Consider the following 72,089-nt stretch of genomic DNA (forward strand, 5'->3'; position numbering starts at 1 on the left):
AGCGGAATGAACCGTCCGTTAGGCTGAATCTGCTGAAAAGGGAGTAGTCGTATACTAGACTACCATTCAGAAATGTACCTGTCCGAAGGTAGCATCTGAGTAAGGGAGTAGCCGTATACTAGACTACCATTCAGAAATGTACCTGTCCGAAGGTAGCATCTGAGGAGATGAAGGTTTAACTTGGTCGTACATTAAACCATATCTGAGCAGAATGAGCCGTCCGTTAGGCTGAATCTGCTGAAAAGGGAGTAGTCGTATACTAGACTACCATTCAGAAATGTACCTGTCCGAAGGTAGCATCTGAGGAGATGAAGGTTTAACTTGGTCGTACATTAAACCATATCTGAGCAGAATGAGCCGTCCGTTAGGCTGAATCTGCTGAAAAGGGAGTAGTTGTATACTAGACTACCATTCAGAAATGTACCTGTCCGAAGGTAGCATCTGAGGAGATGAAGGTTTAACTTGGTCGTACATTAAACCATATCTGAGTTGTTGAAGATCAGAGTGGATCGTACGTTAGATCGTATCTGAGCTGGAGGTCCAAATGGGTCATACGTTAGACCGTATTGGAGTTGCAGAATGAACCGTACGTTAGGTTGTATCTGAAAAAGAAAGTAGTCGTACGCTAGACTACACCCCGGAATGTACCGTACGCTAGGCAGCATCTGAGGATTTGAGGGTCCAAATGGGTCGTACGTTAGACCGTATTGGAGTTGTTGAAAGTCAGAATGGATCGTACGTTAGACCGTATCTGAGCTGAAAGAGTCATATGTTGAGCTGAATCAGAATGAACCGTACGCTAGGCTATATCTGATAGTATTTGTATATGCTGTATTTGTAATAAATGTCTGGGATGGGCTTATAGATGCCATCACTAGGAGGACGTCAGGATGAATGTTGACATGGAGTGTATCTGAAAAATGTATAACCGTCTGAATGGCTCTCTATTTTGACTGTGTCAGGAAGATAATTAACCTGAAAAATAAAGTTAGCTTCATGCAAGGTCATGATGCATGAGATGCAAATGTTGTACGCATGCGTGTGCCGTGATATGATGTGATGAATGAATTATGCGTCTGGAACAAATGCGAGCATTGTATGCATGTATATGTTATGAAATGATGTAAAGTATATGATGCGGAATGAAAACTGTATGTAGATGTGTAATATGAAATGATGTAATGAATGCACTATGCGTCTGAACATTCTTCCGGGGAACTCTACTGGGGAAATAAATCTCAGTCTGCTGGTCGGAGATAGTTGTAGGGAAGACCCTCCCTTAACTGGGGGATTTGACTTCTGTCTGATGGTAGAAACACTTGATAGAGCCTGGCTGGGGATAGAAAAGATGACCCATTTGTCTAGTAATGCCACTCTCTTCTGGGGAATAATTGGCGTTGCCGGGGAATCGAATTAGCAACGGATTCATTGGAAAGCATGGTTAGACCTTCTCCTTGGTCCTGAAGTCTCGTAGTAATTGCAATTTCCATTTTAGGCATGTATTTTTGATAAACATTGATCATGTTCAAATGCACATATCAATTCAAATTAAATCAATGGACGTTTACGCAAACAAAACAGAGAAATAAAACAACAACATTTTTCGAAATGAAATTGCATTGATTCTGAAAGAGGGCCTATAAATAGGCAAGTGAGTACAAGGAGACAGAAATCCTAGCAAGAGGAAATTGTCAAGACAACAAAGAGAAAGCTATGCGGAAAAAGTCCTATTGCTTTTAATTCCACTACTGTCATTATGTCTTCAAGCATCTCATCCCCTGCTGTCGGATGGAGGTGATTGGCTTGTTCAGTCCCTTGAACTTGGTTGAAGCTGACAGAGAACGGGACATAGTCATACGCTTAAATCCCTAATTTTTGCCTGGACCGCCTTTTCAGGTTTTCAGCCCACCGGGATACCCCTTCTTGCCCAAGCCGCCTTTTCAGGTTTTCGACTTGCCGGGTGTACGTCTTCATATATTTATCCCTAATTTTGCCCGAACTCTTTTGGTTCGCCGGGATGCCCTTACTTCTGCCTAGGTACGTCGACCTAGCGGGTCTCTGTTATGCGTAGTATTTTTTAACTATGTCCGCGTTCACAGGATGCGGGAAGTCTTCGCCATCCATTGTAGCAAGTATCATGGCTCCACCGGAGAATACCTTCTTAACCACAAATGGCCCTTCGTATGTGGGAGTCCACTTGCCTCTGGGATCCCCTTGTGGTAGAATGATACGCTTGATCACTAAGTCGCCAACTTGATACACCTGTCTCTTGACTCTTTTGTTAAATGCTTGGGTCATGCGCTTCTGATATATCTGCCCGTGACAAACAGCCGCAAGTCTCTTCTCATCAATCAAATTTATCTGATCGAGCCGAGTCTGAATCCATTCATCCTCGCCTAAATCCGCCTCCTTCATGATCCTTAGAGAGGGAATCTGAACTTCCACCGGTAAAACGGCTTCCGTTCCGTAGACTAAAGAGAAAGGAGTTGCCCCTGTCGAAGTGCGTACTGAAGTGCGATAACCATGGAGAGCAAATGGTAACATCTCATGCCAGTCTTTGTACGTTACCGTCATCTTTTGTATGATCTTCTTGATGTTCTTATTAGCAGCCTCCACGGCGCCATTCATCTTTGGTCGGTACGGAGAAGAGTTATGGTGTTTAATTTTGAACTGCGTGCAGAGTTCAGTAATCATCTTGTTGTTCAAATTAGTACCATTGTCGGTGATAATCCTTTCAGGGATGCCGTATCGACAAATAAGGCTATTCTTGATGAACCGTGCCACCACATTCTTGGTGACAGAAGCGAATGAGGCTGCCTCTACCCACTTCGTAAAGTAATCAATAGCGACAAGAACGAAGCAATGTCCATTAGAAGCCGTGGGTTTAATCTCTCCAATCATATCGATGCCCCACATTGCAAAGGGCCAAGGAGCTGTTAACACGTTCAATGGAGCAGGAGGCACATGTACTTTGTCCGCATAGATCTGGCACTTGTGACAGGTTCTGGAGTGATGGTGGCAATCAGCTTCCATGGTAGACCAATAATACCCTGATCTCAGAATCTTCTTGGCCATTGTATGTCCATTAGAGTGAGTCCCAAAAATACCGTCATGCATGTCTTCCATAATCCTTTCTGCTTCCCTTCTATCCACGCAGCGAAGCAGAGTCGAATCATGATTACGTTTGTATAACACCCCATTACTCAGAAAGAATTTAGCGGAGAACTTCCTCAGGAATTTTTTGTCATTGATGGATGCCTCTTCAGGGTATTCCTGAGTTTCCAAATATCTTTTTACGTCGTGGAACCAAGGTTTTTCCCGTACTCCCTCAGTGTTAAGTTCATAACAGTATGCCGGTTCATCTAGTCGCTCAATGGTAATCCTGGGAGCTTCACCGTCCCATCTGACTCTGAACATAGATGACATGGTAGCTAATGCGTTTGCCAACTGATTCTCTTCTCGTGGAATATGTTCAAATGTAATCTCTTCAAAGTATGGGATTAATGTCATCACCCGCTCTCGATAAGGGATGAGATTTGGATATTTAGTCTCCCATTCTCCGTTGATCTGACTGATTACCAAGGCCGAATCTCCGTATACGCTCAAAAACTTGATTCGCCAATCTATAGCAGCTTTGAGTCCAAAAATACATGCTTCATACTCAGCCATATTATTGGTACAATGAAAACATAGTCTAGCTGTGAAAGGCGTATGGTAACCTTCGGGAGAAATGAGTACAACCCCAACACCATGGCCCAATGCATTAGAAGATCCATCAAAGACCATAGTCCATCGGGATCCCCATTCGGATCCTTCATCTGGTTTAGGTTTTTCGTAATCCGTAACAAGCATGACATCCTCATCTGGGAACTCAAAATTCATAGATTGATAATCGTCCACCGCTTGATGAGCCAAATGATCAGCGAGCACGCTTCCTTTGATGGCTTTTTGGGTAGTATACTGGATGTCGTACTCTGTTAAGATCATCTGCCATCTCGCTATTCTTCCGGAGAGGGCAGGCTTCTCGAACATGTATTTGATGGGATCCATCCTAGAAATCAACAAAGTGGTATGATTCAACATATACTGTCTTAGTCGGCGAGCAGCCCAGGCCAAAGCACAGCAAGTTCTCTCGAGCAGTGAGTATCTTGTTTCACCGTCGGTGAACTTTTTGCTCAGGTAGTATATGGCATGCTCTTTTCGACCAGACTCGTCATGTTGCCCCAACACGCACCCCATTGAACCTTCTAACACGGTCAAATACATGATTAGAGGTCTTCCTTCAACTGGCGGTATCAGAATTGGAGGTTCCTGGAGATATTTCTTGATTTTGTCAAAGGCTTCTTGGCATTCGTCATTCCATATCATCTCTTGATTCTTCCTCAGTAATTTGAAGATGGGTTTACAGGTAGCGGTCAAGTGGGAGATAAATCGGGCAATGTAGTTCAAGCGTCCCAAGAAACCTCTGACCTCTTTCTCCGTACGGGGAACTGGCATTTCTTGAATAGCTCTCACTTTAGCTGGGTCAACCTCAATTCCTTTACCACTGACAATAAAGCCCAAGAGTTTACCGGATCTTACTCCAAAAGTGCATTTGTTCGGATTCAATCTCAACTTGTACTTCTTCAACCTCTCGAACAGTTTGTATAAATGATCGAGATGTTCCTCTTCAGTATGAGATCTAGCTATCATGTCATCCACATATACTTCTATCTCATGATGAATCATATCATGGAACAAAACCACCATAGCATGCTGGTACGTTGCCCCGGCGTTCTTTAGACCGAATGGCATTACTTTGTAACAGAAAGTGCCCCATTGCGTCACAAACGTAGTTTTTTCCATGTCCTCAGGTGCCATCTTAATCTGGTTATAACCCGAGAAACCATCCATGAAGGAGAATACTTTGTGTTGAGCGGTATTGTCTACCAGAACATCGATGTGTGGGAGTGGAAAGTCGTCTTTGGGACTTGCTTTATTCAGGTCTCGGTAATCTACGCACATTCGCACCTTACCATCCTTCTTTGGCACTGGCACCACATTAGCAACCCATTGAGGATAAGAAGTAACGGCTAGAAAACCGGCATTGAATTGTTTCATAACCTCGGCTTTGATTTTCTCAGACATTTCAGGACGCATGCGGCGAACCTTTTGCTTGACAGGACGGCAGTCTTCCTTCGTAGGCAACCGATGCACCACTATATCAGTATCCAACCCGGGCATGTCTTCATAAGACCAGGCGAAAACCTCTACATAGCCGTGTAACATCTGAATCAATCTTTCTTTGACACTGTTTTCCAATCCTGCTCCTATTCTGACTTCTTTTCTATCCACTTCAGTACCTAGATTTACGACTTCGAGTGACTCTTCATGCGGTTGTATAGTCCTTTCCTCTTGCAGTAATAGTCTGGCAAGCTCTCCAGGTACTTCACAATCTTCCTCACTTCCATCTTCGGCTTGGTAGATCGGATTTTCAAAGTCATAATGAACAGTAGCGGAATTATTATCAATAGGATCCAGAGTGGATACGGATCTGCAATTTGTTACGTGAGTGTGTGTAAGAAAGCATAGCTTGTTTGAAAGACGACAGGAAAAATAAAGAGCGCAATATTTGAACGCGAAAAAGTCCATTGATTTATTGAATATGAATATGCTTATGAATATGACAAAACCCTTAACAAATTAGCTATTGTGCCCCGGGCGTAGACACAATGCTTTAAGAAGTTTAATTGAAAAATTAAAGATTTGCAATACTAAATGGACAATAACAATTACTCCTGACTAAAGGAGATCGGGAGAGTGTCTTCAGCCTTCCAATTGTTGAGTCCGTCACCAATTGTTGGGTAGATCCAGCTATCCAGGTCGCAATCACTGTCAGCCTCTTCTACAGCATTGATTTGATCTTTGATCATCTTTCTAGAGTTAAATCCCAGACCAGATTTATCAGACTTGTAGGGTATGCTGATCAGTTGACCCCAGCCAGTACAGCCACCATCTTCAACCACAGCTTGAGCGTCCTTCAGGGAAACCATGGCAGGAGGAGCTCGAATAACCTCGGGCACAAGGGGAGTTGGCTTAAGGGCAGGACTGGGCGGAGGAACCACTTCAAATGACTGAGACGGAGTTTCGAAGAATTCACCATCTATCTCAACGTATCTGAAGGTGTGCACACTACTGACAATGTATTCTTCTTCCCCACACACCGTGACGATCTTACCCTCTATTGGATACCTCAGCTTTTGATGGAGAGACGAAGCTACGGCACCTGCCCCGTGAATCCAAGGGCGTCCTAGTAAGGAGTGATCTGAGGAGCACCTCCTTCAGCTTCAGGTTCGACAATCTGAGGTCCGATTGCAAGATATGGCATGACAAGTTCACGAGCTCTGGCGCGTACCCATCTGAGATAAGGTTCCATAGGAATAAAAATTTTCTGTCCTAACGTACCTCTCTTCACCATGCCCCAAGCTCGTACAAATCTTTGACGGAGGCCTTGGGAATCGTTTTCGTAGTCGAACACAATGCCTTCGATGATCATTTCATGTGGACCATCTCTTCGAGCACAACCAAACTGTCGCAGAGCTAAAGCAGGATTATAAGTAATACCTCCTCTTATTCCTAGGAGTGGTACATTAGGGAACTCGCCACAACGATCAATGATGGTAACATTTTCCTTGAACTGAGGGCACCAACAGATGTCTGGGTGGGAGAGCGACATTATCCTTTGAGACCATTTCAAATTCTGCACGTTCTTCAAGACTGATTGAGGAAGGTGCGAAATAAACCACCTAGACAACAAAGGTATGCAGCACATGAGAGTCCCTTGCTTCTTCATGGTACGAGTGTGGAGGGAATGCAAAATGTCTCCCAGCAAGGTAGGTACAGGGTTATGAGTGAGAAATATCTTAATAGCATTCATGTCTATGAATTGGTCTGGATTAGGGAATAACACCAAGCCATAGATTAGCAATGCCAGGATGTCTTCGAAAGCACGGACATTCATAACTTTTAAGAATTCTCGGGCCTTATTTGTCAGGAATTTGGCAGGTAAACCCTTAACTCCACTCCTTGTTACCCAATTAGCTTCAATGTCGGACTTCGTCATGTGTAAAGCTGCGGCAACTTCTTCAGCCTTCAGAACCTTTTCTAAACCACTGAAAGGTATTTGATCAAGGATAGGTATCCCAAGCAGTCTGGAGAATTCTTCCAGTGTAGGTACCAACTGATAATCTGGGAATGTGAAGCAATGATGTTTAGGGTCGAAGAACTGGAATAAAACTCTCATCATATCTTCTTTGAAACCAGTGGTAACCAAATTGAGGAGAGAACCGTGTTTCTTGATGAACTGGGCATGATCGGAAAGTTCTAACACTAAGTTCTTGAGTTGAGGAGAGATTGCTACAAGATTAATCCGGATGGTCTTCCTGGGAGCCATAGCCTTACAAAACAGAGCAAAGTTAAATCCCTAAGTCCTTGAAATGGTTAGTACGATGTCATGATGTCATGATGTTATGATGTTATGATGTTATGTAGATAACAAGCACAAGCAAGTCACACCACAATCATTCCTAAGTTTTGAGGCTTGCATGAGTTCCATAGGTAAGTACCCTCCCCACTGAAGTTTGGTTGGTTCAACCTGTCCTAGAATAGTAACCGGGTTCTAGAAGGATCTCAGATCATCGACCTTTCTTTAAGTCCACTTCAGTGCAACGCCAAGTGGTTGACCAAAGCTTCCCTAAAGTCCAATCTCAAAGAGTGTAGTATCGAGTATCAACCAACCTCAGTCGGAACCGAAGCCAGTTATCTCACTACTTTCTAATGGCTAGGATGAGTCAATTAGGGTTCTAAAGGTCTGGTTAATGCTTTGATGACACCACGCGGAAGCCAAATTTTTCCTCAACTAACATGAGGAACATCAGGACAACCAAAGTGTCACATTAACCGTAGCTATCATTTTAACCATTCCAGTATACGCCGGATAGTCGCGATGATCTATTGCTACTTACCTAAGGTACACTAGATCCGGGTGTAGGATCTTTCACTCAAAGCCCCCTTAAAAGAAGGAACAATAAAACATAAATGATTTTTTTTTTTTTTTAAGATGGACCTCTCTTTGTATCTCCCCAGCAGAGTCGCCAGTTCTGTCATACGGTGAACTGACTTGGGGTGTTTTGCTTTTTATCGCAATGTCGCGGATAGCAAGAGTCGCCACCGACTTTTCTTTTATCCAATAAGGAAAGGTGGAAAAGAACAGGAAAGACCTCAATAGATTTTGGGTTCGGGAGGTACATTATACAAAGGGAAGGTGTTAGCACCCTTTGTATCCATGGTTATCCATGGGCTCTTAATTACTGGATCACTTATATTTTTGTCTGAAAAGTGTCGGTGAATTGCTTAAAAAATGTTTGAAAGAGAGTTTAACTTTGTAATGATTCTCGTATGAATGTATACAAAGTATTTATCTCATTTGATTTTGAAAATGGTTTAGAAAAATATAACTCGGTAATGATTCTAGTATGAATGTATACCAAGTGGTGATTTTCTAGGATTTGTAAAGTGTAAAGTGTGAGGGGTGGAAAATGTTTTAGGTTATGATCCAGTAATTGAGAGTTATACCTTCCTGAGGTCGTTATGGGCATTTCCTATCCTTATGAGGGTAAAACTGTCCTTACTATTGAGAAGTAAGTAATCTTACCCTTTGGATGTTAAAAGGGTCATCGTAGGGTCATCGATAGGTCATTGAAGGCAACAGTTGTAAGGATACCTTAGCATTCGAAGGGACTATCATCATTTGGCCATAGGCTACACCGGAGGGTCATCGAGGGACAAAATCGTATTTTCGAAGGCAACATCCGAGGGACCATGATTTATTTTATGATGATTTAATCGAAGGGCCATTGCTAAGTGTATCCCCACATTCGCGGGACATGACCGTAATACCGTAATACCGTAAGGCAACAAAGAGAGGTCCAAGGTCACATATTCAAAGGCCATGTTTTACAATTAGGTATTTAAGATGAATTTCCACATTAAAATTAATTAGGCAATTAAGATGAATCTCCCCATTACTATTAATTAGTTCGGAATCCATCTCCATAAGGGTATCCCTCAAATAAAGTGGAATACCTAGCAAGCCACCTTCTTCGGGAGTATGTGAGCCCTTACAAAATTCCGCAAACAGGTCAGAATACCAAATGGGGTGCAATCAAGAGTTGCACCAAAGCAGCAATAGTATCAGGTAAACAAAGCATGGTTATAATAAAACAGGTCAGAAGGGCAAAGATCAAAACAGAACGGAAAACAGCGGCATCCGCTACAACAATTCAAGGTATCCAGGCATACTTAAGTCTACATCCAGAACCTCAAATATATTTATGAATTCAATTATGGTATCACATGGGAATTCAGAACATAAAGCGGCGATAGTAACGCAAACCTGTTTGCAATTGAATTGCAACCTTGAATTGGCACTCTTAGGGTTGATGCCGGATTGAGTTGGGCGGAGCCGCCGGCTTTTCCTTCAGGGTTTCCTTTAGGGTTACCCGGAGTAAGTTAAACAAGTAGTCCTGAACACTCCACCACAAGCCGGTAGGATTTGTTTTTGGATTTTTCAATTAAACAACAAATTAAAACGAAGGAAATAAGCTAGATCCTAACGTAAGGTTAAATTCGGTAAAAAGGTACACAATAGTTTCCGTTGTAGAAACTATTGTGCGAAAAGAATTAACCAAATGCTAAAAAGGAAATGGGAAATTGCAAGGGAAGTAGTGTAGAACTCGTAATAAACAATGCCTAAGCTGCTGGAAAAGAAACTATGCAAAAGCGAAAACGGCAAAAGGGAAAAAAATGTGGAAAAGCCCCCCCACTTTAGGTTTTCTTGTGGCTATTTATATTGGTACCATTAAGTAACTACTTGCTGCCAAGAGGTCTTCAACGTGGCTAATTTCATGGCGTGGATATAGGGCCCAACACTCCTCAACGTCTCTTCAAGTCTCTGAGGCGTTACTTGCGCCCAAAAAGTAGGGGAGTGGTGTGACGCTCGTCACACCATGTGTGACGTCCGTCACAAGGCTGTTTTGCGTGACGCTCGTCACGCCCTCTGTGACGTCCGTCACAAGCACAGCATTTGTGTCTTGCGCTTTGGGCTGAGCTTTGCTATTTGGTTCGCTTTCTCTCCTTTTTGCACCTCTTTTCCTTCATTTTTACTTGTGCTTCCAAATAAGCCACCTGAGACAAATAGGAAGAAAATACCGCGTAATATCTAACAACATAAAGTGAACTGAAATAAATAATGATAAAATTTAATTGAATTAAGTCCTAAAATATGATATAATTTCATGTTATCACTAGGCGAGCGTGTAGCGAACAGGCCAGTTTGGGTCATTCGTGAGCTGGGCCTTCGTTCCTTTAAGATCAGTGTCATAAAAATGAGTCGGAGTGCCCTGAAAAATGTCTTGAAATATTAATGGGCAAATTTTGGGGTATGACACAATCTCATCAATCTCTAACAAATAAGCAATTTCTTCTAATTGGGCAGCTTGTAACTCATCATGACGCTTTGTAGAAGAACAAACGACATTCACAACAAAGATCAGCTTCTCAAAAAATTTATGAACAGGTTTGACTTCTCTTGATGATGTAACTAATGCAAACAATGAACATAGTATTCATAAGGACAATCCTTCATAAAGAGGGCTTGTAAACCATTCCATTTTCCTCTCATATTGCTAGCACCATCATACCCTTGGCCACGAATGTTAGAAACATCAAGGTTATGTCGAGAAAGTATATCACATATTGCTTCCTTAAGAGTTAAAGATGTGGTGTCTTTAACATGTGCCACATCAAAAAATCTCTCTTGTATTAAACCAACTTTATCAACAAATCTTAATACAAGAGCCATTTGTTCCTTTTTTGACTCATCACGAGCTTCATCAACAACGATACAAAATTTGGAATCACCAATTTCCTCAGGAATACTCTTTTTCACCCTACTAGAAAGAATTTGCAAGAGCTCTTTTTGAATTTGATGTGAAGTATACTTGAAATTTTGTGGAGCATTTTCCAACACAACTTTTGCAACTTCATCATTGTAGGATGCTAAAAGTTTCAATAACTCAAGAAAGTTACCTTGATTTCTTGATTTGCTACTTTCGTCGTGACCCCTAAAAGCACAAGCTTGTAGTGTTAACCAACGAACAGTGTCAATTGAAGTCTTGAGTCGTAACCGATTATTCATTCTTTGACTTGAACTTTGCACTTGAATAACATTTCTAATATGACCATCTTGATTCAACAAGTCTTGACAAGCTTTCATTGCATTGTTGTGTGATGAGCAAGGATCCTTCCCTATGTGTTTAAGAAAGGAACAGTGTTTTCCATTCCTAACTTTCTTGCAATTTCTAAAACCCATAGAAATAAAGACAAGTGATCCGGGACGTCCACTTAATTTTTTGCTAAAAAGGTAACATGGTAAGCAATATGCGGCATCTTCAGATGGTGAATATTCTAACCATGATGGAAATATGCTAAACCAAGTATGTTGAAACCTTCTCGGATGATCCTCGTTACCAGACAAAGGATAGTTTTCTAAATGAATTTGATATGGACCCCATTTTAGATAAGCTCTTTGTATTGCATCCACTTGATTTGGTGGATATTGCCAAATCGAAGGATGCTTTCCAGGATCGCGTTCCAAAGAATTTTCAAAACCATGATGCTCTTCAATTGTTGGATTCTCAAGAACTGTTTCAGATTCGGATGTCGGGATTATAATTTCTTCATCTCTCTTTTCTCTTTCACTTTCACATGCTTTCCTTTTGAAAAAAGAATCAATTTTCCTATTATTCATCTTTACTCTTCCTATAATATCATATCAGATCCAAAAATCAATTTAGAGAACATAAAAATTAAAAGAGAAAAAAATTAATAAACTTAATTAATCAACTTTAATCCATTTTCAAATACCGGTAACTTCACTATTAGAAATTAGCAGCAACAATGATTAAATAAACCTTATTACAGTGTATAATTATATTTGTAAATTACAGTGTTATGAATTGGCTTAATAAACCTCATATAGATTATTTTAACACATCAAGAAAGAAGAACCCTAAAAATCTCAAAAACATAAATCAAGCAATCAATTTAATTTGTTACTTTTTATAAAAGAAGAATGGATAAAGTTTTTTACCTTTTAGATGTCGATCATTTTAATCTGTTCTGATTCCGGTGCCGGTAGCAAACCCATATAGAAAGAAAGGAAAGATATGAGCTTTTTACCTTATCTGTATTTTAACCTAACTTTGAATGAAAAATAAAAAATAAAAAATAATTTTAATTTAAAATAAGGATGTTTTAGTAATTTAATATATATGAATTAAAAAAAAATAAAAAGTTGAGGGGTGACCGTGGCCTTCCCACGTCCCCCCTCAGTTCCGCCACTATATATATATATATATATATATATATATATATATATATATATATATATATATATATATATATATATATATATATATATATAGGGAGATTTTATTATATATAGGGAGATTACAATTAATACATGATATAGTCGATGTGAGACTATTCGATATACAAATATTCTTAACACTATATTTACAAATATCAACACTTCCCCTCAAGCTTGAGCATATAAGTCAAATGCACCAAACTTGTTACATATATAATTAGTTCTATAGCTTCGTAGGGATTTTGTAAACACGTATGCCAATTGATCATTAGAGTTGACAAAGTTTGTGACGATGTCATCTGATTCGATTTTCTCTCTGACAAAGTGGCAGTCCATCTCAATGTGTTTAGTCCTCTCATGGAAGACTGGATTTGAAGCAATGTGAAATGCAACTTGATTATCACAAATAAGTGTCATTGGTCTTGCTTTTTCAATTCGAAGTTCCTTGAGCAACTGTTTTAACCAAATAAGTTCACATGTTGCCATTGTCATGGCCATATATTCTGCCTCGATGCTTGATCTTGCAACTACATTTTGTTTCTTACTTTTCCAGGATATAAAGTTTCCTCCAACAAGTACATAATACCCAGAGGTGGATCGTTTATCAATGGGTGACCCTGTCCAATCAGTATCGGAGTATCCAATTATCTGAGTATATCCTTTATTTTCATACACTAGACCTTTTCCTGGAGTATATTTGATGTATCTCAGAATCCGGATAACAACATCCATGTGTTCCTGACAAGGGGAGTTTAAGAACTGACTTACCATACTAACTATAAAAGAAATGTTTGGACGAGTGACTATGAGATAATTCAACTTTCCAACCAATCTTTTATACTTTCCTGAGTCAGATTGATGCCCCCCCCTGATTGGGTAATAGTTTGACACTTTGATCCATAGGAGTATAAGCTGGTTTAGCATTTAACAAACCTATTTCTTCCAAAATATCCATAGTATATTTCCGCTGAGAAATCACCAAACCATCTTTAGATTGGGCTACCTCAATACCCAAGAAATATCGAAGTTTACTAAGATCTTTTGTATGAAATTGATTCGAGAGATGTTGCTTTAACTGGAGTATACCCTGCTGATCACTACCAGTTATGATAATATCATATACATACACAATAATAAAAATACACCCTTGGGATGAGTGACAATAAAAAACAGAATGGCCAGCTTCACCGCGGACCATACCAAACTGTTGTACTACAGTGTTGAATCTGCCGAACCAAGCTCTCGGAGATTGCTTAAGGCCATAAAGAGACATGTGTAACCTACACACCATATTTGATGACTCCTCATGAGCAATAAATCCAGGTGGTTGCTCCATATATATTTCCTCTTCAAGATCACCATATAAAAAAGCATTTTTGATGTCAAGTTGATGAAGAGACCAATGTCGAATGGCTGCAATGGCTAGAAGAAGTCTAGCAGATGCCATATTGGCTATAAGAGAGAAGGTATCACTATAATCCAATTCAAAAATCTGAGTGTATCCTTTGGCTACCAAGCGGGCTTTAAATCGATCAATCTTACCATTTGGACCAACCTTCACTATATGAAGCCAACGACAACCTACTAAAGATTTCCCATGGGGTAGGGGAACTAGTTTCCAGGTACCACTGCTTTAAAGAGCACACATTTCATCAATCATTGCTTGCCACCACTCAGGGTGAGATAATGCTTCACCTGGAGTTTTAGGAATAGAAACAGAAGACAAAAAAGACAAACAAGTATACGACAAAGGGGAAAGACGATGATAACAAAAATCAATATAATATGGAGAAGGATTTCGTGTTTGACGTATACATTTTCGAAGGGCAATCGGAAGATCGGACTCAGGTTATAGGATCAGATCCGGTGATGGCGGAGGCGTCAGAGGAGAGTTTATAGTGACCTCAGGGACAAGTATGACCTCAGGGACAGGGACGACCTCAGGGACAGGGACGAAGGGCGTTGGGTGATGACGCTGATATGTTTGAAGTGGTAAAGAAGTGGAGGGTTCAGGAGCCCTAGACTGATGGGGGATAATGTTAGGCGAGACATTAATAACTGTCGAAAAAGGTGTGGGAGTACTTTCTTGAATGGGTTATGGAGTTACGTGACTGGACTCGAAATATGCAACTGCCTCGAAGAAGGTAACATCGGACGATACTAAGTATCATTGTAGAGTATGTGAATAACAACAATAACCTTTTTGGGATCGATGATAACCAAGAAAGACACACTTTAGTGATTGAGCTGATAGTTTATCAGGACCAAGAGAGAGATTGTGTACAATACATGTGGACCCGAACACTCGGGGAGGAATTGGGTGAAGTGGGGAATTGGGAAAAAGGATTGAATAAGGGATTTTATTGTTAAGGACAGATGAGGGCATGCGATTTATAAGGTAACATGCCGTTAGCACATCATCCCCCCTAAACTGAAGTTGAACATTACCATGGAGAAGTAGGGTCTGGGTGGTTTCTACAAGATGCCGATTTTTACGTTCGACTACCCCGTTTTGTTGAGGTGTGTGAGGGCAAGATGTTTGATGGAGAATACCATTGCGTGACATAAAATTCTGAAATTGTTGGGATAAATATTCACCGGCATTGTCACTTCTTAAGGTACGGATAGACACACCGAATTGAGTTCTTATTTCTTGATAGAATTGTTCAAAAATAGAAAATAATTCAGATCTATTCTTCATTTAAAATAACCACGTGCAACGTGAAAAATCATCAATAAATATGACAAAATACATAGACTCAAGAGTAGAGAAAGTACGCGAGGGACCCCAAACATCGGTACGCGCTAAAGCAAAAGGGGACGGAGCTCGTTTACTGACTCGATTGGGTAACTGACCACGAATGTATTTCCCTACCTGACACGACTCACAATATAAATTAGATACCTTCGATAAATTTGGCACAAAATTATGTAGTTTGGAAAGACTGGGATGACCTAACTGAGCATGGGTAGTGAGTGGATAATCTCTGGCTGAGCATGTCTGAGATGACACTGAGAGGTAATAAAGGCCTTAAGACTCATATCCGACACTAACCATCCGTCCCAAACTACGATCCTGTAAGGTAATATTATTGTTAGTGAAGGTGACACTACAATCAAGAGAGTGAGTTAAACAACTGACTGAAAGTAAACTAAATGGACAATTAGGTACATAGAGGACAAAAGTAACATAGAGAGAAGGTAGAATTTGAATAGTACCAATCCTTTCAGATCGAGTTTGATATCCATTGGCAGAAGTTATAATAGGTAATAAACCGGATGTAGAGAGGGAAGATAAAATATTTTTACTATCGGTAACATGATCAGACGCACCAGAATCAAGGACCCAAGGTCCAAGAGAAGATGATTGAGAGATACAAGCAGATGAATTACCAGTGTGTGCTACCGAAGCAGTAGAATCTAAGTTCTGATAATCATGATACCACCTGAGGAAATCATTGTAGTTTGGATTAAAGTTATGAGGATTAGCCATGAGTATCAGATCTGAAACAGTTGCCCTATGGAGAGAGGAGCGGTGGGAAAAGTGTCGGGATCGACCGTCGGACGTGCTATCATGTGCGGAGGTTTCTGCTGGTGAAAAATGGGGAACAACTTGATCAGAAGAGGCGCTTCTGCTGGTAGGTTACCTGAGAATTTTGAAAAGTGAGAGGCAAATCAGAGTGATGACACAGTTTATAAAAAAAAATTCTCACCGGAAGACAGTGGGTCAACCGGGTAAAGCACGACGAAAAAAGTATTGCCTCCTAGCAGACTCTAGATACCATATTGAAATACAAGAGACTAAGAGACATTTGAATAAAATGTGTGTTTTGTTTCAGAAACAGAGAGCTTCTTCATGACATTAAATCAGGTGTAATCCGGAACGAAAGAGAAATAGTGGAATACTGACGATGGCGACGGTGGTGGTGATTGTGACAATAGACGATGAAGTTGGATTTAAAAGATTTTGTTAATGGTATGATATTTCCGACAACATGTTTATCCATTTTTTATATTTTAAATAATATTTACTTTTTTTTTATAAACAACAACCAAATTTATTTGTAGTAAGTTATTGTTGGGCTTGAGTCTAGTATCAATAATAAAGAGTATCAATAATAAAGAGGTTCTTTTCTCTTATGGTTTTTGGGGATAAATAATGGGCCATTTTATTTTTTAATCTATTTATGGGTTTAATAATCCATCTACGGAAGTCTTTTAGGGTTTCTCTGATGTTGTTTATCATCTCCCTAATGTGAGACTTATTGTCTCCTTTGGTTCGCGGTGTTATACCTCACTTCTTTCTATCTTCCATATTCTTTCTCTTCCCATCTTTGTTTGTATATATTTCATAGATCAAATTAACTAGTTTTTGCAGTTTGTTCTAATATTAACTATCAGGGATTTTGCATGTTTCTCGCAGCTGTATCCGTGTTAAGAAAAGCTTAAGCTTTTGATGCCTCCACATTTCTATATCCTCCATGATTTCATGTAATCGTAGTTAGGTTTCGCCGTTATCATTTCCAAACTAAGCTCCGGTGTTTTTCTCTCCGTCAACGACCAAGTTAGCATCCGTGTTTATTTTTATCTTCATCATTTCCTAGGTATGATTAGTGTGTATGTTATCCCTTGGATTCTCATTTATTTTCGTTATTTGAGCTTCCTGTTTTTCTTCCTTACCATCACTTTTATGTTCTATTTTTGATCCCCCACATCGGCGACTCTACTCACCTTGACAACTGATGTTTGTCTGAAAAGGATTCATATTCTTGTTGTTCTGATCCTCTTTAAGGTAATCTCTATAATTGATTTGGCCTTTCCTCTCTTATCTTATTACACTTATTATGACATTTACCACTATGGTTATTTGAAGTACCAATCCAATTTTGACACCAATTTTGGGCCAGGGTTTTGGGATTATCCATATCCCCTTGATATTATTACCAGTCTTCTCCCCTCCTCCCTGTTACTCTTAGAAATATTCTCGAATATGATTCCCTTATTGATATTTTTGTTTATTTTCCAGTTCTGTTCAAGAAGCGGAACATCCACATTCCTAACACCATTGTCTTGTTTCCCTTTCGAAGTTTCTATAATATATGTCATTTACACCAACGATCTTCATCCAACCAATTATTTTGAGAAGCTTGCATGTTCTGATTGTTGCTTAAAGTTCTAACATTTAAGAACATAAATTTATCATTGTCATTAAGGTAAGCATTCATATTCCCTTTGCCTTTATTCTTTAGGGGAAATTATGATTGAGATTCTTCTGACTAGTATTTATTTTTTCCCTTCTTATGATTAATGCCATGGTTCTTCTGCCTGCGAGTTTTCCTATTCTCAGTCTTCCAAATTAGATCCTTCATCTGATAAGGATGCTTATTCGTGAGGTCAACTTCTTATGATTCCATTGTAATTCTTTTAACATTGTTGTTGATTTTTGTTATTATGGCACTGTAAGTTTTACTTAGATAATCTGAGTAGTTTGACACCTCAATGCTAGGAAAGGTAAAATCTTCAAAGATAACCCTATTCCTAGCTCACCAAATGCAATATAGGGTGTTCATAACCCTCAAATTAATGTCCTTGTCCTTCTGAGCTATATTTTCCCATATCCAACTTTGAATGTTGACCCTCATAGACTTATTAAAATTAATATTAAGTATAGTACCAAACCACATTGTTCGACTTAAGACTTCACACACGAGAGGGGGGTGAATTGCGTGGTTCAGAAATAATTGATTATGAAAAACTTTGCGGAGTAAAATCAAAGTTTAAAAACATTTTAAATATTTAGCAGCGGAAAAATAATTTGTAGAAAATAAATAGTAGAAAATAAAGACTTAAGGGAAAGAGATGAATACCACGATGTATATAAGTTTGGTCAAATAAGAAAACAACCTAATCCTCTCCATAAGAATTGATCTTGAGAGTATCCAATAAATGTTGAGAGATTTTAGTAGGAAAGACTCATAAACCCCCTTACACAAGGAACTATGGTTAACCTCTAACCAAATAATACAAGACTTGGAATATGATAGTTCGAGTCTTATCTTCCAAACAGTGAATCGAGGCGGTTAGTCCTTTCACCACAAATGAGGACCTTGGAGTGGATAGTCTTCAATTTCCTTAAACCTTGCAAGCTTTTACACTTGATGAGCTTACGAACCTTAAACCCTTATTTTATACGGGATGACAAATAACCTATGAGATTTTAATTCCGGGTTAATCTCAAACTTACCAAGCTTTTAATATCGGGATGAACTTGAATCTTATCTTGGTTTTATACCGAGCTGACCAATAACCTAATGAAAGATTTTATACGGACTGAACTATCGAACCTAAAGGGAGATTGAATCACACAACCCCCATACCAAAGCTTTTAACGAGTTTAGCTTCTAACCCAAACAACCCCCTAAATTGATGATATTCAACCAAGGTGTATACAAAATATTCCCTGGGTGAATTTACAATTCTAGTCACAAAGTGACTTTTCTTGCAAAGGCACTATGACTAAAATACTAGTGAGAGAAAATAAATTATATATAAAAAAGGTAGGAAATTAGAAGGTTCCATACAATCGATTGTAAGTATAAAAAAGGTAGGAAATTTTATATAGTTGTTGCACATCATTAAGGAGTTATCCTAATCATTTAAGACTTAATTTTGAATTGAGCTAATCGATTAGATAAAAGTTCTAATCAATTAGATAAGTCAAAAATTTTCCTATAACTATTTTGACAGTTCTCAATTCAGTTGGCACAACTTCAAGATATTTTTGAAGATGTCTTCTTAAAGAAAAAAACAGTTTGAAAATATATTTTAGTGTGTTTGTGCTTTAGCCATGCGCTTTTACGATAAAGCCCTTATGCTTTACAATTTGTTCACTCACTACTAAATTAGGAGGGTCCTTAGCATTTCAAGACTTTGCCAGATGCTTTCTGTTTGGTAGACACTTGCTTGAGTAACTTGAGATGAGGCTTTAGTTACATTCCATTTGATTGCCATCACCAGATAGTCAAGTCCATCAACCATAATACTTATGTTTTCATCTTTATCCACTTAACAGTTTATGCTTGAGTTTTCATCATCAAAATTTGATGTCCTTGTTAAAAGCATATCACTTGCAAAATAAGGTTCCATAACCTTGTTAGACCAATTGCATTTCATGAATATGTGGTATAGAGTTTCCTCATGGGGCGGAAAATGGGGCCATAAACCCTTTTCTTTATGAGTTCATTGTGCACGGGGATATCATTAGAGAGAATTCTCCAAACAAAATACAAAATTATGGGCTGAACTTTGATACTCTAGAATTTTTCCTCACTTTTTCTATCTTTTTGTTGTTAGAAGATTTAGGTTTTCCTTTGTTCTCCAAGGTATTGATTCAATGATACCCAGTCTTCATCGTGTAGTTTCCTTTGGGATCAACCATCCACATTATCATATCTTTCTCTTCATGGTTTCCTATAGGAATTATAGAATTATTTCCATAAGGAATGAAATTCTTTTAAATGAAAGGTAGGTTGCAGTTAAGACACCCTAAATCAAGTATGTCCATAACCCAAAACACATTGGAATCTAATGGTTTATAAGTTAGGATTTTAAAACATCCTTGGTAGGATATCCAAGGATCCTCTCACACTTTTGTTGTTTTACCATTCCATATTCTCCAACAACAACCTTTAAGAAGGTCATCGTTAGTTTTAAAGATACTTTCCAATATGTTGTTGTCTCACTGCTTACCACCATCTTTAAAAGTAGAAGTGTTATGATAATATTTTGCTTTTAGACATTTTTGGAGGATGGAATTGTTAATTATGATTATTCTCCAAACCTGCTTTTCAAGAAGGGCATTATTGGAAGAGCTCATGCTCCTAAACCCCAAGCCCTATTTCTCTTTACTTTGGAAAATATTCTGCCATTTCGTCCAACATATTCCTCTAGTATTATTATTGTGATCATACCAATAGGATCTCATGATCCTTTAAATCTAATCACATAGAGTCTTGGACAATTTGAAAACACTAATAACATAATTTGGGATAGTCTGAATGATAGTTTTGATCAACACTGCCCTTCCACCATAAGATAAATATTTTTGTTTCCACCCAGTTATCCTCTTCTTGATCCTGTCTAATATAAATTGAAATTCCTTCCTCTTAGATCTTCCCAATTGAATGGGAAGACCCAAGTAAGAAACCAACTTATTTGTCCTTTGAATAGACATCCACTTGCATATATGGTATTTAGTTTACTCCTTTACTTTGCCATTAAAAATCATGGTAGATTTTTGATAATTTATCAGTTGGCCTGAAGCTCTTTTGTAATCTCTAAAGATCTTGTAAGGTTCCTCGACTTCCAGTTCATTTTCAATACAAAAAACCAAACTGTCATCTACAAAAAAAAGGTGAGTGATGGTTGGGGCTTTCCTAGCAATAGCCAATCCATAAATAGACCATTTCTCTTGGTTTTTTATAAGTTGCTCAAAAAGAACCTCAACACAAAGGATAAACAAATACGGGGAGATGAGGTCTCCTTGCCTAATGCCTCTACTAGGTCTGAAGTAATTAGTAAGAGAGCCATTGATAAGGATAAAGTAGGAAACAATGGAAACACATTTCATGATAGTTTTAATCATATTATTGGAAAATCCCATGATGTTAAGAGTGTTCTCTATAAAGTTCCACTCAAGCCTATCATAAGTCGTTTACATATCAAACTTCATTCCCATATATCCTTTTTTTACACTAGAACTTTTATTAAGAGTATGTAAGGATTCATAAGCCATAATTATGTTGTCAATTATGAGCCTTCTAGGGACAAAAGCATTCTAGAAAGGCTGAATTATGTTGTTGAACATATGTTTAATTCTAGGTTTCATATCTTTTTTAGTCATGTATCTTAATCTTGGGGTTCATTTTGATCCCTTAACTTTAAAAAGGTCCATAATGGAACCTTAACTCTTCAAAAATTATTATGTAAGTCCTTTTCATCTAATTAGCAAACAATTTGGGATCGATTTTTGAGTTTTTCTGTCACTAATAAGACAAAAAGACTAATATGGAACGTTTCGAAAAGTTAAGGGACCAATATGGACCTTTTTTAAGTTAATGGACCAAAATGAACCCTGAGGTTAAGATACACGACCAAAAATGAAATTAAGCCTTAATTTTATTAGCAATAACCTTAGTGATGATCTTGAGATTAGAGCGGATGTTAGGTTTACTAACCTTAGGTATAAGACAAATAAAAGTATCATTGAGTTTAGACACATTATCATCGTTGTTTAGAATGTTTAAAGCTAATTCAGTAACATGTTCCCTAACTATGTCCCAATAGCTCAGGTAGAAACAAGCAGGGAGTCCATCGGAACCTAGAGAGGCTGATCATTTCATTTGGTTGATAACCTCTATAATCTCATTTACATTGAACTGTCTTTGCAAGTTTTCCTTCATGGCATGATCAATTCTATTACTAACCACACTATAGATGTTATTGCTATGTTGGTATCTATTGGAAGTGAAAATGTTCTTGAAGTAAGAAATAATTTTTTTTGCTATGTCCTGCTCATCATTGTAGTCTCTGCCATCACTACTCAAAATCTGACGAATATAGATGTTTGCCCTTCTCTAACTAGCTTTTAAATGAAAATATCTAGTATTTTCATCCCCCCTCTTTGATACATTCACTCTTGAATCTTTGATTCCACCAAACCTCTTCAAGATTGAGGGTATTTTCCACTTCATCTTATTAATACTTCATAATTATATATGTTTTCAATTTATAAATGTGCTTCTTCTCATTTAATAATATGAAAAATATTCTATTAGAATAATGAGAAAGTATATGATCGCAAATGTATCATTATATAAATGAACAAGAAGTTATATATTAATTATATCTTTCAAAGTTTAAAGTGCACAACATCAAAGTTATTTGTTTTTTAATCTATAGACAACAGTTTTTATGTGTTGCTTATTAAACACCATAGTCTTTTCCTTTGTTTTAGTCATAGTTATACGTGTGTTTTGTAAATGGAATTATAGATTAAGCTACGATTTGCATATGTTGCTTATTAATAACCGTTTCCTTTTCACATGTTTCAGGGAAGGTTACTTTATGTTGCTACTTAAAAACCGCGGCTTAAAATTTCAACTAAAACCGTGGACTTTTGATATTTAAGGCGACAATGTTCAAATTTCGCGGGTAGAAATAAAGAAAATGCCCTCTAAAGGAATAGGCAACGGCCGTTTATTCCATGCATGCAAAACTATCCCATAAAGCTTTAGGCTAAAATTATTACACTTTAGGCCGCAATTTTCCATTGTTTCCAAAAGTCATCTTTGTTGTAGTGGCGGTGTCATAATTCTATTCATAAACCAGAAATGGATGTAATTGGTGAACTGAACCTTTTCAACATGTGATGCTGATCTATGTTACGGTGACATAAAAGGGATCTGCATGTTTAGTACTCAAACGCCAAAGTCAGTTCTAGATTCAAGACAAATATCATGAGAAGTGGAGATCCGAGAATGTACCTTGTTTCTTGTGTGGACTGACTTTATACTTTTAGGTCGAGTGAAGTGAATTTGAGATGAATTGGATCCTAGATATTTAAACCTTTGGTCAGCTGCCGCATGACAATCTTTAACAATGATGATTACATTTCCTCATGAGAAATATTTAAGAATCATTGATCTATAAACGAAGTGGTAATTTCAAAATTAGAACTTTGATGATAGCGTCCAACTTATTAATATTAGTTTTTATCAATTTAATTAAGATTTGTGGACAATTTAAAAATACTTTAAGTGATAAGAAAAAGTTTTTTAAAAAATAAAGGTTTAAATAATCGGTTGATATCGGTAACTTGACATCTTTTTGTTTTGCATTCTTATATATATATATATATATATATATATATATATATATATATATATATATATATATATATATATATATATATATATATATATTGGATAAAATCTTTAAATAATTTTTAATTTCATTTGATTTTATTCTCGAAAAATAAATTTTGTAGAAAAATTTGTAGGTGTAACAATTTTTTTCTTCAAATTTTAACTTTAAGAATTAAAATCAAATTTAATATTTATAGATTAATTAAAAAAAACACAGACAAAAGAAACACAAAAACTTTCATAAATTAATTTATTATAAAAGCCGGAATAAATATATAGCGCAACGAAGTACTTAAAAGTACAAAAGAAAAAGTTAACAAATAAAATGATAAAGCACGATGAGAAAATAATTATTCATGGAAATAAAAATAAATTAGGTTTTAGAATAAGTGTCCTAAAAGTAAAAGACATGCTTAAAAATATTTTTTGAAAATTGAATAATAAATGTCAATTGAATCTGATTTAAATTGAGAATCGACCAATTTGTCTTGGTTGATTTCAAGCTCATTTAAACCACAAGTTGATTCAATAGAATTGAATTGTAGTAGGTTCAACTAGCTTTTATTATTATATCTATATTTTTTATCATTATAAATTATTTAAACATATTCTGTATTCTATTTATAAGAAAATCTCAAACCTTTTAAAATGTATTTGTTATTTAAATATTTCTTTACACTCATTAAACTTTAAAAAATAAATATTAGTAGGTTTATTTAATTTCATACATGTATATTTGTAAAAATATTTAAAAAATTATAATTTTCATGTTTTTTTAATATCTCTAAAATAATTAAAATTCCCAGTAAAACTGGAAGAAGAATTCATAGAAATCTATGAGTTTTCTTCAAATTTTAATAAAAATTAAAATCTAATAAAAAATTCAAGATTTAAAAAATTTATAAAAAAAATGCAAGAAAGAAAAACAAAAACAAGTAAATATCTATTTGATATCACACCGTCTATGTTTAAAAATTGTATATATATATATATACCCCTAGTTACAACCAGTATCTTCCACCTAAACCCATGACAATGTTACCAAGTCTGCACCTCATCCTTCTCCCATTAATCATCTATCAAACCACCTCCTTTGCCTCTGCGGTTGATCCCACACAAGGTTTCACCCAACTTCCATTAGACAACTCAAACTTCCAAATTCAAAAGCCTTACGACGTCTCAGTAAACCAACGTTACGCCTTTACAAATGGAGTCCACAAATTCTGGATATACCCTACAGACAAGCCTTTCATGTCTGGCAGTAACACACAACCACGAACAGAGATTCGAATCACTGTAAGCAAAAACTCCATCTCACCAAATATACCGTTTTTTTGTTGTTGTTTTGTTTATATATTCCAAGTTACATTCATCACTTCACTTTGTATTTCTGTTTCCAGGGATACGATTATACATCTGGTATATGGCAGTTTGAAGGGTATGGTTATGTTCCAAGTGGCACAAGCGGGGTTTGTATTATGCAAGTGTTTGGTGGAAGTTCTACTGCGACAACGTCACAGCTTAGAGTATATGATGGTTCGTTAACTTATTATAGATCTCCTGTTTTGTCTGCAAATATCTATAATAGGTGGTTCAGAGTGAATGCTATTCATGATGTTGGTGCTAACAATGTTAAGATATATATTGATGGGGATCTTAAGTATAATGGAGATGGTCGTGGAGCTGGTACTCACTACTTCAAGATTGGGGTTTATGTACAGAATGATCCTTCCGGTTACATGGAGTCTCGTTGGAGGGATATGAAGGTTTTTAAGAAATAGTGTGTTTTTGTGTTTGGTTTTAATTAGTACTGAGTAAAATGAAATAAGACACGGTAATGGAAACTAAATAAGGATTTGTTTCATGTTGTCTGTGTTGCAGATATAAGGAAATACTCTTGTATTGTTAAGTATTATAGCACTGAAATGATAATAATAAGAGTTATGTTTAAGAGTACTGAGAGTGACTAAAAAAGAACCGGGAATTAGTGATTAAAACCAGTTCTTTATTCACGTAATTGATGCAATAATTGGTGGGGTGTATGTGAATTGTGATCATGAATAATGGAATTGAACGAAAGCTATAGTTTGAGTTAAGCAGCCAGGTTTTTTTGACACTAGAAATGTGACTTTTTTTCATAGAAAACTTGAAAGTTGAAACCGTCATTTTCAAGTTTCTTGGTTTTTGATGGGTATTAATGAGTGTCTTGAGACTACTTGAAAATTATTTTGTAGTCTTCTTTCTAAGCGGTTGTTTATGTGGAGTCATAATAAGTACAGCCGTTTGGAGGACAGGTAGTCCTGCTTAACTCAATTATTAATTCGATCTCCATTTTTTCTATCCCTTTTAAAAAATGTCTGTTAGGGAGAAAAGAGAGTCTAAGATGCTTGATTTAATGGTATGATGTCGGTAAGTCTAAGGGGAGAGGTGAGTTGGGTGTTTCGGAATCTTCGTCCGGTGAATCTAGCTATATTAGGTAAATGGCAACGGAAGCCGGTCTTTGCCGAACCGTGGCGTGATATTCTTTCTCTTGAGTATGAGACTCATGTTGTCTCCTCCTTCAGAGGTAGTCTAGTTTTTGAGCTTCTTATACCTATTGAAAATATGTCTTTTTAGGTTCTAAGCATAATGTTTTCTTTGATTGGTTTGTGGATGATCTACACAGTAAAATGGGGTTAAGCTCCTCACTTCTCTTTCAGAGGATCCCTGGATGGGGATCTCCCCTCTTATGGATAGATTCCCTACGTTTTATCGTATCACAAGTCAAGTAGAGATGAAGGTGAGGGATATCTGTCTTTCGGTTAATGGAGTCAAACCTTTAGTGGAGACGAGTCCTTTTTATTTGGGAGCAAGGATTGGTTTCTAACCTCCTTTTCGCGGCAAATGAATCTCTTATCATATAACATAAGAGGGAGTGGAATTTCAGCTAAACTGAATTCTATTAGGAGTTTGATTATTTCAGAGAAGATTGATATTTGCATGCTGCAAGAAACTAAGATCTTAATCGGGGAAGATACATTGGTCAAATCTCTATGGAGTAATAAGGAAGCGCATTGGTCGGAAAAAAGGCTAGCAGTAGATCTTGTGGAACGTTAACGGTGCGGAATTTGGATCTTGTTCAAGCATCTATTTGTTTCGAAGGCAAATGTTTCATTAGAGTCCTCTTAAGCTAGAAAGGTCCACCTATCTTCCTAGTGAATGTTTACTATTATTGATGTAGATCATCCAAAAATAAAATGTGGGCAAATCTTCTAAAGCTTAAAGTTAGTTTCCCAATCGAGGAGTGATGTGCGTGGCGAAATTTCGACGCCATCAAAAGAAAGAATGAAAGGAAAGGTCAGAGGGCTCAAAAAAACAACTTGGAACTTGGAATTAGCGAAATTTGTGGATTTTATTGATGAAATGGACTTCGTGGATCTTCCGGCAGTGCTAAATAAGTTCACCTGATTTAATGCAGCCAAGAATTCCATCAGCAGGCTGGACCATTTCCTCATCTCCGAAAGGCTTGTAAAAAAATGGAATCTTAGAGGACAAGTGATTGGAAAGAGAGAATTTTCGGACCACATCCTATTATGATCAAAGTGAGTAATCTTAACTAGGGGCTCAAGCTTTTCAAGTTTTTCTCAGCATGGCTTGACCACCCATATTTTCTTAAATTCGTTGATCGTATTTGGTCCTCTACTTCAATAAAAGACAATAAGTGGTTTATTTTCAAAGAAAAGCTTAAGTTTCTGAAAAACAAACTTTGAGTTTAGAATATGGAGGTTTTCGGGAAGAATGTCATAGGTTTGAATGATGCAATTGAGGATCTAAATAAACTAGATCAAGTAGCAATATATGATGGAATTGCTTAGGATTCTAATTTGGATGCAAAAAGGCTTGAGGCCCAAAACCAGGTCTGGCGAAACCTCAGGTGCAAGAACTCCATGATCATGCAAAAATCAAGGTGCACGTGGTTGCAAGATGGGGATAGTAATTCCAAATTATTCTTCTCCTTCATGAAGTCCCGTTTTAGAAGGAACGATTTATCCGTCCTAAACTCTGGAAGTAATCTTATTGAGGACCCTAACGATATTAAAACTTTGGTTATTAAACATTTCCAAGATTGGTTCAAAGAACCTCATCGTTTGCACCTAAATCTTGACGGTGTGGATTTTGGCACCTTAACTCATGAGGATGGTGTGGATTTAGAGATATATTTTTCACTGCAAGAATTGAAAGATGTGGTTTGAAGCTCAGAGGGGGGAAAAGGACCTGGCCTGAACGGATTTGGATTATAATTCTATAAGGCTTATTAGAGTTTCATCAAAGAAGATTTATTTGCTTGTGTCAATGAATTCTTCAATTACAGTCATTTTCCCAAAGCTTTTGTTTCTTCCTTCTTAACTTTGATTTCGAAGAAAGCGAATCCTCAAAACTTCAACAATTTTCGACCGATTTCCTTAATTAATAGTATCTACAAAATCATCTCGAAGTTGTTGGCTGTCAGGTTCAAGAAGTTCATTCGTAAGATCATATCTCACAATCAAACTACTTTTCTTGAGAATATGTACATGTTATATGGTGTTTTTCTTGTGAATGAATTGATCGATTATGCAAGAAGGCATAACAAAGACACATTCTTTTTCAAAGTTGATTTGGAAAAGGCTTTTGACTCAATTACTTAGGAGTACTTGGTTTATCTTCTCAAGCGTATGAAGTTTGGTTCCAAATGGATTAGCTGGATTAGTGCATGCACCACTAACAAATTACTTTCGATCTTGATCAATGGAAGCCCCTCAATGGAGTTTAAGGTGGAATGGGGGTTGCTCCAAGGTGGCCCATTGTAGCCATTCATTTTCATCATTGCTCCAGAGGGAATTGCAGGTCTTTTGAGAAATGCTCATTCCTCATCCTACTTCTCTCAGTTCTTAGTTGATGATAACTTGGGTTATGATTTGTTACAATACGCTGATAATACTATCATCATGAGCAAAGCTTGTTGGGAAAAAATATGGACCAACGAGGAGGTACTTAGAGGATTACAATTGGTATCAGGTTTGCACATTAATTTCCACAAAAGGAAGATCTTAGGTTTCAACGTTAATTCGATCTTTTTGCAAGTTGCATCTGCTTTCTTGCACATGCTATAAATCTGTTTCCTTTTTCTGTACTTCGTATCCCTATATGTGCTAATCCTCATAGGTTTTCCATGAGGGATCCTATTCTCGTTAAGCTTTATAACAAGTTGTCTTTGTGGAAAAGAAAGAATGTCTCCTTGGGTGATAGAGTAACCCTTATAAATATCGTCTTGAACTCAATACCTCTATTCTTTTCGATTAATAAAGCACCAAAATGGGTCATCAATGAGATAATCAGAATTCAATGTGAGTTCCTTTGGTGTGGGGTGTGTTGCGGTGGAAATAGGATAGCAAACTATTAATTAGCTTGAATCACAATTCTTAATTCACAACCGCTCTTTGATTTATCCGAAGGAAAAAGTCAAAAGAGGAAAAACCTATTCTTGCATCGTAAGCACAATGCGGGGAGATACCTAGGTAAGGGGTTGGTTAAGCTTAGGGAAGATACTAGCACCCTAAACTTCTGTAGTACTCTACAGGAACCTTTTGTTTATTGTATGTCTTTTTATTTTTATTATCTGTTTGGAATATGTATTGAGCTAAAGGATAGAGTGACCTAAAAGAGACCTAAGGGTTAGTCCTAAGTTTACTCGGCAAGACGTCGCATCTTGTGCCTACATATCCTAACGGGGATGGAATCAGAGTAATTGCAGTTCCCCTCGTAAGGGAGGTTAGAAACGTCTTGAATGTGGTCAAGGTTTCAATGGGGAATAAACATATCTTAAGGACACGCTTACGGGGAGTGCGGAGACTCCAATATCTACGTTGAATTTGTTAATTAAAATTAGGGTTGAAATTATTAGGGATTCCACGGCGGGAAGCCCTACAACAGAGTACGACGACTCTTTGACCTAAAGCTAGGGTAAAGGGCATTTGGGTCCGCGGCGGGACGCCTAAGCTGATTAGGGTTTTGAAACATTCAAAGGGTAAGGCTATTGACTCGGTGGTCAAACGGCTAGACCTAATTCCTTCGGAAGGGAAAATAACGGTAAAACATGCAAACATGGCAAAATATTATATGGCAGAAATAAAGTGCTGAAAGTAAAGAAAGCTGTCACGACGATCATTCGCGTAAATTACAAATCCCAAAAAAATGCAAAATAAAATAAACCGCGACCATGGCCTCGCGTGAATTACATCCATGGAACAAAATAAACTGAATAAATATTAATCGGAATTTAAGCATGATCTGAGGAGAAACACAGAGAACATTAGTGAAAAGTTAGACAAAAATCAACGGCAAAAATGAAACTGCTAAATTGAAAGAGAAAAATACAATTTTTGAATTTTGTTATGGTTTTATTATTATTTTAAGGAAAAACCCATGTCATATTTTTAATTATTTTACAAAAAAAAAAAAGATCTATTTTAATTTTAATTTTTGCATTTTAACGATAAGAAAGAAAATTATTTTTTATTTGGAAAAAGAGCTAATTCTTAATTTAAAACAAGGATTTCTAACAAGTGGACCTTTTATCCTCACCATTAATCTAACTTTAACCAACGACTCATATTGCTAATGAAACATTTTTTAAAAGCTAGTAAATTAATAATAATAACTACAGGTTATTGTTAAAACATGTTAATGGTATAAGGATATTTTTTACTATAAATTACTAAAACAAATTAGTTACAATAAACCTATATAAAAATCTACAAACTACTTGAGGAATCCCAGTTATTAAACCCCTACTAATTTTCCAATATTAATATTTTAAACAAATAGCGTTTATTATAATAAAACAATGAGTAAAACAAAAGAAAAGTGGAAGATAGTGAAAGACAGTAAAACAGAAACAGATTAAAAGGCTAGGTTGTCTTGGTTAGGGTTTGACAATCCTTTTTCCTCTTCTTCACTTCCTGCATGTGTGCATCGCAGCCATGGACGCTTTTCCGAAAGCTTCTTTCCCCTTCTTTTTCATTGATGCATGCTCCTATTTCTTCTTCAATTCACTATACCTAAACACGAAACATAAAGAAATCATCCGGAAATTAGTAATGACCGAAAATCTATACCTGTTGATGGTGAAGAGCGGCCGGTGATGAGAACTTTCTAAGGCCTCTGGCTGCGGCTTCGACGGTGACGGTTCGATGGCTTTCCTTTGCTGGGTTTTGCGCCGTTTCCGTTCGGATCCTCTTCTCTTTCGTGTGGTGATGATAATGAACTCAGAAGAGTTTCTGAGCCTTCACTCCTACTTGCGTCGTCGGATCGTTATTCTCAAGGTTTGCTTCTTTTTCTTTCTCCGTTTAGGATCCGAGGTGATGATGAAGGAGCGGAGGCTCCTCTGAACCTCTGTTGTTGTTGAGCCGTTGCGGCGAGTTCTTCTCTTCGATCCCCCCTTTTTTGAAGAACCATGTGAAACTCTTATACTTTCGTTTGATGGGCTTGGACGATTTTGCGATGCCGTTGCGAACTTAACGCCTCTTCTCAGGAGATATATTGGTGCTGAGTTTGACAGGATCTTGTGTGGTTTTCTAAAGTTTTTTTAGATTTGCTTGCGTTGGTTTGAACTCTTGCTGGAATGTTGTTGCTTTTTTTTCGGAAAAATAATATTGCTTGGATTGTTGAACGGATCCAGTGGATTTGAAAACTTGTTAATTAAACCGGTTCGATGGACTGGCTTTCTGAACTGTTTTTCTGAACCGGTTTCTGAATTGGTTTTGTTTGAACTATTTCAGCTTGTTGGACTTTTTGTTGGAATTGTGTTTTTTCCTCGGACGATTGGAGTTAAGGTCCCATTTGGGGCAAACCGTCCTCCTGAGAAAAATCACTTCTCAAACCGGCTTTTCAAATAAGCTCTTTTCTGTATAATCTCTTTTTGGCCAAGCAATCTCAAAATGCCATTTTCCTCTTCATCTTTCGGTGCCTTTCGATAAGAACAAACATCTGCCCTGTTCTGGCCGAGGTCGCGAACCGGACCCCCGATGATGATATCTCTGAGGGTGTCAAATTAACCGATTCAAATTACTTGTTTTGCTCATTTTGCAGGTTTGAAGAGATGTCAGAAAAGTCGGAGAATCGGAGCGAATAGAAATCGGACAGTTTAGTAACTTAGGAATTTTATGATTCTTTTTGTAGAAAATGTACTTTATTATTTTTGTAATTTTATGTATTATTATTTTTGTGTAAAGAATTAATAAAAATTCCTTATTTTGTGGAAAATTATTATTATGATTATGCAAAACAAAATGAAAACCACTGCATATGCTGTTTGTTTAAAATTGGAAATAGAATTAAAATAAAACTATGAAATAAAGTTATATTTTTTTTTAAAAATGAAGTTATCTAAAATGAAATGAAAACTTAAAACGGGATTAGTTATTTTAAAATGAAATAAACTTAAAATGAGATGATCTATTTTTTTAAAATGAAATGAAATATAAAATAGAATTAAATAAAATTAATTTAAAATAAAATGACGGTACAATGCAATATGGTTATCCGACTAGCTTCGCTTCCGACACCATTTCCGATTAAAATCTCCCAACCAGATCAAACAAACCAAAGTTCCTGATTACAGCTCAAAATTCAAACTTGACGGCCGGCTGTGAACAAATGACCGTTTTGCCCTTCATAAGCTAAAGAGCGCACCACGCGATATTTCCTGCAAAAATTGTTGGTGCAAAGGTAGAATGAATGGAAATATTCTATTAAGAGAATGACGGCTACAAAACATGATAAAAGTTACAATGATTGTCACCCTATTTATAAGCTAAAACTAGGGTTACTAGAATAGGATAAAATACTAAAATACCCTCTAACAAACTTAGGGGCTAAGAAAATAGTACAACTAATAAATATGAATTACTTCTAATACCATCCCTTAATTCATATTCCATCAAAACTTGTAACACCAATTCCATCCCTTAATCTGAGAAATTGATCAGTCTTGATAGCTTTCGTCAGAACATCTGCCAACTGTTTCTGAGTGCTGCAGTGTACAACTTCTAACACTCCGCTCTGAACTTGATGTCTCAGAAAATGATACTTGGTCTCAATGTGCTTGCTTCTCCCATGCAACACTGGGTTTCTGGCAAGATTGATTGCAGACTTGTTGTCAATCATCAGCTTCAGAGGTTTGTTTACTTTAATCTTCAGATCCTGCAATAGATTCAGAATCCACACAGCTTGGCATGCAGTAACAGCACCTGCAATGTATTCAGCTTCACAAGTTGACAACGCCACAACAGGTTGCTTCTTGGAACACCAAGAAATGGGACCTCCCAGAAATTTGAATAAGTACCCAGATGTACTTCTTCTGTCAACTCTGTCTCCACACCAATCAGAATCTGAATAACTCAGAAGTTCTGACTCATCCTTTCTTCCAGAAGAAAATAATACTCCATACTTCAGAGTTCCCTTGATATACCTCAGAATCCTGACAGCAGCTTGATAATGGGACCACTTAGGTTTACTCATGAACCTACTAACCATCCCAACTGAATAGCAAATATCAGGTCTGGTATTGCACAAATACCTCAGAGAACCAACCAACTGTTTGAAGGTTGTAGCGTCCACATCCTTTCCATCAGAGTCAGAATCCAGTTTCTGATTTGTATCAGAAGGTGTGACAGCAATTTTACAATTCTTCAAATTAAATCTCTTCAGAAGTTCTAATTCATACTTGAGCTGATGCAAAATAATACCTTTCTTAGAATATCTGAACTCCATCCCTAGAAAGTATGTCATTTTGCCTAGATCAGTCATTTCGAATTCATTCATCAGAACTTTCTTGAACTTGGCTATCTCCTGTTCAGAACTTCCAGTCAGCAGTATATCATCAACATATAAACATACCAGAGTCATATTTCCTTCAGAAGTATGCTGAACATAGACACCGTACTCCATCTCACATTTCTGGAAGCCTTGCTTCTTGAAAAATGAATCAATCTTCTGATTCCAAGCTCTAGGCGCTTGTTTCAATCCATATAGAGCTTTGTATAATCTGTACACCATCCCTTCCTGATTCTTTTTCAAAAATCCAGGAGGTTGTGACACGTAAACTTCTTCTTCTAATGGACCGTTCAGAAATGCAGATTTTACATCTAAATGCATCAGAGGCCAATTCCTGTTAGCAGCTATTGCAATCACCATTCTGATTGTTTCATGTCTTGCTACAGGTGCAAACACTTCAGAGTAATCCAGCCCAGGTTTCTGTAGAAATCCTCTGGCTACCAACCTTGCTTTATGTTTGCCAATTGAACCATCTGGCTTTAACTTCTGCTTGAAAACCCATCTGACGCTGATGGCTTTCTTGTCTTTTGGAAGTTCTGTCAGCTTCCAAGTCTTGTTTCTCTCTATAGCATCAAGTTCTTCTTTCATGGCCTTCAACCAGAGCTTCTGCTTAAGAGCCTCTTCTGTACTTATGGGTTCAGAGTCTACTAACATGGCACACTGAATAACTTCTCCTTCAGAGTCTACTTCAGTGTCTTGCAGCATGTCAAATTCTGCATATCTTCTGGGGATGTTTCTGATTCTTTGTGGTCTCTGAACTTGTTCAGAGTCTTGAGCTTCAGAGTTTCTAACTTCAGATGGTTGACTTCCTCCAGAGCTTTGATCATCTTCAGGGTCTGGCATATTTCCAGAGTCTGAATTGCCACCAGAATCTGGATTACCATCAGAGTCTGGGTCATCAGAGTCTGGGTCATCAGAGTCACCTTCATCTTCTGAGTCTTCTCCAGAGTCAGAATCACTATCAGAATCAGAATCAACGACAGAGTTTACTCCAACTTCAGAAATTCTTAATTCTGACCTTTCTTCAGAAGTTCTAACATCAGAATCAGATTGAGACTTATCCCAATTCCAAACTTCTGATTCCTTCACAATCACATCTCTGCTGAATTCAATTTTATTGGTTTCTGGACAATAGAGCTTGTATGCACCTGTACTGTGGTACCCTATCAGAATCATCACTTTGCTTCTATCATCCAGCTTCTGTCTTCTGGCTTCTGGAACATGTTTATAGCAAACAGAACCAAACACCTTCAGATGACTAACACTTTGCTTATCTCCAGTCCACTTCTGCATTGGAACTATTTCCTTCAACTTCTTCGTAGGACATCGGTTGAGTACATACGTTGCAGTGGCAACAACTTCTCCCCAAAGCTTCTGAGGAAGTTTCTTCTCCTTTAGCATGCTTCTCACCATATCAAGCAAAGTGCGGTTTCTTCTTTCAGCAAGACCATTGTGTTGAGGGGTATAAGGAGCAGTAACCTCATGCTCAATTCCATTCTCCTCACAGAACTTCTGGAACTCTTTGGAGTTATACTCACCTCTACCGTCAGTTCTAAGAATCTTCAACTTCTGACCACTCTGATTCTCAGCCTTCATTCTGAACTTCTTGAATTCATCAAACACTTCGTGTTTAAACTTAATAAGGGATACCCATGTCATTCTTGTGAATTCATCAACAAATAACACAAAGTATTTATTCCCTCCAATCGATGCTACTGGAAATGGACCACACACATCAGAATGTACAACTCCCAAGCCATGTTTTGCTCTTGGAGCAGTTTCTGACGCAAATGGCAATCGTGGTTGTTTTCCTTCCATGCAAACTTTGCATGACTTTTCAGGCTTCTTAATTGCAGGAATTCCATGTACCAACTTCTTTGAGTTCAGATGTTTTAAGCTTCTGAAATTCAAATGACCAAATCTTCTGTGCCACAACTCACTCTCCTTCTCAGCACTTGTTGCACTAAGACATTCTGAGTTTGCAGTTCTGACATTCACCTTGAATGTTCTATTCCTTCCCTGTTCTGACTCCATAATCAACTTCTGATTGCAGTCATACAGCTTCAGAAGATTGTCCTTCATGGTAACTGAAAAACCTTTCTCAATTAATTGTCCCACACTCATCAGATTGCTTCTGATGCCAGGTACATACCACACGTTCTGAATCAATGTTGTTTTCCCATTGTTCAGAATCACTCTGACATTTCCCATACCTTCTGCATTAAGATATTTGTCATCAGCACATCTGATCTTTGTCCTCTTTTCAGAGTCAAAGTCAACCAGCCATTTCTTGTTTCCAGTAAGATGATTTGAACAGCCAGTATCCATATACCACCAGTCTATCAGATCCATATCATCAGATTCAGAGGCCATCAATAGCACAGATTCGTCATCAGAACTTCTGGCTATATTTGCTTCTTCTGATTTTCTCTCCTTGTTTGACCAACAGTCTCTAGCAAAGTGACCAAACTTCTTACAACAGTAACATTGAATCTTCTTCTTGTCATACTTCTCTTTTCCCTTCTGAGCATTCTTTTGTCTATCAGAGGTTGAGCTTTCTGACTTCTGACCACCATCAGATCTTCTCCTGGCTTCTGACTGCTTCTGATACCTCCTATCAGAAGTTGCTTTCAGAGCCTGCTGCTCTACTTCCCTTTCAGAAGTTCTCTCAGTCAAACGCAACTCTTGCGCTTCTAGACTGCTTTGCAGCTCTTCAATTCTCATGGTGCTCAGATCTTTGGAATGTTCTATTGCTACCACAATGTAATCAAATTGAGAGGTAAGTGATCTCAATACCTTCTCCATGATTGTTTCTTCAGAAAGAGTTTCTCCACACGCTTTCATCTCATTAGTGATCAGAATCACTCTAGAGATGTATTCAGAAACTTTCTCATTATTCTTCATGTTGAGATTCTCATATTGCTTTCTCAGGGACTGAAGCTTCACCTTCTTCACTGATGCGTCACCACCATAACATCTAACCAGTGTATCCCACGCAGCCTTTGCTGTCGTTGAATCTGCAATCTTCTCAAACACATTTACATCAACACATTGATGAATGAAGAACAATGCTTTCTGATCCTTCTTCCTTACTTCCTTCTGCGCGTTTTTCTGTTCATCCGTCGCATCTGTTGCTACCGGAATATAACCATCCGTGACAAGATCTAGAACATCTTGAGCACCGAACAGTACACGCATTTGGATCATCCAACGATTCCAGTTTTTACCGTCAAATACTGGAAGTTTGGTGTTCATGTTGCCGTTTTCGTTCATCTTTCTACCTTGCACAGTACACTCAGATTTCTCACACAGTGTTTCCCAACCCACAGAATTAAAATTCTGATCAGATTTTGTTCAAGATTCAACACGAATCTGAGAATCAAAATCAAACACACAAGACCTCACGTTCACTCGTGTTTCCCGTGTTTCCCAATGAATCCGAACCGGAGCTCTAGATACCAATTGTTGGTGCAAAGGTAGAATGAATGGAAATATTCTATTAAGAGAATGACGGCTACAAAACATGATAAAAGTTACAATGATTGTCACCCTATTTATAAGCTAAAACTAGGGTTACTAGAATAGGATAAAATACTAAAATACCCTCTAACAAACTTAGGGGCTAAGAAAATAGTACAACTAATAAATATGAATTACTTCTAATAAAAATCAACCAACTATAAGAACTTGTTAGTAACTAGTTAAATGCAAAAATGTAACAGAATGCGAGATGATTCGACTAATCTTAGGGCAAAATTTGGGGTATTACAGGGTGGAAAATAAGAAACATATCAATTGGGTTTATTGGGCCTCCATCTGTAAGCCAAAGTTAGAAGGAGGTTTCAAAATCAAGAACTGCGAGCTTTTCAATTTGACATTGCTTGGGAAATGGGCTTGGCGAATTCTTTTTGAGCAAAATTCTATTTGGCATCCGTTGTTACAATTCAGGTATGGAGATATAAAAGCTTTTGTGTTGGATCACTCTTGGAATCTTAGCTGCAAAAACACTCCTTATGGTGACGAGACCTCAGGCAATATATTGGTTTAGTCGAGGAGGAATTTGGTTGGTTCGATAACAATATTTCTTGCAAATTGGGAAGTAAAAATGAAATTTACTTTTGGAAGAAGAAGTGGTGTGGGGACATTCCTTTCAAGCTCCTTTTCTCGGACCCTTTAAAAGTAGTTCAAGCCCCCAAATGAAAAATAAATGAAGTAGGTTCCTAGCTACAGGGAAAGTGGGTCCGAAAGTTTTGTCACTTTGTAGGTTTAAATGTTGTTTTTGTAGGAAGGGAGTACATGGAGCTCGTTGATATTCTAGTTAACATAACTCCAATTTATGACTCAGCTGATGCATTTGTGTGGTGGCGAGACGCCCATGGGCTCTTTGTTAAATCAGCCTATGCAACTCTAGTAAATATCTATGTTGACGGTCTCCCTTTAGAAGAGAACAAAGATAAAGCGTTTAAACTGTTGTGGTCCTCTAACATACCTAGCAATATTCAAGCCTTCGTCTGGAGATTGATCCTCAACTGGATGCAAACAAGGGATGAATTGTCAAAGCGTTAAGTGTTATTGGGGTAACATGATCTTGTGTGTCTGCTGTGTTTGGGGCTTGAGGAATCACACCTTCACCTCTTTCTCCTATTTTTAGGTTCTTTCTCAGTTTAGCTCACTAATTTAAGATGGATTAATATGTCTATGGTATCTTGCAATGACTCTCTGGTGGACCATATGCTCGGTTTTAACGCCTAGGTGAAAGGAAGGAATGCCAAGAAATTCAAGCTTTTATTTTGGATGTCTACCATGTGGTCAATTTGGCTCATGAGGAATGGAAACTTGTCAAAAGAGGAGCACAAAGGTGCAAATGATATTGTTCTACTTTCTAAAACTCTATCGTGAAATTAGTTAGGTGCTAGATCCTTAGGGCCTTTGGACATTGATAAGAATGCATGATTTTCTTTCCGTTACCTACTTTTGTTTTGTAATTGATTTTTAATCGACTCGTTTTTGGCGGGTTCAACCTTGTTCCTCGTCTTGTATTTAAATTAAGCACCCCCAATTTTCTTTGTTTAGAAGAAAAAAAGTAAAATCATATAAAAATCTATTAACTAATAACGTTGATTTTTTTGTTGTTATTTTACCTTTGTCATATATAAAGTTTGAACTTTGTATTTAAAATTACATAATGATCAAATATAAAATATTTAATTATTAAATAATTAAAAAAGTCATACGAATATTGTATATGTAATTAAAATTTGAACTTCAAACACATTTCAATATGATAAAGTAGATCAAATATTTTTGTTTTAATATCTAATTAAAAAGTTGTCTTTTTTAGTCATATAATGGAGTGCAAAAGAGTTGATTACTTCAACACCCTGGTGATATACATAAATAAAATGAAAAGTTACAAAAATAAAATGGTATCTTATAAAATCCTTATAATGAGTAAATCAATGGTCATTTTATAAAATAAAATATATAAAATATTAATAAAATTATTAATGAGATTTAATATTTGTTTAGTTCATATAGAAAAGTCTCAGTCACCGTCATATTCAAATCTTCTGTTGCATAGAAATGGGAAAAGAAAAAGAAAAAAATTAGAATTGTGTGGTTTTGGAGATAACCTTGTGAGAAGGTAAATGAAATCAACTAAAGCTATGTGATAGCGATTGTTTTGACAAACAAGTGTCATTTCTGCACTTGTTTGGAATGGATTATTGAGGGATCGAAATCCTTAAGGTGAGGAAAATTTCTTTTTATTTTGCTAGTACTTAAGAATGAAGGGTTGAATATGGTCATTTACATCGATAGTTAAAAGTATCATTCAGATTTTCTTTAAATAACCATTTTTTAAAATTTAAATATTAAAATAATCTATTTTTTAAATTAATTACCGAAATAACCACCTTTTATTATTGACGCGTTAGTTGAACTGACACATCTAACTAACATTCAAAGGAGGTGTCCAAACCATTGGCGCATGCATGCAGCCAAACATGTGAATGCACAAGATGCATTGACGCATGCATATAGGCATGTGAGTGTGCACCACATGCATTGGCGCATGCATGTGCCATGTGTGTGGCGTCTAGGGCAACGACGCATGCATGTGTGCTGATCTATAAATACAATGCGTATCTCCCATAATTTTTCACACAACTTCTTATCCTCCTTCCATTTTTCTTCCATTTTCCTTCAATTTTCTTTTCTTTAAAATGTCTGAATATTCATATATTCACAAGAGAAATGCCGATTTAATCTTTTCAGCAATGCAACCTCCGATAATGATTCGACTTTGGAATACAGAAACGTTCGAACGTCTTAATAGGACCTTGAACCGTTGGTTAGATGGAGAAATTGCAGAGAGTGAAAGGATCAGAAGAGTTCAATGGTTTGATACCACATTCAAACAAAATGGAGAAGTTCGTGTATGGGTGAATATTAAGACTAATATAGATGTTTACAGGATGATGTATACTAATTACAAAATTCTTTTGATGGTTATAATAGCATATTTATGTTGTTGTAATCACATATTTATGTTGTTTATGTGTTGTATTTGTTAGTGATGGTATTTTATTTGTTGTAGTTTGTTGTGTTGTTGTTTAAGTGTTGCTTATGTGTTGTATGTGTTGTATTTGTTTGTGATGGTATTTTCTCACAAAGTTATCAGATGAAATGAATGTTGTTTTTAATATAAAGCAAAAGAGTTACAATTAAAATTATCTTGTTATGCTTGTTCCAACACTGGGACAGTTAATACGATTATGACCGGGCTGACGACATGAATTACATAATCTAACCATTTTGTTCGCCGTATCCATTTCGGTTCGAATATAGGTACTGTTTGGGCGGCCCTTTTTCTTTCTTCGCATTATTTCATTATGCCAGAGAATGTCCCCTTGATATGCATGTCAGTAATCCTCTTTTTCTACCACTAAAAAGATAATTTTGTAAACATTGCAAAGGCTTATGACTTTGTAAACGTCAGATAGTAAGTAGAATAAATCCCGTCGAACCTTTGAACATGCCGTTATGACATGGGAGCAAGGCATACGAAAGGCTTGGAACTTTCCGCAACCGCACCAACCTCTATCTAGTTTCACTCTATAGTGTCCCCTCGATATTGTTGGTGTAAGCCCTAGAGGCCAATACTTTTGGTACTTGTATCGAATTATTTAAGGCTTTTTCTTTATTATGGTTGTTTAATAAAGTCCCTAGAATAGCTAGTCCGTTTAATGTATCAAGTATGACTTAATCATGAGATCACATTAAACATAAGGACACTATTCTTAAAGTATCCATAGTCGAGCTTTATTGTGAAGTGGAATAACATTAAAGCATTAAGACTATTATGTTTGTAGACTGATGATCACATCTCATGGATCATGGATAAAGAGTTATCAAATCTTAAACATAGGTATGAATATTAAGAGTAATATTCATACCGGATTGACCCGCTGTGAGAATACTATATAAAAAGTTATGCAAAGTGTCATAAGTTATTCTCATGGTGATAATAGTGTATACCACTCTTCGACCTGAAACCACTGTGGACCCTAGATGTAGAGTCGAGTGCTTTGTTGTTGATCCAACGTTGTCCGTAACTGGATAACCATAAAGACAATTGATGGGTACTCCACAAAGCATGCTGAGGGACATGAGTGTCCTAGATGGAATTTGCCCATCCTGCGTAACAGGATAAATGTCTATGGGCCCAATATTGAACTGGACAAGGATGACACGGTCTATATCTTGTGTTCAATATAGACATAAGGGCAAAGGGGTAATTATACACCTAATTATTATCACAGAAGGACTTGTCAGATCACATGACATTTTCGTGACTTGGGTAGCAATGATGTGTTGCTAGATACTGCTCACTATTTATTATGTTAAATGCGTGATTTACTATAATTGCCAACGTCGCGAAAACCTACAGGGTCACACACAAAGGACGGATTGATGAGAGATAGAGTAACTAAGGAACATCGTAAGGTACAATGTACTTAAGTAGAATACGAAATATGGTAAGGTACCAAATACTTAAGTGATTTTGGCATATTATGAGATATGGGCCAAAATACACTTAAGTGGGCTTTTTAGCTTGAAGCCCACACAAGTGGTTCTATAAATAGAACCCTTGGGTAGAAGCATTGTCACTCAGACTCAACTCAAGTGAAGACTTGGAATTTCGTTTCCCTCTCTCTCTCTCTCTCACTCAAAGCCTTCATTCGTACCAGCTAGCACTGAGATTGAAGGAACCCGTTCATGTGGACTGAGTAGAGACGTTGTCATCGTTCAATGTTCGTGATCGCTCCGTGGATTTGTATCCAAGATTTTGATCGTTACAAGAGATCTGCACCAAAGGTTTGAATCGCCATAAGAGGTAACGATTCTATCACTGATCATGCCCATTCGTAAGGATCACTAAATGGAGAAATTTTTAAATTCCGTTGCGCCTTGGATGGCAATTCTCCTTCAGATATGCCTTCATTGTGATCCATGGACTCAACAATATTATACCAACCTTTAGTATGATCAAACACCGTGACTACATGTGTATTAGCTTTGGAAGCTTCCTCTCTAATTAATTTCATTGAAGCATCACTAAACAACTGCCCAGATTGTAACACTGAAATCCATTTGGAACGTTTGGTCTCAAACAACGCCCCTAGCCTGAAATAGGTTGCTTGCACTAAAACGGTTATAAGTAGGTTTCAAATGCCTTTGAAGACAGAGTTCATTGATTCCACACGATTTGTTGTCATGTGTGTAAGACCCCAATTTTGACCCTAAGATCCATCATGCTATCTCATCATATGCATTGGCATTGGGATCACATCTTGGTTTCCTCCTTACCCCTCACTCATTGGGTTTGCATTGGGAGAGATCACCAATCACAGTTTGATTGTACCATACTTTGTATTTTATCATTTTACTAACCAAAATACCAAAATATGCCTTTGTATATATCTAACTCTTTTGTAGGTAGGGAACATGCTCACCTTTGATCTATCAAGTTAATATCTAGGGTTTAAGACCCTCATTGCTAAGATCTCAATCAAGAATGGTCTACAAATGGCTCTAGGTATCATATATGGATCCCCATGATCTTCACATGTTATTTTGATCAAGAATTCATCAAGAGTTTGGAGTTGGTTTGCCTTGGAAACCCTATTTCATCTGGGTATCTTGTGTAACTTCTTGTAAGACCCCAATTTTGACCCTAAGATCCCTCATGCAATTTCATTATATGCACTAGCATTGGGATCACACATTGGCATCCTCCTTACCCCTCTTTCATTGGGTTTGTTTTGGGAGAGATCACCAAGCACCATGTGATTGTATCATACTTGTATATTATCATTTTTCTAACTAAAATACCAAAAATATGTCTTAGCATTTGTCTAACTCTTTTGTAGGTAAGGCATGATCCCCCTTGATCTATCAAGTTCATATCTAGGGTTTAAGACCCTCATGGCTAAGATCACAATCAAGGAATGATCCGCAATGTCTATAATCATCATATATGAGTCCCAATTATCTTTGCATGTTATTTTGATCAATATTTCTTCAAGAGTTTGGAGTTGGTTTGCCTTGGAAACCCTAGTTTGACTAGGTATCTTGAGTAACTTCTTCAACAAGGTTCTTCACCAATTGATCAAATTTCTCAAGGGAAACTTCAAAATTCATCTTCTTATGAATATATGATCTCCCATGAGCCTAAAAGGTCAAGAGAATTGCAAGTTAGCAAGTTGGTTGATGGTGGTTGGCCAGATGAATTCATCTGATCAAAACTGGGTCTCCCTAGACCCTATCTCATACAATTTTCATCATATGAAAATGATTCCAAGAGAAACATTACTCTAAATGACATTACAAACAACTTTAATGTTGAGGTCTAGATCTAGTTTTGCTTGGAAAGTCATTTTCTATGTTGAAACATTATAGGTCATTTTGTCTAAACCCTAATTTGAAAGTCAACTTCCCAAGGCCATAACTTGCTCAATTTTTATGAGATGAAACATTTCCAAGTTGCACAATCAAATTCAAGATGTCTAATTCAACTTTAATGTTTGGAGTGAAAGCTAATTCGACCTTTATGAGCATGTGATATGAGGATACATTATATGTCATTTTGGACCAATACCATTGAACAAGTGTTTTTCCTCAACTTTGAAAATGCATAAGTCTCTCATTCTAAATCCAAATGATGTAAAATTGGAGACTATTTTGAAGGTCTTTGATAGATCTACAACTTTTATGAAGATACGTTTCTCATTTGGAGCTCACATAAAAAATTAAGCAAGGTGGAATATTGAAGTATATGACTTGACACTTAGAAAATTTTTTAACATGTTGAAATTTCCAAACTTCCACCTCAAAATTCACAATGATACAAGATCCAAATGGAAAACTGTTCAACATAAGAGTTGTTCCTCTTGATCTAAGCTTTCTAAAGAGTCCTAATTCATTCATTTTGGATGAGGTTTGCTAGGGGTGCGCATGGTGTTAACAGGCCTGCATCAATTGGCAAAATCAAAACTTCAAATGACCATTTCACTTTGACTTACCAATCAAGCTTCATTCATGCTTCAGCACGTTTAAATTTGGACCTTAGTGCATTGCTTCATGGGCCTGTACACGCCCATGCAAGCATGAAAATGACATTGCCAATTTTGGAAGAAATTTCAAGTGTGCAAATAACACTTCATTTTGCTATAAATAGAGACCCTCTGAGCTCATTTGAGAGGATCCTTGCACGCCAGCTTTTCCTTCCCTCTTCAAACATGTCAAAAAAAATTCTAAGTGTCAAGCCATATGTTCACTTATTCCACCTTGGATAACTTTTTATGTGATCTTCAAATGAGAAAAGTTCTTCATCAAAGTTATAGCTCTCTTAAATTCATTCAAAATAGTCACAAATTTGACCTCATTTGGATTTAGCATGAAGGAGATATTCATTTTTTTAAGTTGGGGAAAATCACTTGTTCAATGGCATTGGTCCATAATGACCTATAATGTCTCCTCATATCACATGCATTTAAAAGTTGAATTTTCTCTTCCTCCAAACATCAAAGTTGAATTAAACATATTTAATTTGATTGTGAAACTTGAATAACTTTCATCTAATAAAAATTGATCAAGTTATGGCCTTGGGAAGCTGACATCCCAATCAGGGTTTAGACAAAATGACCTATAATCTTTCACCATACAAAATAACTTTCCAATCAAAAATATATCTAGACCTCAACATGAAAGTTGTTTGGAATGTCATTTAGAGTAACTTTTATCTTGTAATCATTCTTATATGACAAAAATTGTAGGAGATAGGGTCTAGGGAACCCCAATTTTGATCAAATGAATTCCTCTGGTCAACCACCATGAACCAACTTGCTAACTTGATATTATCTTGACTTTTGGGACTCATGGAGGATCATATATGCATAAGATGATGAAATTTGAAGTATCCCTTGAAATATTTTATCAATTGTTGAAGAAACTTGTTGAAGAAGTTACATAAGATACCTAGATAAATTAGGGTTTCCAAGGCGCACCAACTCCAAACTCTTGATGATTTCTTGATCAAAATAACATGTGAAGAACATGGGGATTCATATATGATGCTCATAGCCAATTTGGACCAATTATTTATTGAACTCCTTGCAATGAGGGTCTTAAACCCTAGATATGAGCTTGGTAGATCAAAGGTGAGCATGTGCCCTACCTACAAAAGAGTTAGATTATACAAAGACATATTTTTGGTATTTTGGTTAGTAAAAATGATAAAATACAAAGTATGATACAATCAAATGATGCTTGGTGATCTTTCCCAATGCAAACCTAATGAATGAGGAGGATGCCAAGATGTGATCCTCATGCTAATGCATATGATGAGATAGCATGGGGGATCTTATGGTCAAAATTGGGGTCTTACAACACGAGTTATAAATCAGAACCAAATAACCAACATGCAAACTCATACAGCGGAATGACATCTCTTTTCATAAATGGTAAATAGTGATGATTCCCATAAATCATCTACCACAAAATATCATTTTGGGCTCTAAGGCCACTCAACATCAAAACCAACATATCCAAATAACAAGATAAAACAAAGCACAACAATATCTCTCAACATAAAAACAAATACAAATAATACCATAAACCAAAGTGTTACATGACCAGAGCACTATAGACTACCTAGTCAAAACACAACAAGAACTAGCCTCCGAATCTAGTCCTTGTGCGAAGCACCACTATCTCTAGTACCTGAGCGATGTCGCGATATAACATCATTCCAACAGAAGGGTGAGAATTCAAATCATTATAGAAAAACATAATAATATGAAATGTATAACAAACATACATATATTATTATAATTCGTCACGCTTCATACAAACATGCATCATATCATCTTATTAAAGAATCACATGTTTACCATCATATGACATGGCTCAACAGTCCACAAGTATTCATTTATAAATACTAAACGATGTACAAAAGTCATATTTCACAACATATCAGTTTCATGTACATATTATCATCCATCATCATTTACAAATCATCATCAAATATGTATACAACTTTCACATGATTCCATAATGTATACAAGTCACCATTTCATCACATATATCACAAATATGCACTCATATCACATCAACAACACATTAATAATTCATATCAAATGGATCACCTAAAATCCACGTATATGCATATCTACCAAAATTATACCCACATAATCATATCACATAATCACATAAACAACAATTCACACCGACACGTGCGACTCAATGTGCGACTCAATGCGATATGCATGTGGATCCCATCCGTTATCATTTCCGACTTGCCGAGCATCTCTCAAATAAACTAGATAACCACCTCTAAATCTCGATTCAGCCTTAATCTTTCAAACCCCATTCGACGTTAGGTTTGGGACAAGCAAATAATCTATGCGAGATTACCCAACATTGCCTCTTTCATAAACTCATGCTAGTGTAAGTGTGCAACAACAATAAGACTCATGCAATTAAGACGATCATAAGCCCTTAATCATACATAAGCATACCACGCCCAACATTTGCACAACATACATCTAACATGACTTCAATCCCAAACAATACATCAAATAGCATTCATCATCTCATCACAACATATTAACATAAAGCAAACAAGTCAATTCATGTTATTCATCAAATTCACCAATTCACATCATCACATACATAATTTCAAGTATTATGTTTCTTCACAAAATCCATCTAAAACTATCCAATACATGTCAAACAATAGAAAACGTGTCATTCACATTCACCACACGTACAACATACATCCATATTATGATTCTTTTGATAAAATATTAATCTACTGTTATCAAAATTAACATCATGTTTTAGATAATATTCTTAGCTTCGTAACGGTCCAAACGACACCTCAAACGGAGTTACGGTTCAAAAGTTATTGAATTTACAAGTTTTTCAAAATGTTGTCAAAACCAGAAAATTTGTTGTTGCGAAAATGCTGTCAAAAACCAGAAAAACTGCTGTTGCGAAAATGTTGCTCTCCAGCATAAATTTTCATCATAAAACCATATTAATCCATCATTTTTCATGAAATAAATAGTTATACAACCTATATACATATCATATAGCAACTATTAGGATCATAGAAACAAGATTCTAAGCTCCACTAATTTTCACCAAAATCCCAAATCAACCATTTTCAAGTGAAACTCAAACATGCAATTATACACCAAATCATGTTCTATACACATACATATTCATGTAATTTAATATAGAAACATCATAGCATAACATAAACATCAATTTCATGGATTAAAACATAAACACGTGTTAGGGTTTCTCAAAAATCAAAATCCCCAAATCCTAAGTTCATGATATCTAACCCACATACATTACATATGTTTACCCATAACCACTTGAAATCCCACCCTTACCTTAGTTAAGATGAAATATATAGGTCCTTCTTCTTCTAGTTTCCTCTTCTCCTCTTTCTCTTCTCTTCTATTCTATTCTCTCTCCTTCTCTTGTTTTACAAAACCAACTCTAATCTCTAAAACCTTTACTATCTTTTTAACTCATAATGGGTTTAACCCACTTATCAACCCATTCTAATTAATTAGGCCCATTACTAGACAATTGTTATTTCTGCTCATAAAATTCAATTATTCAAATAACACATATATTCAAATAATTCAAATAATCACCAGAACACATATTTAATTAATTATCACACCAAATAATGATTAATTAAAATAAACACTTAATAAATAAATACGGAAATTAAATCGGGGTGTTACATGCAGCTTAGCATTAGGAAGCATAATTTTTTTTAGAAATGATTTGGAAAAGGTTAGAAATGATTCTACATGGAAAAATGTGTTTTTATGCAAGACACATGATTATGTGTCAACACAAACGTTGTATGAGTTGACACATGATGTGAAGTTTTTAAGTATGTAGCTTCTGTTTATGCATGTGTCGACACATGCAACATATAGGTCGACACATAGATGACAGATTTCTTCTATGACTCGACACATGCAAGGTATGAGTCAACACATGTTGATGAGTTTTAAAGCCTATAGCTTCTGTTTGATGTGCCGACTCTGGAGGGTTTTTAGGTCGACACATAGAAGACAACTTTCTTCTATGAGTCGACACATGATCTATACATGTCGACACCTGCTTCTAAAGTGTCGACACATGACTTACATAGGTTGACACATACGATGCATTATTTCAAAATTCATGATTTTTTTCAAATCTTTTGCATTCCTTTTGCCTCCAACTTCCATACATATAAATACTTCATACATGCATCATTTCAAGGAGATGAAACCAAGAATATACATAGTGTTATCTTCATCTTCAACCTATGTTCTATGCATACCCAGAAACAAATTACAAATAATCATTTTTTGTTTGGGTGCCATCTAGAATCAGAGTTGATAATGTCCAATTTAGGTTGTTAAATTGTAAATTGGGTTGAGAATCTTTGGGGGTTTCAAATAAGAAAACCAAGCTAGGGTTTTCCTTCAAGATAAATTGGTGATTTGAAGGTTTTGGACAAGATTATGCAAGTTGGATTCAGCTGAGTGAAAGCTTCGAAGAACGGTGGGTTCGGTCGAAGGAGTAACAGTAACCGGAGGATCATCTTGGTATTTCTCGGATGACAATAATTCATAATTTGGATTTGATCAAGTGAAAGCTTTAAAGAACGTTTTTTTGCAAAGGAGTAGCGTGAGACGGTGGATCGAATTGGTATTGTTGGGTGACTTGATCAAGCTCAGATCAAGGGAAGAAAATAAGATAGGATAAACATCAAACATAGGGTTTGGACGGTTGGATTGCTATTTATTTTCATGTAAACTATAATTGCAAAGGTTAATTTTAATTATCTCAATTTAAGTTTGAATTGAGGGCAGACGTACCCATAGCGAGGCCAGTTGGGGAACCGCCTAAACAAATCCTTGTGCTCTCTCTCTCTCTCTCTCTCTCTCTCTCTCTCTCTCTCTCTATATATATATATATATATATATATATATATATATATATATATATATATCTATATATCTATCTATATTTATCTCTTTACTTTTCATTTGCTAATTGTTGAATTTGTCGATTGTATGATCAATACGTTTGGTTATACTTTTTTATAACCTTTTGAAAAATATATTTTTGAGTTGATCACAATCTATTAGATTATGGTTGGATTTAAAATCAACAAAATCATAAAAAATTCTAAACAAAATTGATTGCACATAAGGTGTTCGATAATTTGTCTCAATTACGTTTTTGTGTATTTTGTCATTGGAAATAGACTTCACTTTTATTGTAGCATTCAAGTGATTATTGTTAAAAGTATATTGATCAACTTATTTTCATTACCATAACTGGATTCTATATACGCATATACAAGCTTTTCGATAGCGGTACAATTTAGACGATTCAATCCGGGTCACTTCCACTAGCTGTTAAATTTTTCAAAATATTTTTTGTAAAGTTTTTTTAACTATGGTTTTATTCACCCCATCTAGATAAGTCGCCTTCGTCTAACAGTTGATTCATTGCAATGGAAGAAAATTGATTCATTGTTTCATATTTTTCCCTTATGCCAAGGAACCTTGGGCTTGGAATTTCCACTAACAGAATGAACCTATTTGATAATTTGAGTACTAACTATACTTCATGGCCGATTCTTCTTATAATTTACAACCTATCTTCGTGGTTTAACATGAAGCCAATATATATGATGTTATCAATGATGATCTTGGGTCCAAAACAACCAAGGAATGACATAAATGTTTATTTAACGCCATTGATTGAAGATTTAAGAATTTTGTGAGAGGAAAGAGTGGATGTTGATGATGCGTATATAATTGATAACTTTAAGCTGCATTCCATGTTGTTTTACACAATCAATGACTTTCCTGCATACGGTAATTTTTCTAGGTATGACGTCAAGGGACATAAAGCGTATCCTATATGTAAAACTGATACATATTTCCACCAATTACAAAATTGAAAAAAGACTGTTTACCTTGGGCATCAAAAATTTCTAAGACCTAATCATCCATATAGTAGATTGTAGAAGGCTTTTAATGGAAAATGGGAGTTTGGTATCGCTCCAAAGCCCTTAACCGAGAAGGAATTTTATAAAAGACAACAAAAAGTTAATGTTGTCTTTGGAAAGAAACTAAAAGGTCCCGTGGAGAAAAATATTTGGAAAAAGAGGTTGGTGTTCTTTGATCTTCCATATTGGTCTTGTCTCGATGTAAGACATTGTCTTTATGTGATGAATGTGGAGAAAATGTATGTTATAGTTTGATTGGAACACTTCTAAACATTAAAGGTAAGAAAAAAGATATTAAGAAATACCATGAAGATATGAGTTTAGGGTCTAGCCCCAGAAGATATAGGAAATATAACATATTTACCCCCAGCATGTCACACTCTGTCTAAAAAAGAAAATAAAGTTTTTGCAATTGTTTGTAGGGGATCAAAGTTCTCAAAGGGTACTCATCAAATATGAAGAAACTTGTGTCAATGAATGATCTCAAATTAGTGGGATTAAAATCTCATGATTGTCATGTCTTGATGCAACAACTTCTACCAGTGGCTATCTGTGACATTCTACTAAAAAATGTAAGAGTAACTATAACCATATTGTGCTTATTCTTCAATGTTATATGTAGTAAAATCATTGAACCTGGAAATTTAGATGAGTTGGAACATGAGGATGAAGTTATCTTGTGTCAATTAGTGATGTTTTTCCCTCCATCATTTTTTGACATCATGGTTCACTTAGTTGTTCATCTAGTAAGAGAGATTATAATTTTTGTTCCAATTTATTTATGGGGGATGTATCTGGTAGAATGATACATGAAGATATTTAAATGGTATACAAGAATCATCACCGTCTGGAAGCTTCAATCGTTGAACGTCATAATGTTAGTGAAGTTTAACCTTACTTGACAATTCACAAAAAATTTATCTAGGAAAAATTCCCCCAGATGAGTGAAAAAATGTTGTTGACATAGCATAATAAAATTTTTATAACTTGGTTTTATGAAAGGGTTTCTAAAGAGACTAGTCCATCGAAGACTTTTAAATGGATGTCACGTATGTCTAAGTTTAATGTAATAACTTGGAGTGCATACGACATTACTAAATATTCATTATATACAAAATCAAAGGATGACTGTAGTGTCGTGGAAAATAGTGGGGTTATGGTTGAAGTTGAATCCATTTACTTCTATACTTCGAAAGATAAGAATCTTGTATTGGCATCTAAAGTGTAATTTGAGGTCATTGAGAAGATTTTGGAAATTGATTATGTTACTTTTAAAGTTCCTTTATTTAAGTGCAAATGGATTAACAGTAACAGTGGTGTAGAAATCGATGACTTAGGATTCACACTGGTTGATCTTCAAAAGACGACTTATATGAACGAATCATTCATCATGGCATCCAAATAAAACAAGTTTTTTATGTCATTGATCCATCTAACACAAGTTGTTTAATTGTTCTACAAGAAAAATATATCCCTGATAGTGATAAAAATCCAGATTTAAATTTTGATACTCATTCTTTCGCATTATATACACGTCTCTCATCTGAAGAAAATGATTCAGATAATGATATGCATGTTATTCGTCATTATCATCAAGAGAGGATAAATGAAAACTAGTAAGTAGCTATTTTATATCACTTATTAATATATATTTATTCATTTATCTTTTTATATTCTTTTTATTAAAGATTTAATGTTGTTGTTGTTGATCTTAAGTAGTTTCAAATGTGGTTCAAACTATAGGTGTTTAACAACCGATGACAAATCACATAAGAGAATTTGCGTACGACCTACAAGACTTTGCATTTTGGTTATTATTTTTGTTGGTTAATCATTTGTTTTAGTTTTAATTTATTGTAAAATTATAAGGTGTACATGTGCTATTTTGACTTTGCAAATGGTGTAAACAATGAATATTTTTGGTACATTGATTATGTTTGAGAATTGAATCGAAGGTACAAAGTTTTTGTTTTAGAAATGGTTAAATTATGATTCTGTAATACAGGTTAAAACCAAAAAAATAGAAAGAAAAAAATAACAATGTTTTCCCCTCGATTATTATTATACGCCGAGGTAATAATTCTGCTCTATTACCTTGATTTCTTAAATAATTGAGAGAAAATTTATGGTGCGTCATCCAGTTCTGAAAATTGATAAAAATGCAACTGTTGGGGGTCGAACCCATATAAAAAACATTTTACCCCTTGCTTATTCCAAAACCGAGGGGTAATGTGCCAAATATTTATGACGTCCTTCGTTATCTCGTATGTACAACTGATATTAAATCTCCTTCACAACCGGGTTAAATGTGTTTTTTATAATAATGAATGTCTCTTTATGTAATTTTGCATTTATCAACTAGCATAACTGATAATTTACCAAACATTTTAATTAACTTATCAACTATCAATCATCAATTATAAACTATCAATTATCAATCATCAGCTATAAACTATCCGATATCTTTTAAGCTATATGTTACTTTTACCAAACATAATTAGTAATTTGTTTTTTTTATTAAGTAATTTAGTGACTAGAATTTATCTTTTAAAGATGAACAAGTGAGATATCACAAATTCGAACTCGTATCTCGACATCTGATATTGTTTATTTGTGTAAAAAATTTATCCTTTTGTTTTATCTTCAAAAAATAAATGGTTGTATAGAACATGTTTAACTATAAAATTATCAATTGTTACATAACTCCAACATTAGCAGCGGCGCTATTAATTAAAATTAATGGAGAGTGAAGATCATGATTTAAACTTAATTTTATAATTTATTTAGTAAGCTAGAGAAAGAAACAACGTTTTAGGGCGGTATAGTAGTTTATTTTTTTAAGACTTTTTGCTATATGAATAGTTTACAAACACTTAACGTTCTTATTCTACCCTTTCTTCAATCCTAAATTACATCTCTTATTAGTATAATTAGCAAAAAACATTATATATAAATATAGCTACAACCATATAGCACAATGAAGCCATCTTCATTCCGCAGAAAAAAAATAACAAGTCATTTTCCACCCCAAAAAAAAATGCCTTTGTTAAAACTTTTACTCACGAGTCTTATGTTATTAATCATCCATCAAACCAGCATTACTTCATCTCCTCTAGATCTCACACAAGGGTTCACTCCTATTTCATTAGATAACTCAAACTTTGTTGTTCAAAAACCCTACAATATTCCAATAAATCAACGTTACATCTTCACAAATGGAGTGCACCAATTTTGGATATATCCCTCAGACAAGCCTTTCACTAATGAAACCAATACTCAACCTCGAACCGAGATTCGAATCAGTGTAAGTTTTATTGAATAACTAATATATCTGATCTCAGAAAATATATGATATGATAATTTTCACTTTGTAATTGTAGGGACACGACTATACATGTGGTATATGGCAATTTGAAGGATATGGTTGTATTCCAAGTGGCACGACTGGGGTTTGTATTATGCAAGTGTTTGGTGGAAGTCCTTATGCGACAACAACACAACTTAGGATCTACAATGGTTCACTTACTTACTATGAATCTCCTGTTTTGTCTCAGAATATGTATGATAGATGGTTCAAAGTGAACGTTATTCATGATGTTGGTGCAAACAATGTTAAGGTTTATGTTGATGGGGATCTCACGTATGATGGAGTTGGTCGTGGAGCTAACACTCACTATTTCAAGTTTGGGGTTTATTTGCAAAATGATCCTTCTAGCTGCGCAGAATCTTGGTGGAAAGATATTAAAGTTCTAAGAAAATAGAAATGTTAAATTTCGATTTTATTACTAAAATTGAATAAGTCAAGACAAGTTGAGGACTTGTTCACGTGTGTCATTTTCTTTGTAATTTGATGTTAGAACTTTATTTGTAATTTTTTGTTTCCTGCACAGTGTGTGTTTTGTTATAAAGAAGTGTGTTTGGTCGTAATGAATGTGCGTGACGACGGTGATAGTGAGAGACCAAGTTTTATCTTTTTTTCTCTTTTGTTTTCAATTTTTTAGTGAGATTTTAAATCTCCTTAAAATTTCAACGTTCTTTTAAAGATTTTAATCATTTAATTGGAGTTATTTTGAACATTTGAAACAGTGTGATCGGTGAGATTCGGAAGCTTGAAAGCCAAGCACAATGTTGCATTGTGGAAGGAATGTCATCTTCTTTCCTATTATCATTCTTCTTAATGATAAATTAACAAATAAATGTTAAATATAATTGTGTAAAATATTAATAATAATTAAATATTTTCACGTGACATCCAATTTTAACATGTGAAGTGACTTCTTACTTCTCCGGTTAGAAATTGGGGATTATAGTATGTGAAGAGAATTATAAAAAAAACAAAAATTTAATAATTAGGGATTAAAAAACTGATTTTTTAAGAGGATTTAAAATATTATAAAAATTAAAATAGGGTACAAAAAAGGCATTTAAATCAAAAAGAAAAAACTTTGCTGGACAATTGATTTAGTTGGTAAATAGTTTGTTTAACGAAAAGATATTGGATTCAATAGAATAGATTTGAAGAGCTCTTTAATTTTGCTAGTTAATTTGAATGCGTTTTTTTAATCTTGAAATGTATATTCTAACTCTAAGGAATATAAAATTCAACTCACTTGAATTTTTATAACAAAAACTCCATTTTATTTTATTGATTCCTAACTATAAAGGAAATCGTGTATGCTCATTATCATTATTATTATTATTATTATTATTATTATTATTATTATTATTATTATTATTATTATTATTATTATTATTAGCGTTTAAACGAACATTTTTTTTATCTGTTTTTTTTAAATATTTAAATGCGACAAAATCTAAATATAATTTTTATTTAATTTTAATTTATATATATATATATATATATATATATATATATATATATATATATATATATATATATATATATATATATATATATATAATAGAAATTATTATTAGAATAAAAATTATATTTTAAGAGGATCGTGAAAAATTGCAAAAAAAATCAATTGGGATAATTATACATATTTAAAAACTAAATTTTTGTTAATATTTTATTTTTTAATTAAATTCATAAATTATATATATTTTAAAAGATAAATTAGGAATGAAAATAGTAATCCCAAAATCGCATATCTTGTTTATATATTGTTATAGAGAAATTTCTTGAAGTTTTTCGTCCTCTCATACTAGCTATCATGTTTTATTCTTAATCCTCCAAAAAATCTCAAGTGTTTGACAAAGAGGAAATAGATTTAAAGTTTGAAAGAATAAAGAATTTACGAACTTCCATAACATTCCCCTTCAATACAAACTTGACACCATCACTGCTCTCCTTCCACCCCCTTCGATACACCATCATACAAACCTTTAAAACCTCTTTTAAACAAATTAGGGGTGGCAAAATGGATGGATTGGATGAATATGGATTGGATCGTTAATGGATGGATAAAAATAATCCATTATCCATTAACAATCCACTAAAAGTTTTTTAAAAATATCCAATCTAATCCATCCATTAAGAATAAAAATCCATCTAATCCATCAATTATCATATTTTTAGTGGATGGATATCCATCCATCCATTTTTTTTTCCTTTAAAATTTTTCTTTGAAATTTATTTTTTTTAAAAAGTTTTTTACTTTTTTTTAATAAAACAATATCAGTTTTTTTTTTGAGAAAAATTATTTTTTTTTCAAAAAAAAATATATTTTTGTATTTTTGAAAAAAATAGTTTAATTTTTTTTTATATTTGGAAAAAATTTTTTTAATTTTTTTTATATATTTGTAAAAAAACAATATCAGTTTTCTAATTTAAAAATAAATTTTTATTTTATTTTTAAATTTTTGGAAAAAATCGATTTTTTGTATTTTCAAAAAAAAAATGATTTTTTTTCGAAAAAAAATTGATTTATTTTCGAATTTTTTTTTTTTTTTATAAAAAAATTTAATATTTGAAAAAAAATATTTTTTTAAAATTAGATAAAAAAATCCATTTGATCATTAAAATGTGTTGGATGGATTGGATCAATCCATTAACTTAATTTTTTATGTAGTGGATGGATTGGATGAATTTTTTGATGGATGGATTGGATGGATTTTCTCTTAATGGATCCAATTGCCACCCCTAAAACAAACCACTCCACTTTGATTCATAACAACTCGTGTTCACATAATCATCACCATTTCAATCATCACAACATAACAACTTCATAAAAAAATAAAAAAATAAGGAACTAGAAGAAAGAAAGGGCAGTTACAGTAAAACCGAGCTTCAAACATCCTTCTCATTGCACCAGCAACACGAACCGTGAAGAAAAACAGAAAATTCCATAGCGACACAACAACAACAACACGAGGCTACCACACACGGCCGCTTCCCGCCGGCCACCGCCTGTGACACGCCAAGTTGCGCGCTGCCGCCCTGCATTGACGACCACCGTGACCTCCTTCCGTTCGAATCGCTTTGCCGTGACGCCGTGAATCCCATTGATCGCCACTCATTCACGAAACATATCTGACACCAACGACGCAAAGCCGCCGTCCTCATCGTGCCAACAACCTCCGATCGTGCCCCTTGACCGCGCCACTGTCCCCATTTTATGAGCAGCCACCGCGAATGAGAGAACACGGGAGCTTCTTCCCGTTTGTTTTATTTCTATTTGCTGCTACGTGAACATGCTTGAGAAATAAAAAACATTTTTGTTTTTCTTTTAAGTATTTTTCCTACCACATGTCCATGTGTTAGTGGACATTGTAAAATTCTGAAAAAAAAAATCTCACACACACAATATATCGGTCGACACCTCATCCTCTCTCTCTTGTTTTTCATTTTATTTTCTTTATTATTTTTTTTTATACCACTATTATTATTCTTCCTCATTTTTATTAGGGTTGATTTAGATTATTGGATTAGACCCAATTGACTTTAATGGTTACACCCTAACACATGCATTCACATCCCTCTTATGTTGTTTACTTTAATTCTTATTACATTTATTTTGATTTAATTTAATTATTTAGAGTAATAGTTAATTAATTGATTTGTTTTAATTGATTAGTTGATTATGACTTAATTAATTGATGTTTGTTGCTAAGTGGATTTATTTGATCTCAATGTGTGGAGTCGAACGATTAAATAGTTCATATTTGTGTCCCTCGTTCATTTGAATAGTCATTCTCATTATACTTCACTAATATTCCATTCAATTTCATACCATTGCTCAAATCCTTTCAAATCAATTTCAATTTCAAACCATGTCACAAATCAATTCGAAAAAACTTTCCAAAATCGAATCAAACATCAAGTTGTTAACGTGCAAAATTCTTTTTCTTAATAAAATTCAAAGACAAAGTAACAATTGATGCACACCTTTAGAATACCTTTCTTTTGCCTTAAGATACTTTAACAAGGACAACAAGTGACAATTGGAAACACATCTTTTTGAATATCTTGGGTAAACAAGCACTGGGAGCACACATATGCTCAAATGTTTACTAAAAATCCATATGAAAAATCCCTTGCCACACCCAAACTCTTTTTATAATCAAACTTGCAATGCTTGATCCAACATCAAATCGTTGATGCAAAACCTTTTTCGTAAGTAAAAGTTGAAAGACAGAGGACTAGGAGATGCACATCTCTTCAGACCCCTTGATAGTCGAGCGTTCGAAGCACACCAGATTCAAAATGATTATCAATCTTTCAAATCAAAAACATGTTAAAAAACATGGAAAATAGGACAAATGGGATAACACCCATGCATACCCCAAGTAAACATGTGCTTAGTGCACACCTCTGCTCAAATGTTTACTCACTTTCCGCAAAGATCAGATCTTTTTTATAAAAACAACTTAACCAATCAAACTTGTATTCCGCCCTTGTGCAGCTTCAGAAACATTTTCAGAAACGAGTATGCTGCATCCATTTCGACGCGGAACAAACAAAGACTTCAACCTCCAAGAGCGAGCAACAAGTAAAGGTTTAACCGCTCAAATGCGATCTAAGCATCACTCTCTAAAAGCAATCAATCCAATAATTATTTTTTAGGAGAACTACATAGTCTTGAGTAGCATCTGGAAATACCTAGGAGTAGGATTGTGAAATCTTGGTAGGCACATTAATGTAAAAAACACCCCTTTAATAAAAATATTATTTCTTTCTCTTTTCTCACTTGATAGGTAGAAGATCGCAAAAAATATCACGCTAACACTCTAACACGAAACTAACTAAATGGGTCTCGTTAAGCTCAATGTATATGAGGGGTGTTAATACCTTCCCCTTGCATAACCGACTCCCGAACCCGATTTGGTTACGATAACCCTTTCTTTTTGTTTTTTTGTGGGTTTTATCGGTATTTTCTCTTTACCTCTTTGGGAATAAATAAAGTTATGTGGCGACTCTGTTTTGTTCATATTTCGAGCGTTCCTTACGCTCGGGTATTTTTCGCGTCCCGACAGCTAGGGACTCTGCTGGGGATATTCATTTTCCTAAGCGAGTCCACCCTAGTTTGGTTAGTTTTTTGTTTGTGTGTTATCCTTGTTTGTTTCTTTTTCTTTTGTTGTATATTTTCTTTATTTTTTCTTTATCGCATTTCTATATTCGTGTATATATTTATGTGTGGGCATTGGGAATTAGTTACTCGAGTTAGGCTCTCTTCCTGAGCTTTTGAAAAAAAAGAGAATGAACATAAGTTAAGAGGTGGTTGTGTAATGTTAATCACCAAGGAGCACACCTTGTATGGCTAACACGAAGACCCCACTTGGGGTAGATCTTTCCAAAGTCTAGCTCCCATTCGGAAAATCATTTTCAAGACCTATACTCCTTATGCTTGCCTTGTGCAAGTACACAATCAATCTTTATTTTTGTGGAACCCCGTGGGAATATCTCAACCACCAATACTTGTCAAATATCATTAGTAGAGGCAAAACAAAAAATACCTACCTTTTCTCTTCAAAGTGAAAACTTTCTAGTTCAATTATCAAAGTATGCCCTACACCAGAAGAATCCCACCTTTGTAGATACCATTCATCTCTCGCAAAAATAACCCATATAGTTGCATAACATATATGACTTCATGCATCATGAAAATAAATCAATCATATATTGCATACATCATGCATATCAAACATTTCTCTTGCGACTGATTTATTTCGCTAACAGATATTCCAGTCAATCCCCAGCAGATGACCATGTAAAAAGGCCTCTCCTCCATTCCATATCCCCAATATACATATCTCTCTCACATTACGTATCCATTCCTCAACCGACAAATTTTTGGATATTCTTGTATTTAATCCTCTTCTATCTCAAATGCCTGAAAAGTTGTCGGCATTCCTACATTCAGATCCAAGAAGACTAAATAGGAGCTGGTGTCATACCCCAAAATTTTCCCTCCCTTTTTCAATTTTGTCTGGCTTATTGCTCATTTCATCTGCATATCCCCATGTCCTAATCATCCATCGTAACAAAATAATTTACAACTGCATCCTCAAATAAGCACCATTGCTTCAAAGGGCTTTGCTTATTTATGGTACAAAGCTAGTGAATGAAGCTTATGTATGCCTTGACTATTTGGGCACAACAATGATGGTTGGTTCACTCTTTATGGATCAATGCATGTGAAAACCCAATTCTTTACTCTTGGCCCTTGTGGATCATAAATCTTATATATCGAGCTTGGATTATGATGAATTTTGGTGTTGAAGTTGGAGGAATCAAACATAGTTGAAAATTTTCTAGTCAAATAACCCTTTTTTCCACCTTGAATAACTTTTGCCATGAGCTTAAAATGACTTTACTTCCTTCTTAAAAGTTGTATCTCTTTCAATGCTCTTCAATTTTGTAAGAAATTTTACACCATTTGGATCTATCATGATGGAGTTATGGATTTTAGAAGTTGAGGAAAATTGCTTGTTCAATGGTGATGACCCAAAATGACCTATAATGTTTCCTCTTAGTACATGCCCTTGCAAGTGAAATTTTACCTTTATCAAAGAAAAAAGTTGGATGAGATATATTGAAATTGATCATGAAACTTGGATGATCTTCATATCATAAAAATTGAGCAAGTTATGGTTCTTGAAAGTTGACCTTCTATCTAGGGCACAAACAAAATGACCTATAATCATTCACCATAAAAAATGACTTCACATGCAAAATTAGCTCTTGATGCCAAACTTAAAGTTGTTTGGAATGTCAAAAAGAGTAACTTTACTCTTGGAAGCATTTTCATATGACAAAAGTTGTAGGAGATAGGGTCTAGGGAACCCTAGATTTGACCAGTTGACTTTTTTGGTTAACCTCTTTGAACCAACTTGTAAACTTGAAGTTCTTTTGCTATTTGGGGATCATGGAGGATCATATATTCTCATGATGAAGTAAATAGAGTATAAATTGACAATATTTGATCAAATGTTGAAGAAACTTGTTGAGGAAGGCACACAAGATACCCAGATGAATTAGGGCTTCCATGACAAACAAGCTTCAAACTCTTGATGAATTCTTGATCAAAATGACAAATAAAGAACATGGGGGTCAATATATGATGCTTAGAACCAATGTGAACCATTGTTTGATTGATCTCTTGCATTGAGGGTCTCAAACCCTAGATCTGAGCTTGATGAGGCATGGATGGAAGCACACACTACCTACAAAAGAAACAACACTACACTAAACATGTTTTCGGTATTTTGGTTAGTAAACAAAGAGAAATAAAGTATGATACAATCACAAATACTTGGTGTTCTCTCCCAATGCAAACCCAATGAGTGAAGGGTGAGGAGGATGACAATGTGTGATCCCAAAGTCAATGCAAATGATGAGATGACATGAGAGATCTTAGGGTCAAAATTGGGGTCTTACAGCTGCAAAGGAAATTCCCAGACACCAAAGGAAATTCAATTTCACAAAGAAATACAAATACAAACTCAACTGGGGAAGAAAAAACTTCAACATAGGATTAAAAGAGATATATTATCTATCTCATGTTACTGGTTAAGAAGATAATGTACTCCGGCTGAGGGACATCTGTCGCATCGCGCGAAAAACCGGCGGGAAAACAAGAACAACAGAGCCGCCACCGTGCGTTATTTATCCCAAAAGAGGGAAAGGAAACGCTCAGAGTAAACCTGGGAAAGAACATGGTCTCGCGACCAAAGAGGATGGGTTCGGGAGTCGGTTATGCGAAGGGAAGGTATTAGCACCCCTACGCATCCGTAGTACTCTACGGGATCCACGCACAAAAGGAAGGATAAATGGTTGCTAAAAACGCTGCTCACACACACACACACTGGCTGAAAGAGACACAAGAAACTGACTGAGGCTGACTCGGCAGGATATCGCATCCTGGGCCTACTTAGTCTATCAGGCATAGACATCAGAGTCGAAGTAGTTCGGACTGGGGAAACGACACATGCTCGCTAGGATGTCGCATCCTATGCATACGTATCTTCTTGGACGAAGAAGAATCAGAGCATTCGTAGCTCGGCTAACACGCACACAAACAAACACAGGCAAAGGCAAACGTGGAGCCTGAATGCCAATCGCTGGACTTACATCAGCATCCGAACCAAAACACACACAAAGAGGCAAACATGGAGCCTGAATGCCAATCACTGGACTTACATCAGCATCCGAACCAACAAACCCACACTGGAACCCGAATGCCACTCGATGGACTTACATCAGCTTCCAAGCATACAACAAGACAAAACAAAGACACAGGCGCCCGGAGAGATCTGCTCATCTCCTGCCTACGTACCTCATCTGGTATGAGGATCAGGGCGACGTAGTTCCCCTACGGAGGGAAAAAGGACTAGCCTAACCAGATAACAGAGGGAGACACAACTAGGGAGACTACGACTCGAGCCTAGATGTTATCATGCAAATCATCCCTAAGTTAAGGTTTCTAGCTAACTGGCACAGGGAGCCAGCCTATCCTAGTCATGACTTGCACAGGAAGCAAGCCACACACACACTTAACTTGCACAGGGAGCAAGCCAAGCAAAACCTAACTTGCACAGGAAGCAAGTCTAAACTAAACCTAACTTGCACAGGAAGCAAGTCAAACAAACACACAAGCACAGGTAGCACACACTATACACAAGCAAGGGGCTCAAACAAGGGTTAGGTTTTAGTCGAGGGGTCATATCAACCTCAACAAACAAACCTCTGGAACGGGGTAGACGTTGCTCTTAACCTTGCCATTGAGGGGCTAAGGTGAAGCAGATGAACGGTGAGTGAAGATGAGACTTCACAGCTCTTATCCCTGGCCTGGGAGAGCTCAAGACAAGAATGTGTGGGTTCAGAAAGTGGGAACCCTTCTACACATTTGAAACTGACTCAACTGTACAATTGTACAAGATCTTGGGTTTGTATCTGCAATGCATCAACACAGTGGTGTGAGCAAAGCAGATGACACACAGAATAGCAGGGGATAGGTTGCATATCCCTTGGGTTCTGCCAATTGCCTCTTCACTTAGGAGGACTTTGACTCTATGCAAGGACAAAAGTAAACAGTCACAAACATTGCCTCTTAAGGAGGACTTCAGACAGTTGCCTGGCCAAGTAGCAGGCCAGGTCTTCCAGACTACATGAAGTTAGGAAGTTGTACCTCAATGCAAATTGCTTATACAAGCAAAGCAAAGCAAAAGTTCACAAGGAACTAAGCAACTAAAAGCACCTGAAATAGTCAAGCAGACATTAGTATACAAGTCAAAGTTAAATCAAATGAAACAGATATCAACCAGTCAACACAAGCAAGTGAATGTGCAAGGCACAAGGCTCAAGGCATGTGAGCCAAGCCACCTACAAAACAAACAAGTTAGACAATGATATTTAAGTAAGCTCAATCAAAAAGAAATGGTCTCATTGGTCATTTGTTGGTCAACCTGAAAACACAAGCTCAAAAGTGAGTAACAGGACCACTAGGGCAAGCCTAGGGTCAAAAGAGAATGAAAAAGTCAAAACAGCAAAGGGCAAGCATCCAAAATCATGTTCAAACAATTAAGAAACACAACCAATTGGGTTCACATTCATATCAATCATCATCATCATTTCATGAACAAATTAGGCCAAAACATGGCATTTAGAAGCTCAAAGAAGTCAACAGCAAGACTTGCATCCAAACCAATCTTAAACATTTCCAAAAATCACCAAATAAATCATGATCAATCACAACCCACAGCATGGTAAGCATGTAAAATTTCATCTCATTTGGACAAGTGGAAGGCAGTCAATGAAAATCAGAAAGTCAAAGCAATTTTGAACATGCTCAATGAAGTCAACCAAACATGCATCAACTTAGAAAAATCATAAATCAGAGATGGTGTATGATAAATGAATGGGACTAAAACCATGGCAAAGATGAGGATGTCTAGTTATCTCATGTAAAATTTCATGTCCATCTAATAAAGTATGAGAATTTCACAAATGAAATGGGAACATGTGTCACAAAAAGTCAACATTTGACTAAGCAGGGGAGAAAATCTCAAACAATTAGGAAATGCCACAAATAACTCCAGGAAAATTCACATGTAAACTAGACATACACGAGTAGGTTCATGCAAAAAATCAGATCAATTGGAGGTCAAGAAGCATGGTATCAAAAATCATCAAGTTGGACATCAATGGTGTGACACAAGTTGTCACACCCTAATTCAAAAAATCATAACTCACAAACCAGAAATGATAAATTCACAAACTCTACACCAAAATCACCATGAGTGTGTCTAGTTTAAGCACAAAAAATTTGGGAGCCATTGAATAAAGCATCATCATTTCACAAATGTTTTGGCAAAGTGTACAAAATATGCATACATGTCACAAACCCTAATACCAATTAAAGTCCATTGATCACAAAATTCTGTAAAAATCATGATAAAAGAGTAGAGATCCATATGAACACAATGCAAAAATTCCCATGAGATTTGGAATTAAAATGGATGAGATATGATTTTTCAAAGTTTGATGATCAAATGAAATTAAAATGGAAAAGGAATAACTTAATTCAATGTGTCACATGCCACGAATGGCATTTTTGTAAATACCCGAGCCACTTAATGATACGCGGTCGTTTTGGCCATGAAAATGAAATGTTCCTATTGGTTGGTTTCAAATGGAGCAAAGGCGCGGTCCATACAAACCCTAATTCCAGAAATCCGCAGCAAAATGCGCAGCTGGCTATGAAGGTTGCGGATAAATCCGCAGGTAATGTGCAGCAACCAAGAACAGCAGGAGGTTCATCACCACCTTCATACGATTTTCCAGAAAAAAAAGAAAAGTTGCAGAAATGGAAAAAACAAGCAATGCATCGTGTATATCCAACATCACTCATCAACAAACAACCATTATTTCATCAAACAATAACAAGTTAAACACAAAATCAAAGGAATCCAAACATGAACACCAAACTTCAAAACCCTCGTTCTCTCTCATTTCTCGATGGTTTTTCACGATTCAAAGAGCAGAATAATCAGCAAGGCAAGCTCTACACAAAGCATAGCATCATTTCAAGAAATGAGAGATTCGAATCCTTACTTGTTTTTGAAGAAAAAAGTGAAACAGTGTTGTTTTGGTGGTTTAATGGTGAAACAGATGCTTTATGGTCCTCCAAATGATGGTTGGTGAAGGTTGTTTGGCTTGAAACAACTTGCAATAGCTTTAACCAAACTCTGCCATTGATGGAGCTTATCAAAACAGTGCTGCTTTCCTTGCTTCCAGTTATGGTTTAAGGATTCCAATGAGCTCAAGAATGGTGGTATGTGATGTAGCAGCAAAAGCCAGATCGAATGCTTTGAGTTTTTTGACAGAAAGTTCATAAATGGAAGAATGAGCAAAATGAGAGAGATGGATTTTCTTCTGTTAGAATGTGGCTGCTACTAGGGTTCACAATGACAGAAAATGATGTTCAAATACTCTGTTTGAGAGTACAAATCATAATCCATGAAAATATGGGATAGAGTTGTTGAGAAATGTACTTTTTCTCCAATTTTCAAGCAAGTTGGCATGGGTGTATGTACTTGCACGAATTTGACTTTGTAACATGACCAAAACCACATTTCTGAACTATTTCAATTGGCCAAATGGTTTAAAAATGATTATTTTGAAAAGTCAAAATTCAACTCACTTGAAATTAATTAAGGCAAGTTCAAAAATGCCATTTTGATTGGTGAAGTTTTGGTGAATGATGGTTACATTTTTGGAAAGAGGGGATCAAATGTGACTTGTAGGAAAAAACCCCACCCAAATTGGCCAAATGGTTTGAGAGATATGGCCTTTTGAAGTTCAAGAATTTCTGAAAATGATTTGATCATATTTTGCCAACCATACATGGGAATTGAGTGTTCTTGGACTTTTTGGAAATGGGAGAACAATATCTTCAACTTTCATGTTGGGCAAAAATTCATTTGAAGCTTGTATCATGATGTAAGTTTGAGGATCAAGACTTTCCATTTTGGGCAGGTTTCAATTACAGGTCCAGTTTCCATTTTTGGAAATTTCTGATCTGGCTTCAAATTCTTCCATGATGGTGTTTGACATGATATATGAGGACTATATGGACATGAATGAGACCTCTCAAACCAATTTCCATCATCAAATCACTGATTAAATGAACAGTTGACCAACAGTTAACTTTTAGGGTTTCTGACTGATTGTGCATTGACTGATGACTTCTGAACATCCAATCCTTGACCAAAACACTTCAAATGGATCCCCAAGTCATGTTAACATGTTGGACCAACCCTAGGGCCTTGGCTCCTTGAGAAACACACTTGCTTGCTTGGTTGACTGATCTCCTGATCAGTTTGACCTAATTTCTTGATTGGCTTGCACCTGAGGCAAATGGGACAATGCAATGCTATGCAGTGGACCATGATATGCTACGACCTAATATGAGAATGTATGTATAATGATAGGTGCAAATTTGAGGTGCTACAGCTGCCCCTATTCAATCAGCTGGGAACCCGAATGGATGAGAGCAATGGCTGTCAGACTTTCAGGGTAAACAGGGATTGAATACCAAGAACCGTAGAAATTTGCACTCTGCCGGATATGATACAAGGAGAACCACGTCATTTATTGATGACGCCTGCAATTGACAACTTCAGAAAGGCGAAACCATTTACCGATGGTTAGAAGATGGTAACTTGATATTTACCGATATCAACTTCAGCAAAACCATTTACCGATGGCTGCTGGGAAACAACTTCTGATGTAAAAGGAAGCAAAACCATTCACCGATGGTGGCTTCAAAGAAACTTGACATTTACCGATATCAACTTCAACTCGACCATTTACCGATGGCTACTGCAATTGGTGATCTGATATTTACCGATATCGAAGAAAACGGGGCCATTTACCGATGGCGGATAAAACTGGGCATTCAATATTTACCGACATCGAAGCATACGGGGCCATTTACCGATGGCGTCTCCACTTGGGGAGGAACAAAATCTTTGTGGTGTAATCAGACAAGACGTTTACCGACGACTTCTGGGGATCTTGATTTTATCAACAAGGAAACAAAGCATGACCAGACATTTACCGATGACTGGGATAAGACTCGACGTTTACCGACATCGAAAGATGATGTTTACCGACATCCAAAAACGACCAGACATTTACCGATGACTGGGGATGAGAAATTTATTGGGAAGAGAAAAACAAATATTCGCAACCGGAAACCAGACAGGATATTTACAGATGACTCTACTGGGGATTTCTAGCTGGGGATTATCAGACATTTACCGATGACTGCAGAAAAGACTCGATGTTTACCGACACCGAAAGATGATGTTTACCGACATCAAAAAAAAAGACCAGACATTTACCGATGACTGGGGTGAGACTCGATGTTTACTGACATCAAAACAATGATGACCAGACATTTACCGATGACTGGAGAGAAAACCCGATGTTTACAGACACCGAAACAATGGTGTTTACCGACACCAAACAAAGAAACACACGCGGGTGCTAGCATGACACTTACCGGTATCACAAGAACGACTTTTTAGATATGTCAAGGCAAGGTTGACCACTTGCTGGGGATCTCACTGGGGAGAAACAAACTTTCTGTCACCAACGGGTGAGGTAATAAACTTCTGTGGGGATATCAATCCTGAATGCTGTCAAGAGCAACTGTAGCAGACTTGCTGTGCTGATGTTGATTGAAATGATCTGCCTCTGCCGGGGATACGGTCTGGTGAGGTTAACACATGAATGCATATGTTTGAATTTTTCTATGGCGTAACGCTCCATAATGAATGGGAATGCTACGTAGTTTGAGGATGCAATGATCACTACATGCAAGATGCAAAAATGATGAAAAAACTCCGGCTGGGGAGCCAAAACTGATCGGGTACTCCAACTCTGCGGGGAGACTCTGCAGGGAGAGCAACGACTTCTCACTCATGTTGGAGAATAGCACTGCTGCTGGGGAAAGGCAAACTCCGCTGGGGATATCCTTCAGTCCACAGATAGGATAAATGCTGGAGATAAATTTCAACGAGTCTGCCTCACTCGGGAGGAAATCGGCAAATACAGGCCTGCTGGGAATAGGCAATCCTTAGATCTGTTGGGGAATAGAAGGCACTATCCACAGACGTCTCCGCAGGGGAACATAGCTCTGATAGCTTCCAAACTTGCTTGGGGAAAAATATCTACTGAGGAAACATCCTCACAGATGCCAATCCTGAAAAACAGCACAACAAAGTGCCCTCAGGGGATACATGGACAAGATACGCTCAAGTGTCCTCAACATTCAAAATGATTTTCAAATGTTTCATCATCCTGCAAGCTATTGTTTAGCCTTCATGTTCTTATATGCAATGCTTATCAAAAATTCGGACATTTAAACAAAACAGTAAAAATAAAAACCAAAGAGCTATTTATCTGAATAACGACTTTTATTGATTGAAAATGTGCCTGAAAAGGCAAATACATTGGGAGGCAATTCCTAGAAAGAGGTAATTGCGCACAAAAGGGAAAATCTATCCTAATGGCAATGTGAACACGGCGTCCACTATTTCCCAATTCTGTTATAACTCACAGATCATCAGTTTTCCTCCCAACTCCTTGCTTTCTGAGAAGAATGACTGGACGGATCACATCTTTCGAGATGGCAGACGACAAAGCTTGATGAAGTACAAACAACTCAGACTGTAGTCTTCGCTTTAATCCCTCTTTTGGCTGGATCGCCCTTTCGGGTTTTCAATCCACCGGGATACCCATTTTTGCCTAAGCCGCCCTTGCGGGTTTTCGACTTACCGGGTGTACAAATTCTTTTCATTTTATCCCTAATTTTTGCCCGAACCTTTCCTTTCTGTTTTTTGGTTCGCCAGGATGCCCCTTTTTTGCCTGGACTCTTTTTTTCTTTTTGTCCAGCGGGTCAATTTATGCGAAGTATTTTTTGACTACATCTGAGTTAACAGGAGACGGAAAATCTTCACCATCCATAGTTGTAAGCATCAAGGCTCCACCGGAGAAGACCTTCTTCACAACATACGGACCTTCATAATTAGGAGTCCACTTGCCCCTGTTATCTGCACCGGGAGGGAGGATCCTCTTCAAAACTAGATCACCGATCTGATAGCTTCGAGGACGCACTTTCTGATCAAAGACTCGCTTCATCCTTCTCTGATACAACTGTCCATGACATACAGCTGCTAGCCGTCTCTCCTCGATAAGGCTCAACTCGTTAAACCTTGTTCGAATCCACTCGGCTTCGTCCAGCTTGACATCCAATAAAACTCTCAGAGAAGGAATCTCCACTTCAACAGGTAGGACAACTTCCATACCATACACAAGGGAGTAAGGGGTTGCCCCGGTCGACGTACGTACTGAGGTACGGTACCCATGCAAAGCGAAAGGCAGCATCTCATGCCAATCCTTGTACGTAACGACCATCTTCTGCACAATCTTCTTGATATTCTTGTTTGCCGCTTCTACAGCACCATTCATCTTCGGTCTGTAAGGAGAAGAATTGTGATGTTCAATCTTGAAATCTTTACAAAGCTCTTTCATCATCTTGTTATTGAGATTCGAACCATTGTCAGTGATGATTCTCTCAGGAACTCCATAACGACATATGATTTCTTTCTTGATGAACCGGGTAACCACTTGTTTGGTAACGTTAGCATAGGAAGCTGCTTCCACCCATTTGGTGAAATAGTCAATCGCTACCAAAATGAAGCGATGTCCATTCGAAGCAGTAGGCTCAATCTTCCCAATCATATCAATGCCCCACATGGCAAACGGCCAAGGCGAATTCATGACATTCAGAGGGCTTGGTGGTACATGCACCTTATCAGCATAAATTTGACACTTATGGCACTTCCGAGCATACTTGAAACAATCGGATTCCATGGTCATCCAGTAATAACCCGCTCTCAACAATTTCTTAGCCATTGCATGTCCGCCGGCATGAGTACCGAAGGAGCCTTCATGAACTTCCTGCATTAACATGTCCGCCTCGGGTCTGTCCACGCATCTGAGCAAGACCATGTCAAAGTTTCTTTTATACAGCACATCATCCTGATTCAAATAGAAGCTTCCAGCTAGCCTTCTCAGGGTCTTCTTGTCATTCTTCGACGCACCTTCAGGATACTCCTGAGTCTTGAGGAAGTTCTTGATGTCATAATACCACGGCTTCTCATCAATCACCACAGACTCGGCTGCAAACACATACGCAGGCCTCTCAAGTCGATTCACCGCAACATGTGGCACATGATTCCACCAATGAACTTTGATCATAGACGACAAAGTAGCCAAGGCATCGGCCATTTGATTCTCATCCCGGGGGACATGATACAACTTCACCTTCTTGAAGAACGTCAGTATTCTTCTGGTGCAATCTCTATACGGAATCAAATGCGGCTGATTCGTATTCCAATCTCCATTGACTTGATTGACCACTAGAGCGGAATCTCCAAATATATCAAGAGTTTTGATCCTCAGATCAATGGCTTCTTCTATCCCCATGATACAAGCCTCATACTCAGCTTCGTTGTTGGTGACGTCAAACGTCAATCTGGCAGAAAAAGGTATATGAGCACCTTTAGGATTGATCAATACTGCCCCAACACCGTTACCGTTCATATTCACAGCCCCATCAAACATCAGTGTCCATTTGTCATCCGGATCCGGTCCCTCCTCGACAAGAGGCTCTTCACAATCTTTCATCTTAAGATACATGATGTCTTCATCAGGGAATTCAAACATCATAGGCTGATAATCTTCAATCGGTTGCTCGGCGAGGTAGTCTGACAGAATACTACCTTTGATGGCCTTTTGTGACGTGTACTGAATATCATATTCTGTTAGAATCATCTGCCAACGAGCAACGCGTCCGGTGAGAGCTGGTTTCTCAAAGATGTACTTCACTGGATCCATCTTAGAAATCAATAAGGTAGTATGGTTCAACATATACTGCCTCAGTCGGCGAGCAGCCCAGGCCAAAGCACAGCAAGTTTTCTCGAGCAGTGAATATCTTGTTTCACAGTCGGTAAACTTTTTGCTAAGGTAGTATATGGCATGCTCTTTTCGACCAGACTCGTCATGTTGTCCCAATACGCACCCCATCGAGTTCTCAGTCACTGACAGGTACATTATCAGAGGTCTCCCTGGAACTGGAGGTATCAGAATTGGAGGTTTTTGTAGATACTCTTTTATCTTGTCAAAAGCTTTCTGACAATCATCATTCCACTTGATCGTCTGATTCTTTCTTAGCAATTTGAAAATTGGTTCACACGTGGCAGTTAGGTGAGATATGAACCTTGCAATGTAGTTCAACCTCCCTAAAAACCCGCGGACTTGCTTTTCCGTTTTCGGTTCAGGCATCTCTTGAATAGCTTTGACTTTCGCTGGATCAACCTCAATCCCTTTCTCACTGACAATGAAGCCTAAAAGCTTCCCTGATCTCACCCCAAACGTACACTTGTTCGGATTCAACCTCAGCTTGAACTTTCTCAACCGGTCAAACAGCTTCTGCAAATTAACCAGGTGCTCCTCTTCTGTCTGCGACTTCGCAATCATATCATCTACGTACACTTCAATTTCTTTGTGCATCATGTCATGAAAGAGAGTCGTCATTGCCCTCTGATAGGTAGCACCAGCATTCTTTAGCCCAAATGGCATCACCTTATAACAGAACGTGCCCCAAGGTGTAATGAATGTCGTCTTTTCCATGTCCTCTGGCGCCATCTTGATCTGGTTATATCCGGAGAAACCATCCATGAAAGAGAATACCGAGGATTGAGCCGTATTATCAACCAATACATCAATGTGAGGTAATGGGAAATCGTCTTTCGGACTCGCTCTATTCAAATCCCGGTAATCGACACACATTCTGACTTTGCCATCCTTCTTCGGCACAGGAACGATGTTGGCCACCCATGGGGGATAACTTGTAACAGCCAAAAAACCCGCATCCCACTGCTTCTGAACCTCTTCCTTGATCTTAGTTGCCATGTCAGGACTCGTTCTACGAAGCTTCTGCTTGACCGAAGGACATCCTTCTCTAAGAGGTAATCGGTGCACCACAATGTCTGTATCTAACCCAGGCATATCTTGATATGACCAGGCGAATATCTCCACATATTCTCTCAGCATCTCAATCAGCCTCCTCTTGACAGAGTCCTCTAAAGCAGCCCCAATCTTGATTTCTCTTTTGGCGTCCTCAGTACCTAAATTAACAACCTCCAACTCCTCCTGATGAGGTTGGATGACCCTTTCCTCCTGCTTCAGCAATCTGACCAATTCTGCAGGAAGTTCACAGTCTTCCTCACTCTCCTCTTCAGCTTGGTAGATGGGATTGTCGAAATCATACTGAGCCATAACAGAACTGTTCATAGTGAATGCCATAAGATCGCTTCTGCATGTTTAATGCTTTGTTTTAGAAAAAGAGTTCAATAAAGTCACAAAAAACAAAAACATTGCCATTTTTATTGTTTTTGAAAAAGGATGAAAACAAAAAATAGAAAGACAGGGATCACAAAGTTTGGTTTCAAAAAATGTCCTTCATTAATGATAATCATTAAAACATGATGAGGCCCTACAATGAATCACTACGCCTTGGGCAGATCGTAGGATTTTCATGCAAAATGACAAAACAACAGAAAATTACTCTGTCAGAAGAGTAACTTGAACCACTTCTTCAGCCGTCCAGTTGTTGATAGACCCCCCTGGTGCACACGGGCGAACCCAGTTATCCAGATCACAATCACTGTCACAGTCTTCACTACCGGTTGC

The 72,089-nt window shown here is 36.7% G+C and overlaps 2 protein-coding genes across 2 annotated transcripts; both read left to right on the forward strand.

Annotated features, from left to right (window-relative positions):
* Positions 1-24,375: 24,375 nt before the first annotated feature.
* LOC127080046 (citrate-binding protein) lies at positions 24,376-25,350 on the forward strand. The gene is made up of 2 exons (XM_051020379.1): positions 24,376-24,690; positions 24,795-25,350. The coding sequence occupies exons 1-2, from the start codon at positions 24,424-24,426 to the stop codon at positions 25,173-25,175; spliced, it is 648 nt and encodes a 215-aa protein (XP_050876336.1). The 5' UTR covers positions 24,376-24,423; the 3' UTR covers positions 25,176-25,350.
* A 27,484-nt stretch (positions 25,351-52,834) lies between these two features.
* LOC127086772 (citrate-binding protein) lies at positions 52,835-53,619 on the forward strand. Its single transcript, XM_051027572.1, has 2 exons — positions 52,835-53,162; positions 53,239-53,619. Exons 1-2 carry the CDS (start codon positions 52,836-52,838, stop codon positions 53,617-53,619), a joined length of 708 nt encoding a protein of 235 aa, XP_050883529.1. The 5' UTR covers position 52,835.
* The last annotated feature ends 18,470 nt before the right edge of the window (positions 53,620-72,089 follow it).

The sequence above is a fragment of the Lathyrus oleraceus genome, chromosome 5, assembly GCF_024323335.1.
Source record: "Lathyrus oleraceus cultivar Zhongwan6 chromosome 5, CAAS_Psat_ZW6_1.0, whole genome shotgun sequence".
In the NCBI taxonomy this organism is placed as follows: Eukaryota; Viridiplantae; Streptophyta; class Magnoliopsida; order Fabales; family Fabaceae; genus Lathyrus; species Lathyrus oleraceus.

What these genes read in the sequence shown, in the direction of transcription:
- LOC127086772 (XM_051027572.1), top strand. Translation starts at nt 52,836, where the DNA reads ATGAAGCCATCTTCATTCCGCAGAAAAAAAATAACAAGTCATTTTCCA. An exon ending in GAACCGAGATTCGAATCAGT is followed by an intron (nt 53,163 to 53,238) that starts GTAAGTTTTATT and finishes TTGTAATTGTAG; the next exon opens with GGACACGACTATACATGTGG.
- LOC127080046 (XM_051020379.1), top strand. Translation starts at nt 24,424, where the DNA reads ATGACAATGTTACCAAGTCTGCACCTCATCCTTCTCCCATTAATCATC. An exon ending in GAACAGAGATTCGAATCACT is followed by an intron (nt 24,691 to 24,794) that starts GTAAGCAAAAAC and finishes TTCTGTTTCCAG; the next exon opens with GGATACGATTATACATCTGG.